Here is a 72,089-nt window from a genome sequence, read left to right on the forward strand (position 1 = left end):
CTAGAGGAAAACCATCAAGTCCCAGGGCTTTATCCCTGGGGAGGCTAAAAACTGCCTCCTTGAGTTCTTCTGATCTAAAGTGCTCTTCTAAGGCTGTGACTGAGCTTTGTGCAAGGGTCTTAAAAGGGATATTATCCATAGTAAAAGGCAGTCAAGGTTCTAAAGTAAAAGCCTTTGAGAAGTGATGGACAATGGCCCCCTCCATGGCCTCATTATTTTCTTAATTATCTCCTTATATCTGAAAGGCCACTGAGGCTATTAGATCTTCTCCTTGAGTTTGCAATAGTATGAAAGTATTTATTGTTATTGTCCATCTCCTTTATGCATTTCGAATGAGACCTTTGGAACCATAAAATCTCTTCCATCTCAGCATGTTGTCTCGCTCATGAATGCTTCTTTTTCCTGTTTTTGAATCTTGGTTGGGCCCCCCCATTTACTTGCTCCGAAATGTTAAGTTGCTCAATATTGTGCTCTATTGATGCTATCTTATGTGCTAAATGCCCAAATTTGCGAGCACCCCATTCTCTGAACCTTTGCTTCAAGAATTTCAATTTTCATGTAGTTATGTAACCCAACCATCCATGGCCATGTATATTGTTCCATTTGTTCACAACCAACTTTGTTAAGGACTTCTCCCCTAACCACAATAATTCAAAACAAAATGGAGAAGAGCCTAAAGAATCCCCTTATGTATCTAATAATAGTGGGGTATGATCTGAAGCAATATGTGGCATAGCCTTCACCTTTGTTTTCAAAAACTTAACTTTGCATGTGCTTGTAACTATGAGACACAACTTAAACATTTACGGTTGGATAACAGAGTTATTAGCCCACGTATATTGAGCCCCCACTAAATTAAGGTCTAATGAGCCATTAGAAGTGATGAAGTTATCAAAAAGTACCATTGGTGGAGTGATTATATTAATATTTAAGGGTTCATGTGGTCCCCTTACTTGATTAAAATCCCCTGCCCAATGCCATGACATATTTACCCTGCTTAAATATTGGATAAATAATTAAAGAAGGCATATTTTTCATTAAGAGCATTCAGTCCATAAACATTAGATAAACGCGAATAAGAAAAGATGGGTCCATCAAAGGTTACAGACAATTATCTAAAAGAAATATAAAAAACAGACCCTATACACATAGAGGGGTGTGTGTATGAGGTCCCAAATACACAAATGGCTTCTAAAAAGGTCAACAAAAGGAGTAAAACAAAAGTCAACCAAGGCATAGCCCCAAAAAGATCTAACCCACAAGAGATCATGAGAGGTTAACTTTTTCTCTTACATAAGAAATATAAGAGGCAACCAACTTTTGACCAATCTTTGTAGGATACTCATCTTTTATATGACTCCCAATCCTCGAACATTCCAAACCTGTAGCTTCATTTTGGACGGAAGTCTCAAGTACCCTTAGTGACCCCCATTGGGCTAGTAGCAAGCGGATCAAAAGGCAACACCATTGCCAACTCCTCAGCCTCCCTCTGCATTATGTTACGAGTCTAAACCAATACATTACAAACATGATCTTTTTCATTGGCGAAAGAGTTCTTACTTGGAATGTAATGCAATACGCTTGTAGGCCTGCATTGTAGTTGATTATTAATTAGCTTGGTTGCACTGAGGGCCATAACTTCAACCAAAAATAACATATTATTACAATCAGGGTTTCAAAATTTATTAGTTCGGATCAGGAATCACAGATTTGGATTGGAATTTCGTGCATATTGACCCAATTCCTAGTCGAAGCAAGAAATTGGGCTGATTCCTATAAACTCGTGCGATTCTGTTAGAGAATTGGGCGAGTTTGTCTAGGAACCGGGCAATCCAGATTGTCTAAGTTGCTAGACCTATTTTATTTATTATTAATTTTTGAGAATGTATATTGTACATGTTTGCAAATTGGGATAGTGAGCCCCCCACAACAACAAACCCAATTCTTCAAAAAATGACTTACCAAATACTGAAAAGCCAATTTCAAGAAAACAAAATGCCAAAAAAAACAATATGTGTAATAGATTAGAAAGAAATACAGAAAGAATAAAAATAATTAAAATAGAAAACTACCAAACCCTAATACAAGTAAAAGTATAAAGCATACACCAATTTACGTAGTTTACCCCAAGTGGACTACATGCACATGCAAAGGGCAATGATGTATTTGCTATCAATAGAGGAAATTTACCAATTTTACAGAGATTATTTTAATAATGACAAATAAGGCTCAAAATCTATTTTTTCATACCACAAAAGCCATCAATTGACTCCTTTCTCTAGTGCCATGGATTAACTCTGTTGTCGTCAAGAAATGCCGATAAATTCATCCATAGTGCCAGGTTTTGTACAAAACCCCCAATGTCTATCTCCTTAAAACTTTTCTTCCCCTCTTTTATATTTTCTCTCTACAATGAACTTTTATGTGCCTCCAGAAAAGGTCATTTTTTATGTGAAAAAAATACCATCATATAAAGAGGGAAATACCAAATGGGAGGTGATGTTGCATCGGTGTCCCAACAATCTCCACAATATAAAATTACACATTTTGCATGCCAAATGCTCACTCATTTTCTTTCTTGAAATCAAAAGAAGTTAGGTTCCATTGAATAGGCTTCACAAGGACATCTGCAAGGTTGTCTTTGGTCTTGATCTTGACCACTTGAAATCTTTCATCTTCAACAACTTGCCAAATATTAGTGATATTAAACCAACATGTGTTTTGACATGTTATGATGAATCATATTCTTGGTCAAGTAAATGACACCTACATAGTCACAAAATAGTTTCAAGGGCTTGTACATCTATCAATCTTGATGCCACATTGCTTGTTTTGATGCCTCTGTTATCGTAATATATTCAGATACAATAGTTGATAGTGCTACCGAGTCTTGGTGTATTGACATCCAACTTGTTGATCCATTTGCAAGCTGAAAAACAAAGGTAGTAGTTCACCTCTCTATCAAGATCACGGGAAAAATTGCATCCATAAAACTTGCACTGGTTTGAGTCCTTACTAAATGTGATTTAGTTAGTGCTGCCCCTTAAATATAAAAGTACTCAATTTGTTACTTCCCAATGAACATTTCTAGGGTTTGCTATAAACCAATTTATAATACCAACTATGTGGGTAAGTCCATTTTAGTACATACCATGGCGAATATTAAGCTCCCACAAGCATTTGCATATGACACGTTAGTCATGCTTATTTATTCTTCTTCTGCCTTCGAACTTTGTATTGAACATCATTTGAAGTGACGAGCTTGGGGTGTCTTCACCAACTTTACATTTCTTATGCCAAATTTTTCAAGTACCTTTTTTATGTGACTCTTTTGAGATAATGACAAACTTCTATTTTGTATATCCCATTTGTTGGATTTTTATGGTCATTTAAAAGTCTTACGAGAGCATGTAATGGATTTTATGATAGAAACAATATACTCTAGTGGGAGTATGGTCTAGAGGGACCGAAGTTGACTACATTGATGCCATGACTCATATAGGCTTGACGAGCTTGGCCAAGTTGAGTTATAAACCTTATGATACCTGGGCATATAACACAATCGAGAAAGATTAACAGAGTTATTCCTTGATGAGGTTGGAGAGATGTTCAGAATAGTTAGCCAAGGGATTGTGTGACCCTTATGTGTGATTGGTAGGTCTAAGGAGATAATGGTCAAATTCTCACCATGACCATCACACATTATGTATATATGATAACTGTATTGGGAATTGAACATTGTTGAGGGTGTTACATGTATATGTGCGAGAGATAGCCCTCATGCATCAATTGCGATGTGTGTGCACAGGTCTGCGTGACCTAGGCTTGACCCTACGGGAACCTATAGGTCATAAATTACGATTGTGTTCTCATTACCTATTGGTTGGCTTTGGTAGCCTAATCATGAACTCTTGTGATGGACTGTGGGGCATGAGAATTGTTGGGTCAGTTTGGGAAAGTGAGTGTGAGACATAGTCACTAGTAGAGATAGAGTTTCAGTATTTACAGATTTTTCTGAATGAAGTTGGATCTGATTCCCATCAAATTAATTTAAAAATAAATAATTTGGTTATAAATGTTTTTTATATTATTAAAATAATATTTTGGAACTCTTTAGATATTTTATTTCTTCAAAATTGATTTTTATATCAGCAAAATTGAATTTTTTTAAATATTTAGAGAAGAAAATAAATTCTTTATCTTTATCTAAAAATTATTTTTATAATTTTAAAATATTAAAATATATAGGGGCTCATTATACTTTATGTGCCCCACCATTCTAGTCAATTTTATGAAGGGTGTGGGGCTCACTAGTACCTATGGGGTGATGTGGCCCACTCTTTTCCCCATTTTGCCTTTCGTTTTGGATTGTGTCATAAGCCATTCAAATGATTGAAACAAGATATGAAAGTTTTTTAATAGAGGCTAATTGACTTTTCAAAAGAAGCATATGTAGAGATTTAATGAAAATAAAAGCTAAATACATTATATTTTCTCTACACTAAATATTTGATGGGATTAGGTTAATGAAGTTGAGAGATAAAGTTTTAGAACCTTCCATTAGATTATGATGGCTGATCTATTAATTGTATAACTAAAATCTCTCACCCCACAGGTCATCTTTGATTAATGGTAAAGATGAAATCTTCATAAGGGTAACTAAACCGTATAAACCCTAACCCTAGCCCTAGCCCAATATTTATAAAATCTCTCAATGGGGGTGGTCTTTACACCCCAAGACCTAGAAGTCTCAAGAACCCCATGGGCTGGCTGAAAACATGATACACTAGCCACGAGGTTGCTAATATTTTTGGGTAAAAAGGAGGTAATTTGCTCAACGTCATTTTCCTATCATGGGTGCAATTAGAGTAATTTATTTGTATAAGATGTCAATTTTATATTATTGAAGTAAGGCACACCTCAGTACTATGCCTTATAAGATGACAACTTTATATTATTGAAGTAATGCACACCTCGAAACTATGTGTATCGAAAAGCCTTGTGCTTGCATGAAAATGCTCTTGTCACCCCTAATTATAAAATGCTAATCTTAAAAAATGATAAAAATAGAACAGATCTATAAATACTTATTTTTTTTGAAAATGGATGGTCCATTTGGGTCGGTTATATGAATCTTGGTTTACTATTCTACTCTATTAAATGTCATACCCATAGTGAAGCCAACGTCCTCATATCTTTTTCGACTCTTTCCAACCATGTCCTTTTAGGCCTACCGTTTGCCTTTTTCAATCATTCTATTTGAACCAACTCATACTTCCTAGCATGTGCTTTATGAGGTTAGTGCCATACATGACCAACCCACCTAAGTGTACTATATTTCATCGCCTAATGGTGCCATATCTAAATTTTCCGAATGGATTTTTTTCGATTTCTATCCTTTCTTGTATTGCTACTCATCCATCTCAACGGATGGTCCAATAATGCATTAGAAAACATGTTATTTGATTGACTTGAAATATTTTTTTTTTCTTTTTTTCCATTTCTATATATCTCTAAGTTGAGATGATAAGTTTAAAGATTTTTTAGCATTGGGACAACCGTTCTGATATCTTCTTTAGTGTGCCCTTCAATAGTATAAGGTGGACACGTTATATAACTTTTTCCTTTATTGAAAGGCTTACATACGTCTAAACTTATGATGGATTTTGGATCTAACTTTTCAAGAAAATACTACGCAATGCCTATAGGTGAAAATGAGTAGTGATTTCACTTATGCTCATCACCGCCCAAAGTTTTTCGCACGGTCACAGTTGTTAGGTAGTGTTTTGATTTTCATTTTCTTTTTCTACAAATCGGAATGATTTGAAATTTGGAGTGTATGTTCATAAAAAATAGAATAATGAAATAAAATAAGATAAACATATTTTGTAAAATATAAATTGACCAAAATACCACTAAAAATTTATAGGGGTATTTTGGTCAATTTATATTATATAAAATATTTTTTTCGTATATTTATTAGGTGCGCCTCACTAAGATGTACACACATTCCAAATTTCAAATCATTTTGATTTATAAAAAACAAATGAAAATTGAAATACTATCAGACAATCGTGACCGTGAGATGAACTTTGGATGGTGATGAGCATAAGTGAAATCACTGTTCATTTTCGCTTATAGGCGTTCGGAAGACTTTTCCAATTTTTCAAGGAAATTATGATCTAGGTCATTGTATCTTGAAAATAAATTTTTTAAAATATTTAATAATATATTTTGTTAATTTTTTTTATCGTCTATTTGGTACCCTTCTCTCAATGTCCATCCTAAAGATTTACGTTGATAGTCAAGATGCATCATTTAACCCACAAATAAACTTTTCCTTTAGTATACAATGAGGCTATGTACCTCTGGTACAAGGGGGTAGCAATTAATTTTGTCCAATGGATGGGAAACTATCTGATGTACATGAGGCTATGTACCTCTGGTACAAGGGGCTAGCAATTAATTTTGTCCAATGGATGGGAAACTATCTGATGTAAAATATAGTGGATGGGAAACTATCTGATGTAAAATATAGTGGTGTGACATAAAGTTCAAGAAAATTTCTTTTGAACTTTGAGTTTGATCGATTGAATAAATGCAACCACCCAAATTCACATCCAATGAACAAGATTAATTGTTACCACCTTGTAATAGAGGTAAATAGTATCATTGTAAAAATAGGAAAAAGTTTATAAGGTTGGCATGTTAAAATGTAGAAAGGTGCACCGATAGAATCCTTCGAAAAAAGTTGTTTTGATGTTAAAAAAGCTTCTAATATATTATCGCGGAATCGAGATGTATAAATATGGAGAAAAAAAAGAGATTTCAAGTCCTAAAAATAATATATCTTGCAACTATTATTTAGACCGTCCATTTTTAAGATTTTTATGCGGTTATAGCTTTACTTGATTTGAACTATTTTTGAAGTTTAAATTTAGGAAAGTGTACAACGGTATCATTTACTTTAGGTAGTCATAATTAATCTTAACCATTGGATGTGAAATTGGATGGCTGCATTTATTCCATTAACCAAGATCAAACTTAAAAATATTTTTTTCTAATTTTATACCACATCCAAGCTATCACATTGAATGGTTATAAATAATTGTGACCACCATAACTTAAAATTTTATCAATTAAGATAAAAATAGAATCACTCCATCCTAAAAATTACCAAAATTAGATCCCATGATAAAGTTTGGAGGTGCACATTGATTATTTAAGATTGCAACTTCAGACATACCACACCATACATGGTAATATAACAAGTGGCTAGGCCCGTTCAGGAGGGGTAGTTTAGCTATTTCATGTAATTGGAAAGGCATTAGTACAATATTCACACTCCATGAATTTCGAGGGTATTCCTGGCATTTTCAAGTAAAAACTAGAAAAACCTCCGAGGGTAAGTTTGGGTATATATTTTTTGTGGACAGGCTCCCTGTATCTAGGCAGAAAAGGAAAGGGCGCGGGGAAAACGCTCACTCTGTGTGCAGCACTAGTAGCTCGAATAGTTTGAATGCTCGATTTCCATTAAACAAATCCAAATTTTTTTTAAGGGTTTCTCATTTCCTTTACTGGATTGGTTTCTCTTGTAACCAGGTAATTTTGTGCATTTTTGGATTAATTTAATTTAGTTTTAATCCTGTCATTTTGAAATGTTTGGATTGGTGATCCGATTGATGGATATTTGAGATGGTTGTGCCTGATCGTTCCTTTCTTCTCTAATTTTGATATTTTTTGTTTTATGTATTCTCTCTTTAAGAGTGTCATTTTTGAATTGTGAGTGTTCCTTTGAGATTTGTGCAATCAGTGGTGTGTTTGCGTTTGAATTTTTGACGAACAGGTGCATTTGTTTGATTTCAGGGTTTTGAATGGACCATCATGTGATATAATTTTCCATCTATTATTTTTTAAACAGTTGTCGTGGAATTGTCTGGTTTTTTGGTGGGAATTTGGTGGCCTTTTCCATTCATGTTCCTCTATTTGGTTAAATCGTTGGGATTTATGGTGAAAATTGAGCATGTTTGGTTAGACATGCATGGGATGACTCCAAGTTAATTCATACTTGCCTTTGAATACACTCTGCCTGTTTTTTAACTTCAAAATGGTTAATTCTTCCTTATATAGATGATTCGAGGGGTGACTGTTATGGTGGTCATATGACTGGGTTTTCTCTGATGGATCGTGGGGATTCATAGTATTTGTAACATTCTGGCCCTGTTTGAGCCCATTTACTATCTTATTTTGCCCATGTTCATCTTGATTCCCTGGCATTTGAGGATTCTAGCATTTAATTGGAGACTCCAGTCTCTCACCTGATTAATTGGATAGAATGGCGCTTGGTTCATGCTTTTTAATTTAAAATATCTGATAAGGTATCTGATAAGGTATTTCCTATTACATCAGTATCTCGAAGCTTGTTTTGTATCCATAAACTTTCGCAATCAGTATTTGATAATTTGACAATTTGTTGATTTCAACATTTGATGACTAGTCACATATTGTTCTAGATTGAAATATGTGGAAAGACAACACGATTCTGAGTCAAACGAGTATGCTCTATAAATTAATCATTTACAGGATATTTCGGAACATGAATAGCTCATCTTGATTGATCGATGTTGAATCACTGTTTTAGAGAAGAATCTTATGATTGATATAGCTTGGAATGAACTTGGCAAAAAGAGGGCACTTCTGTATTTTTAATAGCTTTACATTGGAAATTGGGTCGGCGAAAAAGGTGCACGATCTTGGATATAACTTTTCAGCTAACTAAAATCATACATTAAATAATCTTAATTAGCGGCACCAAGACCTACCTTCGCATTTGTCTGACAAAGCTACATTGTATAAATGTAATCTACCACTCTTTCTTTCTGTTACGAAGTTAGACTATGGCCTTGAAGGGTTCCTAAGTTTTTTTAGAACCAATAGGGCTAATGTAGATATAAATCTAGTGGGAGAACCTACACATGGTTACATTGCATCCTTTATTATCGTAGGAGAGTGAATCGCATAAAAAGGCTTCCGTCACCAAGGCCCTCCTCCCAACTTCTGTTTTGTTAAATGTATTTGGTTGATTGTAACTACCTTCTGTTTGTGTGGTCTACTCAACCGTTGTCATTGAAGCAAAGGTGCAAACTTCTTCTATGTAAAATAAAAACATAATCTAACTCTCTTAGACCATCGTCTCCACTAGCCATCTTTCAAATCCATCTTGAATGTGCCCCATGAACAAGACACACCCTACCAATAACTGGATATGCTCTTTTTAATGGCCCAAGTACCACTTCCTCGTTGAAATTGGGAAACATTCTGTCTGGTTTTCAACAATATATGTATTTCTGTGAGTAAGTAGTTGGTGCTAGTCTGAAAATAGTATGGGCCATTATGGGGATTGGCATGTATATTAGGGGCTTTTCTGGATGTCGTCGTTATCACCTCACAAAATTACCTGAGATAAACTTAGAGGCAGTTCTACAAATAAGTTTATCTAACTTAGAGGCAGTTTTACATATAAGTTTATCATTTGAAAGCTGTTTTTCTTTATTTGAGCAATTTGCGAGATCACATTGTTTAGCTAGATATAACTAAAAATGACTTAAAATCATAAAAACAGTTATTAATTAAAGGGAAAAGTTTTAGTAAGGCTGCAACCTTAAAATGTAGAATCACAGATGCACCTCAAAAATCTATTAGAAATGTTATTTTAATGTTGAACAAAACCCTCTAATCGATCATCTCGACATCGAGATGTATGACTATGAAAACAAAAATTTTTTGAGTCCCGGAAATAGTCCAACTTGCAACACACGATCTAAATCGTCCATTTTCAAGATTTTCATATATTTATAGATTTACTTGATTTTAACCATTTTTGGATTTTAAAATTTTCTAATTAGGTATGAAAATAGATTTTAAGATTATACTAAGAATTTTTTACAACAAAATTACATGATGTGATAAAATTTTAAGGTGCGCCTTAATTGGATTGTTTAAGGTTGCAACCTTATTGACACCGCACCCCTAATTAAATGACATTATGTATAATTTAAGGTGTTACCAAACAATTGAGAATTTAGGTGTAGCACAAATAGGCGATAAGATGAGAGAGAATAGACTTAGGTGGGCTGGCCATTTGTGGTGCCGACGAAGTACACCTGTTTGGAGGTGCGAGTTATTTCAAGTGGAAGGACTTAAAAGGGCAAGGGGTAGACCCACAAGGACATAGTTGGAAGTAGTTCGGAAAGATATGGGGACTTTTGGCCTCACTGAGGGTATGGCCTTTCATAGAGCAGAATGACGGACCAGGATTTGTGTAGATGACCTCAATTAATTGGAAAAAGGTTATGATGATGATGATGATGATGATGACCAAACAACTAATAAGATATTTGTTGAGTAAATTAATTTTGAATAAGATTGTCTACTCCTGGTAAGATTAGCTGTCATCCAAACAGGCCCCAGAATTATTTTGATGTATCAATGTAATGAGGATGCTGTTGTTGTTAGCTTCCCATGGCTAATCTAACATTTTATGCTGTGCACGTGCTACGCTGAAGATGCACTAATGAATCCCTCACATGTAGTTTGTGTGACTCACATGGGCAGATATAATCGCAGTATGCAAGAGGCTACACCTTAGATTGGTTCTCACCATCTTACTGGTAGAGCATGGTCTATGGCTATGCTGCTACATATTCTTTTACAGGCAAGGACTCTAGGTATGATGTGAAAGTGACAAGTTATTTGATCCTATGTACAAGGTGCGGTGCTTGAGTAGGTCCTAGTTAATTGATTTTGGTGATGGTTAGCCTCTGCTAAGGGTGTTCGCTCAGCTCCACTGGCGATGGGCCAAGATTGAGCAATCTTTTGCTGCTTGCATGCCAAGATGAACACTCTAGCTCATATTAAACATTCCAAGCTGAAGCTGGGACAGGTCAGCTTGAGCTTGCCTGGGGCTTATTTATCAATTTTTTTTAATATTTATGATATAAAAAAAATTCTGTACATGTTATTATTATATTGAATTCACCTCAAATAGGAAACTCAAGATACTATGTAGATATTGTATATATAATATATTTTTTGGGTAGATTAGTGGTAGAATTCAAACCTCATAATGGCTGTTGGTGATTCTTGTCCTTTCGGAGGTTTGGACTGTGATTATTGTTTAAAAGAAATCTGCTCATAAATTTGTTATGTTACTGTTATTTGATGTTGGTTACTTACCTGGTGTACTATTTATTCTTATTCCTGTGTTGCCTTCTCCCATCTCTTTATCATGGTTATTTTTTCTCTTGTTGTGTTGCATGTGAAATAGAGTGGGTGACAGTGATATCTGAATATCTCATAATTGCTGGAAATCTCAGGTGCTTTGATGTAAGGACATCTTAAATAATGATGTATAAAAACATTTCAGCTTACTATGTTGATATTTTTATGTCATATTTCTGGTTTTTGGATCTGTTCTGGAACTAATTTGCCGCTCTATTTGGATTATGTGCAGGTTATCAACATCATTATTCCCATAGTGCTTCTGTACTGTTGGTCGTACACATTTGCCTTGATGAGCCCTTTTTAGGTTATATTTTTGGTCCTTTGATGCCTGCTCAATTACATATCCTCATTCCTGGATAGGATCTCTTCATGATGGGATCCTCATCCAAGTCTTTGGACATGAGAAAATCTGGAGTTCGTCTGCTGCATCTGATGCACCTGAAGTTTTGCTTACCTGAGCAAGTCAAATTTGAGGACAACAGCTGCTAGCCTGTTCTTTGTTGTGCAGTACCAAAACTCCTACAAGTTCTGCATGAGTTTTAGCCTGTTACGTGGTGCTAAACAAAGGCATTTAGATAATCAGTTTTGCCTTATATTTGGATGGTCATGTGAATGGTGATGCATACAATTTTGAAATACGTGCATCATTGGGCTATTTTGCTGGCACTATTTTACATACCCTTGTTTTTTCTTACAGTGGGTGCTTATAATAGTGAATCTGTAGTATTTGGAAAAAGAGTAGAGGACCTTTTAACGGGTTTCCATGGTGAAAAATATAGAGGCCACACCTTTGGGCATATCGGAAGTTCCACTTTGCCACCATCATTTGGAAAGACCTCGGCATCTTGCGAGGATGACTTGAAGGGTGTTGGTTCCTTAAATACAACATGTCGTCTTAATTCCAGTTTGTATTTTAATGATGATATATACATATTTGGTCTGGGAAACTTGGAGATTCTGCCACATGTTTCACTAGTTTGTTCAGTTCCAGGCTGTTCAATTAATGTCAACATATCTGGGAATGTTAAACTAGGGAAATATTCAGTTGTCATTGCAAGTACTGTAGTCATTAATGCTACTAATGTAAGTTTGGAGCACTCTTCGTCTTTAAACACCACTGCCCAAGGTGCATCCCCACCACCTCAAACTAGTGGAACCCCACTAGGCCCTGATGGAGCTGGTGGAGGGCATGGAGGTCGGGGTGCTCTTTGCTTGAAGGGAAACCACAAGTCACAAGAAGATGTATGGGGCGGGGATGTTTATGCTTGGTCCACATTATCTGATCCATGGAGTTACGGGAGTAAGGGTGGCACAACGTCCGCGTTGGAACACTTTGGGGGCAATGGAGGGGGACGGGTAATGATTAATGTCAAGGAGATTGTAGAAGTTAATGGATCTGTAACTGCAGAAGGAGGTGAAGGAGGACTGAAGGGAGGAGGTGGATCTGGGGGCAGTATCATAATCTATGCTTTTAAGCTGTAAGTATATCGGATTATGAAGGGTTGGGCTTTCCATTTGTTATCTTTCTCATCACACATTAAGGGTTGCTTGATGATTATCAAGTTGTGAGCTGCAAGTAAACACAACAAACTTTACGTTTCCCAGTTTGCTTGTATCATAGAATTATATTTTGTTGTTTGTTTATATTCTGTTTGTAATTGTTTGTCAATTAGGCCTGACCTTTGTTTTGGATTTTCAGAACCGTAATTCCTGTTCCACTTGAAGGCGCCCAAGTATGATTTTCTTCGGACCATGTAACATGATTGTAAAGAAAACATGCATAATCTAGAAAATGAATATATTAAAGGAATATGTGGTCTCAACGACAGCTGGTGTTTGGCTTCCTAATGTGGTCTGTCGCAAAATTGGCATCTGAGAGATACTACTTATCTATGAATGAGATTCTCCTATGCTCTACTCAAGAAATCATCCTCAAGAAGATGATCCACCAGATGTAGCTTATTAATTATTTATCTCGATGATGATTATAAAGGAAAATACATCATAGATTAATATTGGATAGTCTTTGTCCATACAAGTGTCTTCATGTATTTTAAACTTTAATGTGACATCTCTTTAAAAGAAATAAAGATAGTTTAGGATAGATAACATAGGCACTCTGTGCATTGTGTTGACTTTTGGTGGGCTGTGGGTGATCATAGGATTGCCAGTGAGATGTCTAGACTTGTGAACCTCATGATCTTATATTCTAATCTGCCACCATGTTAAAAGTTTGATGCTTGACCCATTTGTAATGTATTAGTGTTAATAACTATCAAGGTAGTAATTCTATTGGTGTAATAAGGGATTGATAAGGGATTAATTTCCGGTCATACATGATTTGGTGGATGACCAGTTTGACCTTCATGCGAATAGGCCATATCAGGAAGCAAAAACAACCTTTGATGAACAGATGCAATAGTTGATTTTCATGAGAATAATTATATACTTGAACACAAGTGTCTCAGAAAACCAATTTGGTTTATACTAGGTAGGTCAACAACTGATGCTATTTTCCTACTTAGGCCACTGATTGAGAAGTTTAAGGTGAAGGGAAAAAAGACCTCCACATGGTCTTTATTGATCTAGAGAAAACTTATGATAGATTACCTCGAGATTTGATTTGGTGGTGTTGGTAAAGAGAGCAGTCTCTAAATACTACATCAACTTGGTGAGAGATATGTATGAGGGAGCGCTAATTAGTGTACAAACAACTAGTGGAGAGACGAATGAGTTTCCACTGGCAATATGTCTACATCAGGGGTTGACATTGAACCCATACCTCTTTGCCTTAGTTATGGATGACTTAACTAGGCACCTACAAGATGAGGTACCATGGTGCATGTTATTTGTGGATGACAGAGTTTTGATTGATGAGACCTGAAACGATGTCAACACAAGTTAGAACTTTGGAGGGATGCTATAGAATCTAAAGGTTTTAAAACTAGCCCGTCTAAGACAAAGTATATGGAATGCAAGTTTAGTAATGATAGGAGTAGAGACGAGGAAGTAGTTAAGATTGATGGTCAAGAAATATAAAAAAGAGTGCACTTTCGATATCTTGGGTCGATAATCTAGGAAAATAGAGAGATTAAGGAAGATGTCGCCCATAGAATTAGAGCAGGGTGTGCGAAGTGGAGATGTGCAATTGAAGTTTATGTGATCGCCACATACCAATGAAGTTGAAGGATAAATTCTATAGGATAGTTGTGAGACCATCTTTGCTTTATGGGCCGGAATGTTGGGCCGTCAAGAAACAACATACCCATGAGAAGAGGATGTTGAGATGGATGAGTGGCATGACAAAAAGGGATAGAATTCTAAATGAATACATTTGGGAGAATGTAGGTGTGATGCCAATAGGCAATAAAATGAAAAAAAGTAGATTTAGGTGGCCTGACATGTGTGGTGCAGACTTAGTACAACACCTATTAGGAGTTGCAAGTTGGTTCAGGTTGAAGGCTAAAAAAGGACAAGGAGTAGGCCCCAAAAGACATGGTTGGAAGTAGTGAGAAAAGACATGGCGACGTGTATGGCCTCATTGAGGGTATGACCCTTAATAGAGAAAAATGACTGGCCAAGATTTGTGTAGCTGACCCCAGATGGTGGGAAAAGGTTCTGACGATGACGATGATGATAGATGAACAACACATGATCATATGCATATATATGCAACACTTTTTATTTATTTAGGCAATTGCTTGAGAAGTTCAGGGAGAAGAGAAAAGGCTTCCACATAGTCTTTATTGATATAGAAATACATATGATAGGGTGACTAGATAAATAATTTAGTGGGTGTTGGAAAAGAAAGGAGTTTCAAGAGGATATATTAACATAGTTAGAGATATGTAAGAAGGAGTGCTAACTAGTGCGAGGACCTCTAGTGGAGAGCAAATAAGTTTGAAGTGACACTATGCCTACATCAGGGGTCAATGTTGAGCCCATATCTCTTTCCTTGGTTTATGGATAAGGTGATCGTCACATACCAATGATACTGAAGGGTATGGAACGGTTGTAGGACCAACCATATTTTATGAGATAGAATGTTGGGCAGTCAAGAAACAACATATCCATAGAATGAGTTAGCTGAGATGATGATGCTGAGATGGATGAGTGGCAAGACAAGGAAGGATGGAATTTGAAATAAATACATGCAAGGGAACTTAAGGGTTGCTCCAACAGGCAATAAATGAGGGAAAGTAGACTTATGTGGTCCGGTCACGTGTAGCGTCGACCTAGAAGAACATCGGTTAGAAGGAGTGATTTGGTTCAAGTGGAAGGCTCTAAAAGGGCAAGAGGAAGGCTTGGAAGGACATAGATGGAAGTAGTGAAAAGCTATGGTAATTTGTGGTCGGATTGTATGGCCCTTGATAGAGCAGAATTGCTGAATGGGATTCGTGTATCCAACCCAAAATAGTTGTAATAAAGCTCGGATGATGATGACGATGATGATGCATACATAAGCATATATATATATATATATATATATATATATATATATATATATATATATATATATATATATATATATACATATATACATATATACATATACATATATGTCAAAAGCAATTGTGCCTTGAGCCTTCCAAATCCATTGATGCGATGTGGCATCTGTTTCTATAACTTCTTTAAGGTATCTTCTTGAGATGATACCTGAGACTGGTAGGCCTTTCGTGTTGGAGCCATTGTACGTACATCATGTGACAAATCAAGTTATACTTTGTAAATGTGTTACTCGAAGCTTATCATCATCATCATCATTCAAGCTTTATCCCAATTATTTGGGGTCGGCTATAATAAGATATGGCAAAGTTTTACGCTGGCTGCCTACCTAATGCAACTCATCTCCTTTACTCGGTTTTAGGATAGGTGAAGGGAAAGTTTAAGGTCCTCACTCTTATTAGACCCATGTTATTCAAAGCTCAATAAACCTTTTTGGTTCCCTACTTGGTAACTAACTCAGTAAAGCTTTTCATCTCCTGTTTGGGAATCCATCCAATACAATTGTATTAATAACATGATAGGTCTTAAAGGCTCCCTATAAGCTACCAATTTGATGATCTCTTGGGCTGGAACTATAGAATGGTAATGATGTTTCTTATCCCTGTCCTTTTTGTTACTATTGATTATTGTTCGGACCACTTTATTCTAGAATTCTTCTATGTGATATGTTCTTTACCTTCCTCCTATTCAGTTATAGTAATTTATCAGGACATACTGAATATTGGTATAGATATGAGGAAAAAATAGATAGTCGTATTGATACCTGGCAATTCTAATATCCATGTCCTTTCTATGATAGGAAAGGAACTGGTACAGTCAGCGCAGCAGGTGGCAGAGGTTGGGGGGGAGGCGGTGGTGGAAGAATATCACTGCACTGCTATAGCATGCAAGAAGATGTGGGAGTTCTTGTCCATGGTCTGTATTTAGATCATTATTTGTTTAAACAAAGTGGCAACATACCATGAATTGCTAAATGTGGTATTGGTTAGTAAGCTTCTCCTGGGTTCTCAGTGCAAGGCAGACACATGTTCTTTTTGCCAGAAAATTAAGACTAGCAATTTGCTTTTGACAATCATAATATAGTCTCATTGATATGCTCTCCTGCATTTCCATGCTTTTATTAATGTTGGTATTTTCCCAAGAAAAGAAGTCTCTGTGGAACACATTGTTTAACGGCTGTGGCATTTGAATAATGTACACTATAATTGGAACATGCATGGAATTTTGTACTTCTGCACATAATTGCAATGTATTTCTTTTTCTTGGATATTCTTTTAATTTTTACATATTTTTGATAACAATGGTTGTGTTTCTGCCTTTATGGTATACTGACCTCTAATGTAAGGTTATGAACTATAGGGTGTCTAAATGGAGATATAGAATACCAACAGTTAATTTAGGGAATGGTTTGGTCTTTACGCTTTGCTCGAAATCTGCTGGAGCTTACCACGACATAGATGATTCCAGCAACATTGGTTCTTTAGCAAGATTTGATTTGGCAGGCTGACCCCGGCTCTATATCCAAATGAGCAGATCTTACGATGATTTGAATGTTACAGTGTCTATCAATTATATGGAAGATTGTGAAATTTGTTTTTTCATGTGAGATTAGTTTTTGTAAGCTTCTGCAGGGGCGGTTCACTGGAAAGTAAATCATTTTTAGACATGTATACATGATTCCTATTTGGGAATGGTCACCTCTACATGCCTACTGTTTTGTAGATGCTTTTAGATGATTCTAGTCACTATGATGTACCTTACCTAGGGACTGCTTTTGGGGGGAGGGGGGTGGAACGGGGGAAGGGAAAGAAGAAAGTAAATTGTTAAGCCTTGGGAAATAATTGTGAAGCCTTGGGAAATAATTGTGAAGCCTTGGAACAATGCTTCAACACATGAGAGAGATGCTGCAAACTGCTATTGAAGCATTTTGACTGAACTCATTCAGCATGATCTCCTTCCCAGGCTACTGCATGGCTTAAAGATTTAAAATCTCAGAGCAGTGGTTTGGTCTAAACTTTGTGCAAGTTGTGTGTGCTTCTCCTAACCTTCAAAAATTAATGACACACACTAGCATGTGACAGCTCGGGCTGCCCTAATTACTTGTTCCCTGAGAGGACCTCATTAAAGATTCAAAAGTCGTTGCACATCCAACATTTGATATACTCAAGTTGGGACAGTGTAAGTTCTGAAGAGACAAATAGTTCATGCCATTTGGGTGTCACTATACAAAAGGTGCATAAAGGTAGCAATGTCATCCAAATGGTTATTCTTTTGACTAGCATTATTTGTTTATAGGTCCTCTGTTACCATTTTCATGTTATAGGTTACCCCAAACTCTTCCTGTTATAGATAGGTTAGGCATGCCATCAATTGGAAACAATTGTTTCTGCTTACACAATATCAGTATGTGATGGAGGACCAAGGGGGATTTGGCTTCTACACCAGTGCAACATGCGTGGCGGGCTTAGAGAGAGGATTAGGCGTAGGAAATGGAGTTTCAATTAGTTTAGCTTTCACAAGGCTCTAGGTTTTCTACAATGTTTAGGGCAACATGGTTTGGCATGTATCGAGGTCTTCTATCTTGAGTGGGAATGAAATGATAGGAGGCCAAGGAGTTAGGACTTAGGCTAGATCTATGGTTGAGTGTTTGGTGGGGTTAAGGTGAAGTTTAGGGTTTTAGTTAGAGGGCTTAATAGAGGTTAAAGTTGCTAGAATGTAACACTCACACAACATACGAGGATGAAAATGGAGAATTGGGGGATATAAAATACTAGGGATGTAGGGTGCATGGGTACGGTTTGCTGAGGGCTGGTTTTCCTGGGGTCTAGAGGAGCATTTGTTATGATGGATATGAGTCTTTCTAAGTGTTTTTGTAGGGTGGTGGGATAGAGAAGTACGGGAGAAAAAGAAAACCTTAACTTGCATAAGTAGTCAATACCGTATGCAAATCAGGAGGTCTAGAAATGTGTTGGTATCAACACCAACCAAAACTGTCATGGGGGCAACACCATGGAAGGAGGCATCAATATCTCATGATGGAATCAACACCATCAAGCAAAAGCAAACTTTATTCTTGATGGCATCCAACTACATCTATTTATAGAGTCATAACCCCCAATATTTTTGCTTGGTGTGGATTCCAGCAATCTCTAGAGTTCTTAAAAGCCAACCTTTGAAAATTAGGGAACTAGATCCTTTATAAATTAGGAAATTAGTCCCTTTACAACACATGGAAGCTGCCAATCCTCTAGAGCTCTTCTAGCAAAATCAGAGTCTTAATTCCAACTAATAAGTTTGATTCATTAAAAGGAAAAAAGAAAAATCAAACTACTAATTCGGAGATAACAAGCTTACTAAATGAATAAAAAGGGCTTGTACTAACCTAAACTAATTGAACCTAAGCATAATTTATCCAATAATTTGTAAATAAATTCATCACGATAGTGTACAACATGATTTTGGGGCCCTAGATTCCCAAACTGAAAATAATCCATAAGGGTCATGGGCCTTAAAAAAGTCTTTGATTAAGCTTTGGGTTGCCCAAATGGACCTGGGTCAAAAAGTTATCCCTTAGAGAAATGGTGTGCATTAGTATGCATGTAATAGTGTTGTATCACATTTCCTAAGAAGGAAATATTGTGCATGACAAGATATAATTCATCATTTTAGTCTACAGATCATGCTGGATAGACATGTTTTTTTTGTGAGATTTATATTAGTCTTCGACATCAGTTGAAGTGTAATTTTGAGGAGAGATATTCAATAAATATTATGAAAATGTCATTTAGAACGTTATGGCTCCTGCGATTTAATTTTGAGAGATTTACTCATGTCAGTTAGGCAACTGAGTAGATGTAATTATCGAGAATAATTTCATTGTCACTACTTTATCTTCCCTAAGTCGATGTGTTGGTATTTGTTATTCACTCTATCAGGTGGCGAGAGCATTGGCTGTCCTGGAAATGCTGGAGCAGCCGGCACTATATTTGATGCTTTACTACTAAGTCTGAGAGTTAGCAATTGCAATGTCACTACACAAACTGAAACTCCTTTGTTAGATTTTTCCACAAGCCCTCCTTGGTCAAATGTTTTTGTGGAAAGTCATGCGAAGGCTGTGGTTCCTCTACTCTGGACCAGAGTACAGGTGGTCAATTCTCTTCATCCCTTATTTGTATCTTGTCCATTACTTAATGCATGAGCCTGCTATCCCTTGTTCTCTGCACAAATGGTGCATAGTTGATTCTCAGATAAAGTTTCAGACTTTTACGACTGTGGTTAAGAAAGTGAGATATGCAATTAAGTGGATCTTAATTTTATTAGTCTTAAGCTATTAAAGGTGCATATGTGAACAAACCATTATATGTTTGAGGCTATGGTTAATAAATTTTCTTTCTTTTCTTTTTTTATTGCCCTTTATTTGTCCTATTTCCAAGTTTGCCAGGATGTGACCATATGAACTCGTAAGTTAGTTGCTGAGATCAATTTGTAGCTGTTTGGGAGTACTGAATTACAGAATCTTGGGAAAAAGATTGACACTTGAACAAATTGGATATCATAAATTTCATATTTATCCAAAACATAGATGCTGGAACCTTGTAGGAAATGTCACGGACCTGCTCCGGAACCTCGATTCTGCGGTTCCAGCTAGGAGTCTTGGATGGAACGTGGATCCCTATATTGTGATCTGTGTTCCCAGCAGGTTCGAACCACGGTTCTCAAGTGTATGACACAATGCATATGATTTTTTCTCTATTTGGGATTGATTCATATGCAATGATTCAGTTTTGTGCCCAATGGTATTGTGAACCCACACATCATTCTTGATCCCTTAGAACATACTATTGCGATTCCTTCCCCATGGAATTGCGCTTCCCTATGGCAAGGATTGCGCTCCCTTGATATAGGATCGTACGGACGATGATCCCAACCACAAGGAGCTTCCAACAATCCACGGTTCCGCGGACCCGAGCCCCTGGGAACGCACCTGCACCAGACGACTATGATCCAAACACTGAGCAGTCTCATTAAAAATGAAACCACGTGTTTTTTGTTATCATTTGTTACTTCATTTGGATAGCAGCGTCAATGCATCCTTTAAGCTCTTCCCATAGCACATGCTATATGTCTCCTACTTGTTGGCGTTTGTTACCAAAAGTATTTTACCCAGGAAAGTCTTGAATAGAATCACTTGGGACTATAGAAGAAATATTGGCACTATATACGAAGTATTAGGTTCTAGCTGACAATGTTTCTAGTTGGATGTTCCTATTCCTAACAGTCTGATTATAAGTGAGTGCCTTTTCGATATGTACCCATATCAAACAAAGAAAAAAGAAAAAAAAAAAGTGAATGCTTTTTTGATTAGCATCTGTCTTTCATGTTGTTTTTAGTTGTATTTATTTTGATTGGCTTCATATGGTTTTGATCTTGTGCCAATTTTTCAACAAAATAGAACCAAACAGAGCATACTGAAATGGCAGAACACTAGAAAGACATAATTACATATCCTTGGCCCAGCTCTTGCTGCACCAGATCTTGTTAAACTTTCATGTTTGTTTCCTTTGATACTTGAATGATGTCCTTATCTAGAGAAAGTTAATCAGGGACTTCCAATACTGGGAGCTGTCATGGACTGTTATATTAAACATCCTCTTTACGAATGAAGACTGTATGTTGATTGTTGAACCTTATGATACCAAATAGTTTTCTTTTGTTTTCCTCAATTGGTTAAGGCATTGAGAACCTCCTGTGCATAAAGTATGCCTATCGACTAGTAAAATATAAAACTCTGGCCTGCTGATTTGAAAGAATCTATTCTCTTTTATCAAGAATGACTCATTCAAAACAAACATGCTATAAACTTTACTGCTCTCATCTCAGTAGTACTTAGGGAACTCCGGAGAGTGGGCAGTTCCGATCCATGCGAGGTATTATCTTGAGTTGAAAGCCTTCAACTATGTCTGACTTTAACGATATACTCAAATCTCCTTTTAAACCTTTGACAACTGAATCGCTTCATTTATAATGATGTCCTATTTATTAGTATAAGCAAGTATCTTCTTGTTTAGACCAATTTCTTGAAACATATGGTTGTCTCTGTCCTTCATACTCCAAATCCATGGTACAATGGAAAGCCTATCTCTGAAACCCTTGATATCCATCTCATCAGTGACCATTTGTATACCATATGACAGTCGAATCATGTAAACCGCAGTCGAATCATGTAAACTGGAACAATGGTCGAACAACTTAAAATACTACCATAGGGCAAAAGCTCTTCTTGTGTCTTAGTATTGCATTGGGAGATGGTTTATAGACTTCTCTATCTCATGTTGGGATATGAGCTTGGTGTAAAGGGATTAATAGTTTGAATCTTGTCCCTGTTGGATACCATAAGGAAGGGTGTCACTTGGGGAGGTTTTTCGGTCCTCCAAATTTTACCCTTCAGAAGATCTTTCCACTGTTCATCCTCATAAGGTTTTGCATTGATAACATTGATAAACTTGCCAACAGATTAGCTCTGAGAACTTTTCTTCTTTTTTTTTTTATTATTATTATTTTGATTTTTGTTCGTTCTGATGTATATTAAATCCTAAAGCAAGGCCAGAAGTGCCATGTAATATTTTGCTTAAGATTCCTTTTGATCGACATCATCTAGGAGGAACAGCTTTTGTTTTCATGGATGCACTCTTTTATCTTCTAATCTGTCTCTAGTGGCTCAAGCTAGCTGTGGGATCTGTTCCCCAATGATGTATTCTAACATCATTTCACTTCTAGAACCTACTCGTGCTACATTAACAAGGGACCATGGTCTTACATTGAATGATGGGAAGTCAATATATCTCACTAATTAAAATAATAATGCCCAAGAGTATGAACACATGAGGTTGCATTATTGAAATGCTTTTAAAGGAGAAAACTGACTAAAACGCTTATTACTCTCTCTCTCCATATATATATATATATATATATATAGAAAAGTCTTAAAAACACCTATAAGGGAAAATGAATAGTGTTTCACCTCGCTACGGACTTGCTATTTCCGTGGCAGTCTATTGAACTGTCCCACAACAGACGTTGCAATGTCCGTGACGCTTCCGTGTGAATTTTTGACTGTTACGGACCTAACATGTCCGTGGCCGTCGTTTTATCCATGTCGTCTGATTTTTTCGGATGGTGATGCGCCTATAGGCGAAATCATTGTAGCATTTTGCCTATAGGCGTTGCGTAGTCTCTTCATATATATATATATGTATTCGAGAAATGAAAGAAAGAGAACAATAGAACAATCCAGGTTCGTGGTGCACTATAATAAAGTATAATATAGAAATCGATGGAGAAGCAAAGGGATAACTCTAATACACCATAACTGTACTCATTTCCAGATAGAGACCCATTACGTTGCTCACCAGCCCCTGGAGCTGTCCCTACTATTCAACATTTCCCGGAGGAGTCAATTAGTGAGGGAGGAATGATATACGTAAACACCTTCCAACTTAATTCTCTATCCTCTAAATCAATCTCCGACTGCTTTCTTGATCGATCACTCATATACGCCTCTCTCTAAACTTAGTATCCCCAATAACCTCCCGGTCCCATAAAAAGCCCATGAAACTCCTGAAGCTAAATAAAAAAGGATGTTTAACCCTCACCTTACCTTTTTCATTGTCCAAATTGTATAATTTCTTTTTTCTAATAATGTCATCATAAAAATCGACTTTATGATTCTTCTTTCAACTTATTTGTGAGGTTCACAAGATAAGAGAGAGATAAATATTCAGGGAAGGTTGCTAGAGAGAGAGAGAGAGGGAGGAAGAGGTCCATGAGTGAAGAAGAAAGACAAAGAGGAGGGCTTTTCTAGGATTTCGATAACAGGGTGATTAAGAAAAAAAGAAGGAAATGTAGCCATCTACTTTGGTGCACCATTAGATATATTGTCAGATGTGCTCAAAATCATTTTTTTTCTTGGGAAATTGCTCAGTTGGTGTTTTTAAGACCATCCACAATGTTGGGGTCAAACAGATCCCGATGAGACCCATTGCGGCATCAACATGAAAATCGGGAGTGATGTTGTAGAATCTAAATGTTTCAAAATTAGTCGGACTAAGGCATAGTATATGGAATGCAAGTTTAGTAATAATAGGAGTAGATGAGGAAGTAGTTGAGATTGACGGACAAGAAATACCAAAAAGAACATACTTTCGATATTTTCGGTTGATAATCCAGGAAAATGGAGAGATTGAGGATGATGTTACGCATAGAATTAGAGCTGGGTAAGCGAAGTGGTGATGTGCAACTGGAGTTTATGTGATCGTCGCATATTAATGATGCTGAAGGGCAAGTTCTTTAGGACAACTGTGAGACCAACTTTGCTTTATAGGGCGGAATGTTGGACGGTAAAAAAACAACATACCCATAGATGAGCGCAGCTGAGATGAGGATGTTGAGATGAATGAGAGATAAGACAAGATAGAGTTCGAAAGGAATACATTCGATAGAACTTAGGTGTCTTCAATATGCGATGAGAGAAAGTAAACTTAGGTGGGCTGGCCATGTGCAGTGCAGACCTAGTATAGGAGCTGTTCGGAGGTGCGAGTTAGTTTAAGTGGAAGGCTCAAAAAGAGCAAGGGGTAGTCCCAAAAGGACATGGTTAGAAGTAGTGAGAAAGAATTTGGGGACTTATTACCTCACTGAGGGTATGGCCCTTGATAGCGCATAATGGTGGACCGGGATTCGTGTAGTTAGCAAATCGCCAATTAAAACAAGATTATTTGATTTTTCAAAAAATTGCAGTTTTTTTGAAAACCGTTTTAATTTGTGAATTTTTCAAAAGAGCGTAAAAAATCACATTTTTTTCATAGAAAAGTTTAAAACGCGATTTTTTGATATTTACAATAAATCGTTGTAAAAAAACGTTTCTATTAATAACCTTTGAAGTTTTTTTTGGGAAAATTCATTTTCCATTTTCCTATTTTATGAAATTTCCATTTTCCTGTTTTATAAAAAATCTCATTGTTATGATTTATTTACTAGTTATTGAATCACTGTTTATAATGCTCCATGGGTATACAAAGAGAGAAACATAACCATCTCAAAGAAATTAGGGGCAAATGGATTAGGGAAAAACAGAGATAGAGAAAACAACACATATTAGGGAAAATTAAGGAAAAATTTAACATCTTACAGAAATTAGGAAAAATAGATCAGGGAAACAAAGAACCATGTGATAGAAAACTTTCAAAGCATAGATTTAATGTTACCCTATCAAAAATCCCAAATTTAACATAGCTCAAAGGGTTTGATCCCCCTTCAAGTAGGCTCCGACATATTTGCGATATTTTTACAAGTAGTATTTTTGCCGATCCGTATTTTTGACCCGATTTTTTCATCCAAATTTTTAAAATAAAAACAATTTATTTCTGATTTTATGGTGAGCCGATTTATTGATAGTCCCCGACTTGCTAACTATGATTGACCCCAATTAGTTGGGAAAAGGTTTTGATGAAGATGATTTCAAAATAGAAGAATAATCCTGTGTATTCACATTATATCGGCTGATGATATATGGGAGTATTTTTACCTTTCTGTTATCAAATTTCATTTGTCTTGTTTAAACATATTTCAGAAAAAACCTTCCCTCTGTCTCTATATGCTCCAATTGCACAAGCCTCTCTCTCTACAAGCTCATCTCTCTCTCTAACAACAGCCCATGAATTCATTTATCTCTCTCTCCAGCCCACGAGTTTCATCTCTCTCTAATAGAGAACTCGTGAATTGCATCTCTATTTCTCTCTCCGACAACAAAAATCCATAAATTTCAGTACAATTTTTTTTCTTTTATGATTTCATGGTTCTTGTTGAGAGCAACAAAGACCCAATCCATGAATTTCTTCTCTACCTCTAACAACAGAAACCCATAAATTGCATCTCTTTCTCTCACCCCAACAACAAGAACCCTCGAGTTTCAGTACATTTTTTCTTTCACTGTTTCATATTTCTTGTTGAGATTTATTTCCAGGATAAGACAACAGCAGCTTTCATCTCCACTAGAGTGAGAAAAGAATGGAGGGATCCAATAAAATTATGGACAAAACATAGGGATCAAACCTATTTTCTCTATTTGAACTAAGTAACACTTAACTATCAAAACTTTTATAGAGAGAGAGGGTTGGGTTTTGAGTTAATTTTCTGCTTAAGAAGATGATAGAGAGAGAGGGAGGGATACGGGTTTGGAGATGTTGCTTTTCAACAAGCTAAAGATGGATTAGAGAGACAGGGAAATAACTTTGATTGGTAAGAGAGGGATATAATATATGTTAAGAAGTCTTGAGGTACCCCATACTTGAAGGGGGATCAAACCCTTTGGACATATCTTCCCTTCTTCAAAACTCTAAAAATGGAGCCTACTCCCTTCTTCAAAACATTAACAATTAATTCTTACCATTGCAGCCGCCGCCTTCTTCACCCCACCCTTTCCTTTCCCAGTGGCCATTCTAGCCTCGCTTTTCTCTACTGTTGGACCCAGAGAGAAAGAGGGAAGAGAGAGCCTCCACTGCTTAACCTAGAGAGAAAGAGGGAAGAGGTTCCTTCCTCAGAAAGAGGGAAGAGAGAGGGAAACAAGAGGAAAGATGTTCCTTCCCAGTGGCCAGTCTAGCCTTGCTTGCCTCCACTGTTGAACCTAGAGAGAAAGAGGGAAGAGCCTCCATTGTTGAACCTAGAGAGAAGGATGGAAGAGAGAAGTAGACGAGACAGAAAGAGGAAAGAGATAGGGAAACACTTTAATAGGGAAGAGGAAGGGGATAGAGGGAAAAAGCGGAGAGAAAAAGAGGGGAATGTGGATCAAATCAGCGGAGAGAGAAAGAAGGAAGAGAGAGGAGGCAATGGGGAAGCAAAAGAGGATAGAGGGAAAAGCGGAGAAACCAAGCCACCCATATAAATTCTCATTCGTCTTGAGCACAGTTTTCAATTCATCACTCGGCTTAATTTGAATTTGGTGGTACCCACTTCTTAGATCAATTTCAAAAAACACTTGGGAGGCTCAACATATCCAACATACCATCTAACCTTAAGTATTGGAAAGTGGTATTTGATAGTGATTCGGTTGATAGCATGACTATCAACGCATATTCGTCGTGTGCCATCCTTTTTTGGGGTTGGGAATGCTGCCACCGTGCATGGACTCATGCTTTCGTGGATAAAGATAAACCCGCTGTTGAGTAGGTCTGCAACTTGCCGATAAAGTTCCTCATGCTCGATTGGCCTCATAAGGTAGTGAGCCTTGTTCGGCAAGCTAGCACCGGCTAACAAATCAATTTGGTGTTGAATATCCTTTAATGGGAGAAGTCCATTTGGTAGATCATCGGGGATGATGTCCTTGAACTCTTCCAAAAGGGGCTTCAACTCACAAGGTAAACTTGTGGGTTTGACCTGTTTTGCAATCAATGCAAACATGACCCCACTGATCATTTTCTTTCACAACCTTAGACATGGTAAGGAAGTTACTATTGTCCTCCTGTATAGATTTGGATGCACTCTCTTCCTTGCTTGGCAAGAGCACAACCTGCCCATTACTCATCCAGATGTGTAGATGCTTTTGCGACCGTCATGTATGACTCGTCTATCAAACTGCCATGGCCTCTCGAGTAGTAAGTTCCATAAATTCATAAGGAATGGCATCAGACCATACTTCATCTTTGTAACTTTTACCTAGTGAAAAAGAAACTAAGCAACATTTAGTCACGTTTATACTTGAACCATGCAATTCGATAGGGTCTTGCGTGTGCTTTAGTTTTCATCTTGAGTTTGTCCACCATTCCTTGTGAGAGAATGTTCTCACAACTTCATCAATAACAACGGTGCACATCTTGCCTCGTGTTTTGCTTTGAGTTTTGATGATGTTGGTTCTCAGCCAATCCTCGCCGGGGTCCACCTTTGGAGTGGTTAAAGCTCAGCGAATCACCAAGCTCTCACAACCTTGGGTTCAATCTCTTCTCATATCAAATTTCTATCATCATCATCATAGATGGGTTCTACGGTTTCATCTACAAACTCTTCCTCAGCTCTCTCGTCCACGATGTTGGCATGAGTGTCAACTTGTTGCCGAGGACATTCACTTGCTATGTGTCCAATTTGGCTACATTTGAAGCAAGTAAGAGGCTGGTTAACTTGTCTCAACTTCTTTTCCTCTTGGGCCAACCCACCTTGGCCAGTGTGGTGGTCTTTGGAAGATCCTTGCTGGTGTTTCCTCCTTCAAGGTTGAAAGCCCGTCCTTTTGAAGTTTCATCCCGTAAGGATGGATAAAAAGCTGCACACATCCGCATGCTCCCGTGCATTGCCACGGGAAAGTTTCGCCTCAACTTTCAAAGCTATTTATTTGATAGACATTATTGATCCATCATAACCGGTTCATCTCCACTTCATCACGGATTACCATCCTCAATCCACCAACATACCTTGAAACAAGTTGTTCCTTTGTTTCTTGGATGTCATTTCGTTCCATTAGTTAGTAAAACTCTTCGGTGTACCGAGCCATACTCTTTTCTCTCTTTGCAGAGATCATTGAATTGTGAAAAGAACATTTGAGTGCATTCGACCAGTAGGAATTTCTTTGTCAATCTTGATTATATTTTTTGCCAAAGATAAAATCTTTGCAACAAGCTTCACACATTATTCCTCTAGTGTTTCTTTGATATCAAAATATTCTCAATGGCGCTCAGCCATTCAGGGTAAGCTTGCCATGGAACTCCAGTAATTCAATTTTGATGTAGTTATTCACGAGCAGCCTGGTTTCCGGGTCATCCCTTTGTCGACCCCGATTGGCAAAGGGATCAATATCCGACTCATCGCTTGAATATTCATGGCTGTGTTCATATTCACTGTAAGCTTTTGGACGCTCGAGTTGCAATTTTTTGTTTCACTTGCCTACAAAGTGGCTCCAACTCTTCATCTCTTGCATTGTTCATTGCATAATTGCCACAAACCCCTCCCCCCTCCTTGCCACCACGGAATAGGATCTGCTAATAGAGACAACACCTTGTCCAAGCCTGAACTCAGGCTCATATATTAAATGGAAACAGTAGAGAGAGAAAATTGGCAGGAGCCAAGCTGTACCACAAACCAAAAGCACACTGCTGTCTCAAAATAAAAGTAACATAATATGAGTTCAAAATGGCATGTCCTAACCCTTTTATACATGTTTTGAACTTTCAATACTCTTTAAAAACTACCCACTTTCCCTAACAAAAAACCGACAAGGTCCTAAGTATATCCCAACTTCCAATCCTAGGAATTAACTCATGTTGTACTCTCTTTCTCCATTCAAGTTTTATGGAAACTGGCAGTCCAAGTAAAACTCTTGGGATCCTATGTTGACCTACATCAACTATTTTGTCTAAAATTAATATATTTCACATAATAGTCTTTGTTAGTTGTGTAGTAGGTACCCTATGTTCTGTATAATATTATTTGGAATAATTATGTACTCTGACCTGAAACTCTGCACATTGAAAATCAGCCATGGCCCCAACCTTCAAACCTCCATTCTCCTTTATTCCAAACCCTACTATTCAATGGTTCTATTAGTATGTAGAATTAATTTGCTCTATAAAAGACCAAGAAAGAGAAAATAAAAAGTAGAACAACTGGTGAACCCTCCAAAACTGCAGGTTTTCCTTCAAATCCCATCCCCCTACCCGTAAACAAAAGAACCCGTTTCTCTTTCCCTCCCTAAAAAAATACCACTTAGAATTACTAGACGTCATCAATCTCCTTCATTAAAAGAATGACCAAAATACTGTTCTCTGTCTTTCCCTATAAATGGAAATAATTCTTCCTTTTCCATGAATAATTAGAGAGAAGTCAGGTGCATCTGCCTATGATGTCATTGACTGAGACAACCAGGTGCACCTGATCCCCACATGCCCCACCCAATCCGGAGACCCATTCGGTTGGATTTTGATGCCAGCCTATATGGAGCAGTCAAACCCTGATCTAAATGCGTTCTTTTTCTCGTCTTTGATGCAACTGATTATCTTTGCATGGTTTTTGGGCCCCCATTTCTCCATTTCCTCACTAGTGAGAGAACATTACAAGTTTTTGAGAGAGAGAGAGAGAGAGAGAGAGAGAGAGAGAGAGAGAGAGTTTTGGTAGGGGAATAGGTGGCTGCTGCCCCTCTTCTTCATTTGATTGTTGTTGCTTTATATTTTATTGTTCAACTTCTGCACCCACCTGACAAGGAAATGCCCTTGTTTATGCAATTTTCCCCCAAATCCCTTTGTCTCTCTAAACTCAGAGGACCTTCGCTCTCTGGCCAAAACACAAAGCCCTGACAAAAGGATAACTTTATATTGCACAAAGCGAAAGCTGCTTTTAAAGAGATTACACTAACTGACAATCAAGCAAAAAGTATACTACAACAGTAAATTATTAGTTTTAATGACTGCATCCAACTAGGTCCATACCTTCACTTATAGAACAATGATGTACTTTATATTTAAAATGCTTCCTCAAATTCTTCCTTGGAAGAGTAATCGAGAAGGGGAGTTTTCTGACTAAATTTGTTTTGGATCACAAGTCATACCTTTAAAGTGTAAGCGAGCTGGCCAATGGAGAGTAAACACTCCTGGATCCATGTCCACTTTTTGCTTATCGGACTTTCATGCAAGTTAGGACTTGTATATCATCATGATGTTGTCCGTTAGATTATCACGTACATGTTAACTCACTTAGATAATTCATAGCTGCCAGTTAGATTATCACGTACATGTTAACTTATTTAGATAATTCATAGCTGCAACATCTACAACATTTTACTAAGAGTTTTAGAATGAGAATCAGAGATATATTGCTGTTAACTGCAGGTGCGGGACAAATATTTTTTTCTTCACTTTAATCTTGTTGAGTAGGAGGTTTAATGTCATGTGACGTCTATTTTCCTGTGATGCAGGTTTTTGAATTTTTGGTTCCTCTCATAATAAATGACTGCTTTACATGCTGAAATTTCATTGTCCTACTGTATTTTTGTTTTTAAGGTGAGGAGCCAAATCAGGTTACTTTACGAGGGCAGCCTCAGCTTTGGATTGGCTGATTATCCATTCTCTGAATTTGAGTTGGTTGCAGAGGAGCTTCTACTGAGCGATTCCACTATTAAGGCATGTAGTTTGTTTGACAATTCAACTTTTCACCATAGTAGGAGCATAATCATCTAGATATCATGTCTTTTTATTCTCTGATTGCTGGCTATTAATAATACTGAAGTAGATCCTATGGATTATTTAAGAAATTGTTCTTTGCATTCTTGAAGGTGTATGGTGCATTTAGGATGTCTGTAAAGATGTTACTAATGTGGAACTCAAAAATCCAAATTGATGGTGGGAGCGATAGTAGTGTTGGAGCTTCTTCACTTGAGGCCCGGAATCTGATTGTCCTTAGGGTATGTCTGTGTGGAGATTCCTCAAGCTCTTGGTGCATCATAATATTTTGCTTTGAGAACCAGTGAATTTCTATGCTCCTTGATTATTTCTTTCTTGCATTGGCAGGAGAATTCAGTCATTAGTTCAAATGCAGTCCTAGGATTATTTGGGCAAGGGCTTCTGAGATTATCTGGTCATGGGGATGCAATTAAAGGCCAGCGACTTTTCTTGTCCCTCTTTTACAACATCACTGTAAGACGCAAGGCATAACATGTAAAGATTTGTAATCTGTACATTACCACACAACTGCGCTGCATTCACGTGGAAATCACTAATTTTCTTCTCCCACAAAAAGGATGCTGCTATCTTTTTTATTCTGTGGTGTGATCCTATTTCTGGTCAATATTGAAATAATTTAAAGCAGATGTTATCCTCACATGACCTTTTGATACCAGGATCTTGTGAAATTTTATAAGCTGATCAAAATTCCATGTTCTAAAGCTTGAAACTTGATTTGGGGTCGGTGAGAGTTTAACTTACAGTGTGTATGCGGTCTGATTGGTCTATGAGACTTGATAAGTAAACAATGTAATATGTATGTATGTTTGTATGTGTATATATCTTCACATACATGCAACATCTGCATTTAAAGTCATAATATGTTTGCTCTATTGTAATGTATCATATATATCTAATTTGCCATTTCCAAGACCCCATGTCATCAAGTTTCATCTCAAGTGTCATATTTGGTTTCATAATAGTTCAGTTTGTTCATCATCATCATCATCATCATCCAAGCCTTATCCCAATTATTTGGGGTTGGCTATTCATGATAAGATGTGGTGTCAAGTTTTATGTTGGCTGCCTACGTAACGCGATCCACCTCCTTTACCTGGGCTTGCAACGGTTATGACAAAGTTTAAGGTCCTCACCCTTATTAGACCATAATAGTTCAATTTGTTCCTTCATTAATTTGATTGGACAAATTGTATTTGATTCATATGCCACTCTGTATTTTGCCTGTTTTTATTGAATCTGTCTTTTGAACATATGTGATCAACATATTTAGAGAATTCCTACTTATATCCTAAAAAATCAAATGCATTTTGTGGAATATAATTGTCGAATCAGGAGCCTTTTTTTTTTAAAGTGTCTCGATTATTTAGTAAACAGAATCAACTAAGAAAAAGTAGAAGAATTCTTATCGCTTGTTTTCATGTTAGCACTTGTGTGCCACTGGGGAATCTTAAGAATTCATGCAATTGAATGCGCAGGTTGGTCGTGGTTCCTTGCTTCAGGCTCCCTTAGATGATGAATTTGGAAAGAGCTTGTATGTATGATTGTTTCAATTCTTTTCTGGAGTTATGTTCTTTCATATATCTTCCATTATTCAATATTGAGTAGCTGCATTCTTATATTTACTGAACCCTAATTGGATTTTTGTTGCAATTCTGTCAGAGAATCAAATTGTGAAAGTCGGTCATGTCCTGAAGAGATTATAAATCCTCCAGATGACTGCCATGTGAACAGCTCATCATCTTTCACACTTCAAGTAAGTATTTGTTCTCGACTATGGACTACTGCATTGTGTCAACTATTCTACAATGACATTGTCCATAATTTTGGTGTTTCTGAAGTTGACTATTTTATTGCAGCAACATTTATGGTCTTTTCCTCTTATCATTTCTATATTTTCCACAAAAGAGTTATTTCCTTTTCATGGATTCATAGAAGTCTTTCTTTGAACCCCCTCTTTTTTTTTGTGTTTGAAACTTTAAGACTTAGAGTTTTTGGGTTCGTTGCATGAGACTTGATTGCTGTTTCTCATTATGGGAGGAACTATTTTAATCATGACTTTATTTCACACCCATGACTATTAGGTGTTTTTCTCTATGTATTTGGCCAAGTGATTACTGGAACTTTCTTTCACGGTACTGTTTTTTATGTGTTCAAGTCATACTTTTATCTCCTTGTGTTTTACATATCTCTCTTTTATCCTATGAGTATATGGTAATGGGTCACTGGAATGGACCTGTATATGTTATCAGAAGTAGCACATTATTGCCGGTTGCTGGGAAAATTGCTTGTGTTCTATTGAACTTTGTCAAGCACATGTTTTTGTGAGCCAAGAAATCTGGGTACCAGACTACTAGTTGTCACCAGAGATCTCCCAGTTGGGTGCCAGGGATGACTCACCTTACATGGGGGGTAGGCAAGAACTTATTTTGCTTTCGATTGCATAAGATGTAGGATGATGTTACCTGGGGCTAAATTACTACGTCCTATTCTCTATGCAGACATTTATGGAGAACCCTGGCTGCTACTTGCCAGGAGAGTATCATGACCGCTATTGGGACCTTCATGGTGATTGGGTGTATTTTGAATCAAAACCTCCCAAACCACCTGCACCAAATATATTTGAAGGTTAGGACTAGATAAAAGTGGGCAACTCTTCCTGACAACAGGGATACAAAGCCCAGGGATAGACATTGGAACCTAGTCTCAACAAGCCCTTAAACTACAAGGTAGACCAAGCATTTGTGGTAGACCATCTGCGAAAGCCGGATCACCAACTAAACAGGAAATGGGCACATGATACAAGCCAAGTTTCCAGCCATGTGAAATAACACACCCTGGACCTCCAAATGCTTCCTGAATGCGATGGAAAAATTGAAGGGTCCTTAAGATGTGCCAAGAGAGTCCCCGACACCAAAAATCAAGGGTTTTGGATCATTGGGCAGCGGTTAACTGTAGACCATGAAACACCCCGGTCAAAATAAGGAGAAAATGGGTGGAAGTTTAATTCATTGTTGCTGGACCCTCATAGGAAAGGTCACGGATCCGCTCCGGAACCTCAATCCTACGATTCCAGCTAGGGATCTTGGATGGAACGTGGATCCCTATATTGTGATCCTCGTTCCCAGCAGGTTTGAACCGCGATTCTCAAGTGTAGGATGCAATGCATATGATGTTTTCTCTATTCGGCACTGTTGATTCAGGTTTGTACCCAATGACACTGTGAACCCACACATCATTTGCGATCCCTTAAAACTTACTATTGCGATTCCTTCCTCATGGAATTGTGCTCCCTTGTGACAAGGATCGCACTTCCTTCATATAGGATCTTACGAATGATGATCCTAACTATAAGGAGCTTCCAGAAATCCACAGTTTTGCGGACACGAGCCAGCTCCCACTCCTGGGAATGCACCCACACCCAACAACTATGGTTTAATCTAGGGTGCCCTTAACCTATCTTCCAAACGTCTGGGCATTCTTACATCATATGAACCCAGTTTTTCAAAGTTGAAGGTGGCTATTCATGCTGACGGTCACTATTCATACAATCAGTACTATTCACGCTGACGGTCACTATTCATACAACCAGTACATAAAAAAAAGGTCTGATTAGCAAAGCAACCCATAAGAAATGATCTCGGATTGAGGTGGAAGATGGTAGGATTGTAATCTATGTCATCCCAAGGTCACCTAAAAGATTATCTGATCAATTGGGCATCATTTGACCCATATTTCGAAGAGAACACGGTCCTTACATTGACGTTCGAACTTACATTGACGTTTGAAATACTATTCACATTGGTGATTGGAATTCTAGATATGAACGACACACAGGCTGTAGTGAGCCAGTGACCTTGGAGCCTTTAAGTTTTTTGATTCCTCGGGGCGTTATTCTTTGAGTTCTCAACTCTTTGATGAAATGAGCTGAAATTTGGAGGGAATGCTCCTCACTATTCCCCCTATAAGCTCATATAAATATTCAAGGGGTTTATTACAAGATCATATACCAGATCGAATGACAAATCAAAGGTCACAAAGGGGCAATTGCCTGCATTAGGCTGCATGACCTCTATGCCTTCTCTCCTCCTCCTCCTCCTCATTACCATCATCTGAGCCTCATCCCAACTATGTTGGGTCGGTTGCACAACCAGTTTTGCCATATTTGGTTCAAGATTTACATAATAGATGTGGCAAAAATTTTATGTTAACTGCCCATCTAACACAACCCTCCTTTCTCCGGGCTAAAAACCTATATAGCCCATGGCATCATTGGCTCGAAGATTTGAGAGTGGATCAATGCTTAATTCAAGGCAAAAATAGGGTCTATTGCGGCTTGACTTTGGGCAACTATTCATCCATAACTCCACGAATGTGAGGGGGTTTTGGATGAAATTTGAGCCAAATGGTTCATAAGTCAATTCTCCATCAACCTTTTGGAACAAATTTGGCCCATAACTGTGGCAATTTGGCCAAACTAAAGGGGCAAATTGATGATAGAAGTTGAAACCTAGATGTCAAGGGCAAAGTATCGACATTTCATTCTGAACATGTAACTAACGTGCCCCTTAGATGTAGTAATGGTGCACAAAGGCTAACTTTACCCCCAATTGTATCAATACCCCATGCTCTTCGCTATTTCTGGGGGTTAAGTTCTTGATAAAACTCTTGTGCTAATACTTGGGCTAGTCCTTGCCTTGAGTAAAGAGTGAGAGTGTTAGGAATTTCCCTAGCAAGGTGAATTTCAGGGGAAATCAAATGGTTATGCTAGAGATTAGAGTTGAGAGGATCTCAAAGACTGAAGGAGCCAAAACCCAAGTGGGATGCAATCGATGTTTTAAAATGCAGGATGCGATCATGATTTGACTAGGGACAATGCGATGTAGCCTAAATGCAGGCGCATCACTTCTGATGCGATCATTAAATTTAAAAATTTCTAAAAAATCATAAAAATTGAATAATGCATAAAAAAGGATAGATATGACTTATGTGATATTAGGTACTTTAATTTATTCATTTATCTCAAAATATTAGTTGTCTAAGGCTGGTAAGTTCCCTGTTAGGCTGATAAAGAGTAGTAGGATTGGTAGCTAATCTTTAATACAGCTAACATGTAAAACAAAGCTATCTATTCGATTAAAACAAAGCTATCTATTCCATCTTAATTAACATATCCAAAATTTTGAACTTCAAGAGTTCGCATAAACAACCAAAATTCCAAACTTTAAAATTCTAACATCAAAGATACATACAACCACCAAAAGTTTATAAAGACAAAGAACAAAAGATAGTCAACTTTCAAGTCTCTAGTTAGTCAACTTTCAAGTCTCTAGTCTCTATATCAACTCTCAATCAGACAAGTCATGTGGGCCTTCTATGTGTGCATGCGCATCTCTCACATCCGAACTCGTGGATGTAGAGGCAGCATTTGAAAGTTGTACAGGGTGAACTAGGATAGTGTATTTAGTTTCAAATTTTTCTTTTCTTAACCGGTTTGAACACTTACAAAGGTTCAAATAATACAAAATAGACTCAAAATAAATGATGAATCACAAATGGATTATCACTTGCTGCCACTTAATACAATTCTTTTATTTTAATAATAAAATTACATAAAGCTCACTTGGGAACAATAAACACAAACTGTATAAAACAGAAAATAAAGTGCCAGAAGATTACCTCAACTGGACTTGATACACCCCACTGCAGGTCTCCGCTTCCGATGGCGCACGGGATCAAGGTCCTTCTCAGATCTTAGAACTATAAGAAGCCTTGGCTAGAAACCTTTCAATGGTGAGAGCAAGGTGGAACAAACTTTAGCCTACAATCAATGTGAATGGGGCGTGCCCCTCTAGGCTCTGTGTGTGGGGTGTGCCCCTCTTTTCTCTCTATCAATAATTTTTTTTTCCACACTTTTGAGGGAGGCTAGAGAGATGAGAGAGATTAGGGAGAAAGAGTGGCGTGAGGCTTCTTTGAGGGGAGAGAGAGATGTAACTTTTTGGGCCCCCACAATGAGAATATATATAGGCTCATGTTTAGAGTTAGGGTTTCTAAGGTTAGCCATCCTTATGGAGATTATATCTAGAGCATTGATCAAAGGTGACCTGTGGGGTGAGAGATTTTAGCCTTACAATTCATGGATCAGCCATCATGATCTAATGTAAGGTGCCAGAACCTTATCCTTCAACTTCCTTAACCCAATCCCATCAAATATATGGTGTAGAGAAATTTCAATTCTCTTCTCGTTTATTTTCTTAATTTTCTTACACATGCCTATTTGAATAGCCAAAATATCTTTCATTGCAAAACGTTCCTTATTTTTTTTTAAATTGATTGAGTGGCCAACTTGCATGCCACAAAATAGAAGTAAGTTGCACTATGTGGGGCTTGCCATCCATGGAGCCCCAAGGGGGCCCCACGCTCCTTCCCACATGCCATATTTTTGTGGGGCCTATGGAGTATAATGGGCCCCCATGTGTTTTATTAATTTCAAATTTATGAAAATGATTTTTACAAATCATTATTTACTATTTTATTTTTGTTTGTGAATACAGAAATACTGAAAATTCAGTTTAAGCCTATTTATGAATCTGTTTTGAGAAAATAAAATATCCAGAGACTTTAAAAAATTCATTTTATTAATCTAAAAATCATTTATGGTCAAATTAATTATTTTTTATTAATTTGATGTGATTTGGATCCAACCAGTGTAGGAAAAATTGAACCGGAACGGTTAACTGGACATAGGTCCGGAAGCGGTTCAATTGGCCAAACTGGTAAACCGGCCAGTTCAACAGTTCTGACCAGGCAAGTCCCGGGCAGTAAAAAATGTGTTAAAAAAATACAAAAAAATCTAATAAAATATGAAAAGTATATTTAAAGAATTATTAAACAAAGCACATCCAAATGAAGTTGAAAATTAATGAAAAAATGGATATTAAAGGATCGATTTGTGCTTAGGGGTATTTTTGAATTTTTTAAAAAAGATGAGAAATTATAAAAATAAGTATTAGTGGCCAAAACAATTTCCAATCTTTGCCATAGTGATAGAAAACATTAAAAAATGCATTACAAACGAAGTCCTTTATTTTTTGGGATTTTATATATCTTTTAAAATTTCTTTAAAAATACCCGGTCGGTTACCAAAACCGGTCGAAACCGGAACCGGCTAGTTGTTGGTTGCGATCTAACGGGGCGGTTACTAGTTAGACCACCCGATTCAGTTAATCCAACTATTTTATGGAAAATGCGAAATTACTGAAGCACTCCATCTTCTACTAGAGACCATGAGCCATGCTCACTTTCTCAAACTGACCCAGCAGTTCCTATAACTCGTAGTCCATCACAGGGGTTCATGATTGGGCTATCAAAGTCAGCCAATAGGTGAGGGGACACAATCCTAGTCTATGGATTATGGATTCCCCCCTAGGGACAAGTTCTAGGTCACACAGACCTGTGCACATAAATCGCAATTGGTGCATGGGGGTTATCTCTCGTACATGTACATGCATCACCCTCAATGATGCTTTGCTTCACGATACGTCTATCATGTGTACATGTGGTGTGATGGTCTATGATGGGCCTTTGGCCCTTGTCCTTTTGGGCCTACCAATCATACACAAGGGTCACACAGTCCGTTGGCTAATTACGCTAGGCATCTTTGACCTCATCTAGGGATAACCCTGCAAACCCTTCTCGGTTGTGCTCTATGCTCAGGTATCTTAGGGTTTTAGTACTCAACTGGCCTAGCTCGTCAAACCTAGTTTGAGTCTCGGCAACAATATTGCCAACCTCGGTCTCTCTGGACCATACTCCCACTAGAGTTCTTTGTTCTACTATCATAAAATTGGTTACATGCTCTTCTAAGGGCTTTAAATGGCCACCAAAACCCAACATCATTATTATTATCATCGACCTGATCCACACATACTTCATCTTCCTTGGTCTCCCCTGAGTTGGCCTCTACCCCCTTGACCTTTGGAACTGATGTGCGACTGGACCCATATTTTTTCTTTGCGTTCTAGTGTTAAGCCTTACTTCTTCTCCAGCTCCTATGGCTTGCTCGGCATCATACCAAGATTAAGATCCTCAACCTCGAATACATGCTCTGATTGTAGATCTGCAGTCCACTCATCATCCAATCAAATTGGGTTGACATCCATGCGTTTTAAGTACCTCTCCTTAAGGTGCTATTGTATTGCACACACACACGAGATAATTCAACTTCTTTTTCTCGAGCCTATTTCTTTTTTGGTATATACCTATGATACAAGACAAGGAAACAAGCAAAGGACAAAAATGTCCGTTTCTAGTCTTCTTAGATTCTAGAATTTTGAGAACCAACAAATAAGGACCTACATTCTCAAATGGTCTCTAATTGGGTTCGCAACCGGATGAACTACATTTGAGGCTCAACAATCGAATAGCGATGTTGAAGATGTTGTGTCACACTTCCATATGCAACTACACATTATTTTAGATAATTATTTATAGGGGAATGAACCTTTATATCTTCCATACACAGTGCTAGTATATGTGAGTTTAGGACTGTCCATTTTTATTGCGAAAAGATCTTAACACTTTAACTTGGAGAACCTGTTAATAGGTTTTTTGTGTTCAATGTATTTTTACCTTTTTGCCCTCCCCTATCTGTTTCTTGCACTCTGTAGGAGCTCATGAGGATCAATGGACCATGGATTTTGGGGTTTTTTATGAAGTTGCTGAAGATATTGACGAATTTGGGTGCTCATGTGGATCAATGGACAATGAATTTTGGCAGTTTTTATTAGATTATGGAGAGAAAATTTGATTGTGGATTCGGTGAATTGAGAGCAGAGAGAAAGTAAACAGAGATGGGGCCGAAAACAAAGAAATCCTACACGAAAATCCTATCCTCTACATATAGAGATCTCTTACATTAAAAGAGACATCGAGAGAGAAAAAATCACGGGAATAATATATTAAAAAAAAAAAAAAACCCAAATCATTAAGGTACACATAACTCTCTTGAAAAGTTTCCAGAGAATGCTACAAAGACTAAGCAACCGCTTTGTGGGGCTTGGCAGTTGTTCCTACCCACAAAATCAGCCATTTTCAGTGAGAGAATAATTTTAGAGACAGCAACCAGTTGACCCGCACATGCAAAAGCATGTAATTGTGTGGTTTTCTCCAATAATAGAAAACAAAGGTAAAGGTCAATGAGAGCCAAGTGTGTCTTTGATGAAGAGAAAGTGTTTAATGGATTTACGCGCTTGTTTCTCTATCATCTAATTCTCTCACTTTCCATGCTACTAATTTCCCATTCATTTCTCTCTTGTACTATTTTCTCTCTAATAATTGAGTACGTGTCTGGTGTGAGGAGATTACAGACAATCAGTCTTAAGTGGTTGATCTTAGTTGAATCATCGGTTTTAGACGCATGATTACAAATTCTTGAAGGAAAAAGCTTGTCAAATAAAAGAGAGAAGAGCAAGAAGATAGATAAAATCAGTGCTATTTCGGCTCCATCAAAGCTACAACAATTTGCACACTCATAAGAAGTTTTCCTATGGATAGGAAAAAAGGAAAAAGATAAGAAACGTTCGTATCCTTGCTGGAGAGGGAGGAAGGATTGTTTAAGGTATTGGGTTAAGTCACTAAAGATCTGGGGATCATTGGAGAGTTCTCTTGGGTGATAGTTGGTTGGCACAAGTGAGAGAGAGAAAGGGAGAAAATAGGTATTTTATAAAAGAAAGGGCATAAGTACTCCAATACACTGTAACATGGTCTATTGAAAATATATTGGATCATTCCCCTTATTTATAATGGAACTATATAAGTAAAATTGTAAAATAGAAAAGGTGCTTTTTACCTTTTTGATTACTTGATTGTGTAGTATCCCCGTTTGGAATTGCGATGTCTCTTCCAAAGTTTCCCAGTGCACACTTGAACTTTATCAATTCATATCTTTGGATCTCATCTTAGATAGTTGGGTCAGGGACTCACCAGCCCCTCAAGCCCCTCAAGCACATCTAAGAACTGGCCATGTATCATATGTTCTTACTCAATGAATGGGTGCTTTTAGTGTAGAGATGGATTAAAAGAGTAATCAGCTGCATGGAGGGCTAGTGAAACTGGTTATTCCATTCCCTATCAACAATGTCAAGTATAAGCTTGTATTCACTTTGATAATTCTTTAGAACCTTTTTGATCTCATTGTTTCTCTAATCATTGCCTCATGGATGTAGCTCATGGCGGGCTTTCCTTCATGATCAACGAATCAAAACACTTTTTTTTTTTTGAAACCGTTGCCAATTGAAACACTTTCATTAAAGGTCAGGAAACATCCAATGCATAATATGTTTCGTTCTAAAAAGATGTATTAAGGACATTATGCTAAGCTTTTCTCCCATCGCGATGCTTTGACCACTTAATTTTATTCCTCTTCTCCAAAGTAAACATGGTCCTTGGGGCACCTTTTGGCTTGCATAGGCTTTGAAGTGTGAGAAATGCCATTGGATTTCTTGTCACTCCTACTCTCACTACCTCTCTCTTCTTTGTAAACTCCCTCATCATGCTTAGGATTATGGTATGAATATAGATAAAACTTCTTTTTAAATTCTAAATATATCCAGATGCGAAGTAATTGGCACCATTGTCAGTGACAATTTGTACCACATGTTCCTTCCCAACAAAGTCTACAATGTCATCCATCAACTCACTCAAGTATGTGGCATCATGTGATTTGTCTGTTGCAACAATAGATTTCACATAAAAAAGTGACTAAATGACATTTAAGGAAAAAAATCAGCAAATGCTTGAGACTTTCCATCACACATGATGGTCACCCCATACTTCTCCCACCCTTCTTTTTGAGAACTCAATTTTTTTTTAATTTCATTTGCAGCATACTTTAAAAGAGGCTCCCTAAACTCATGTAATGAAGTGGACTTGAGACCTGGGCCAAATTGCCCAATTGCCTGGACCATAACCTTAAAACTATCGAGGTTTACTGTATCGAAAGAAATACTGGCCAAATAAAACCACTTCGCAATGTATTTGCTTACCTTAACCCTCTCTTCTTTCTTGTATCTATTTTCAAGTGTGGTTTGTTTTGTTTTTTCCCTCCTTTCGCAAACCACAACTTCGGAGTTAGGGGTGCAAAATGCATCCATTGGCCCCTTAGGGAGAGATCTTTTTTGTTGAACATTAACACCAATAATGCCCTCTTTCTTGTAATCACCCTATGCCTACTTCCAACATCCGGTGCCTCTTCATTGTCATCATCAAATAATTCAATTTTCTCCAATATTTCCTTTTGTACTATTTTCTTCTTTTCTCTCTCTCTCTCTCTCTCTCTTTTAAAGGCTATCCATATATTCCCTAATCTCCTCGTTGATATCATTGGTTGCTTGTGGGCATGCTACAACAATTCCAGCCTGTATTCTTTTTGCTGTAAAATACTCGCCATATATGTATTTCCACAAAAAGTACAGATAGCACAATTTTGATCTTTTGGATTTATGGGTTTGGCATATCCCAGCCGGATCCTTATTGCTTGAATATGACGAAGACATTGCCCCAATAGAAAATATTAGGAAATGAAACTTGCCAAATAATCGAAAGAAATTTTGATTTCTTCTCGGTCAACCCACGATTAGTTGGTGAATCTACACCCAAACACCTTCAAAATAATGCCCAAGGTAATATCAATGGATAACAAAAATAATCTTTAACAGTTTCAAAAACTTCGGATTCAAGAAAATTCACAATACAATTTTATTTTTTGGATCATCAAAGAGCCACCAAAAGTGGTTCTAATGAAGTTTTGGGGAGGTTATGTATCCCCCAAACGGTTTCCCCCTCACTTTGTGGCGGCCATAGGGGGGAAGGGGGAGGGTGCGTTACATTTTTTGCCCATGCTTGTAGACCAGCTTTTCACTGACTCTTGTGGGCGACCTTTTCACTTACGAGCATTGGGCCACTTATGCATGCATAGTGCGTTGCATATGCGGGTCCTGCATGCATATGTGGGAGCATCACCCAAAGGCGCATATGTGGTTCGATGCGATGCGCCTTAGGTCTCATAATGTGGGATGGGGTCACATTTAAAAACAATGGATGCAATCCAAGCTCCCTTCAGGTAGCAAAATCAAGTGAGAGTTGAAGAGAGGTTCATTGCCAGCTTTCCTCATGGTATAAGGTAGACAAGCTTATATTCCTTGTTCGGTGTATTTGGTATTTCGTTGTTCAAATTCTTCCTTATTTTTGTACTTTTGGGGTCAAACTGGAGGTGTATCGCCCACCAAAACATGGGATATTGTCAGAGTTGCTTATAAAAGATGCGGAGTAAGGTCCTGATTGAACCCAGCTTAATGTAGAAAGTTTCTCCTTAATTCAAGTTTTGTGGTGTGTTTTCTTGGATTTTTGCCATGGGTCATAAAATCAACATTTCCAAAACACAATTCACACACTCACATGGTTCTCAATGTGCCATTTCTGTGTTATTTTATCAGTCACTGAGACTGATTATGCTGTAAGTGAATAGAATTCTATGCTCTTCCTTAAGTGCATATCAATTGGCTAAACGGTGTGTGATGTTCTATTCGCATTGACAGTTTTCTTTGGAAACTTCACTATTATGAATTTATTGAAGTTTCATGTTAGATTTTTATTACCAGTTATAGTTGATCCTTATTAGTTTGTTAATATCCTTGTAGATATGCCGTGTCGAGGACCTCACAGTCAGCGGTCTTGTTAAAGGAAGTATTCTTCATATTCATAGAGCAAGGACTGTTGTCATCGAACCCTCTGGCATGATAAGTGCATCTGAATTAGGTAATCTGATGTGTGTCTGATTCGTTTTATTGGGTAACATTTATATCCATTACTTCACATCCCTAAGTTTTTTTCTTTGTTGTCCGATATAATTAATTACTAATGCAAGTGTACTTTCTATCCAATTTGCTATCATTCTGACCTTTATTGCCTTCCTTTTTAGGTTGCTTAGAAGGCATTGGTAAGGGAAAATTTCTAAAATATGGAGCTGGAGGCGGTGGTGGTCATGGTGGTAGTGGTGGTGCCGGGTATTATAATGGGAAGTTTAGTGAAGGTGGTCCAGAATATGGTGATGCCAATCTTCCCTGCGAATTAGGAAGTGGAAGTGGTGGACCTAGTGAACTTGATGGACAAGTTGCTGGAGGAGGGATGATTGGTATGTAGTTTTCTGCATCATGTTTTGCCCATCTTCTGACTTTTTTACCCTATTTCTACATGTGTTAAATATCTAGGGAAGTACTTTTCTTTTGAATTTTTGAAAGCCTGGGTATGTTATAACTCAAAAGTGAAGGTAGAATGTCAATGAAAGTGTGTGTCCTGAGTTGAGCACATAATAATTTTGGAATCACATAATAATTTTGGAATCTTTCTTTTCATCATTACTTCTTCAGGAATATTTCTTTCTTTCCTCAAATTTTTAACCCATAGGTAAGCAGGATTTTTCTTCTTACTGTTAATCTCTTTATTACTATTTTTCAATGAGGTCATAATACTGTTTCGTTCATAAATATTTGGGGAATAATGCTTTCCATACAGGCAGTAAAATGTTCACCTCGACAGTTAAGATATTGTTCACAAGAGTCTATATTGTCACAGCCTTCGTAAAGCCCCGTGCTTCGGGAGTGCGGTTCCTGTTCCTTGGTCCGTTAAGGACGACTCAGGCGTCCGAACCACTGGCATAAGTGCGCACCAACAGGCATGATAAGATGGCCAACACTAGTGATTACCACCCACACCATAGCACAATTGATATAAGTGTGCAACACGCACAAGAGAGAGTAGTCATGTACATACAAGAGCGAGAGGGACACAGTAAAATAGGAAGAGCTTTGTATTCTACTAATGCTCAATAGCTTACAAGGTCTGAGGTCTTCATTCTTCTAAGGTATGTTACAAATGAGAGGTCCTCCCCTTTATATAGGCTCTTGGCCTTACAGCTGACGGTCATGATTGTTACACAAGGCATACATCCGACGGCTAAGAACCTTCTAGCCTCTATAGTTCTAGAGTGTTCTACACAACCTTCACTTAGGATACATCTAGAAACCCACTAGAACCCTCGCCCTAGAGTTCTCTATAACCTTCTGGCCCAAGTGATAAAAAATTGGCTAGTGTACACATATAGTACAAGGCATTTTGGGGTGTGACAATACGCTCTTGATGTATTGATGAAATTTCTCCAAGGTTCCTTTTTCTGTATTTTCTTTCTATTAGAGCGAAAACATGAGCATTGAAAGGGTCCTTGTGATTTTCTTCGGGAGAAATGAGTCCACAAAGCCAATATAGATTCAAGAAACTGTACTCCATATATGTGCAAACAGTAAACTTTTGTGCATATAGGTTCGCAAAACCCTACATGTAGAAACAACATATATTCACACAAAGGCAGAGATATTTGTGTCTATCTATGGGAAAGTTTACTACAATCTCGGGGACATTTATAAAACCACAGTCCTTTAAGGACTCTGGAGTAAGTACATATATGTGTCTGCTTATATCTGTTTATGGGGAAGGATACAACAATCTAGAGGACTTAATAAAACTCATAGTACTTTTGGTCATTACCATCTATCATAATGATGGACAGTAATGGAGAGCGAGGTGTTTCATAACGAGACATGGTCCCTGTGGCAGGTCCCATTGTCTCCATTACTCTTCAATGGACACTGATGACCCTAAGGACGTCGATTTCCCATGTTTGATTGGTTTATAGTTCTACTTTCTTCATTATATATACACCTGTATGGGATTGTGTTTGTGAGCCTGTTTGTAATTATTCTGGCATTTACTTAAAATGCTTCTTTACATGTGCCTGTGGGTGTGCTTCATTAATTACAGTTGTTACAGTTGCATACTTTTAATGTTTCTTTATGTGTATATATGTAATTATGGCCAATATTTGTGTATGTTATGAGATGGAAAGATAAGTGCGCGACAAAAGAGTTGAAATGACCTGCCCATAGTGCATTGATAAAGCAGTAGTAAAGTAGGCATTGTGAGTATCTTTTTCATGTATCTTTTTCATGGTTTCTCTTACTACATTGGATGCATTTTTTTTTCTGAGAATGGGTGACATTATATTAAATTGTATATATGGTCACGTCGGCAGCCCACAGACCAGGTGCTCGGTGTGTCAAAAAATCATGTATTGCTAAGAACTGGATAATAATTAAAAAAAAAAATACTATGTCTAAAAGCGGTCTAAAAAAACAGAGGTAGCAAGAAGAGAGGTTAAATGAAGAGAGGTGGGGAAGAGTCTTCGGTAAGGGGAGCAGAAGAGGGGTCCGCTGCGGTGACTAGTGAAGAGTGGGGGGCGGAAGAGGAGGAGCGCTCACAATAAGGGGAAGGCATGGCGAAAGAGGTAGAGCCCTCTCAGTAAGCAGAAAAGGGGAAAAGCTGGTCACGGGGCTGCTTCTAAAGTGCCATTTGTAGATTATCAGGCATCCCGTTCTTGGGATAGGCGAGAGAGGTCACATCGCTTTTAGGGAGATAGACGTTCGAGCATGCACAAAGGACCTCATTGCCACGAGAGGGCCGAAGATTGCAGGAAGAGGGAGAGCTTACGGGATGCGTCAGTGCTACATCACACGAGGAGGGGACAAGCTGGAGGGCAAAGTCTGTGGCTTGATGAGGAAGCCGCCCTGTCGGTTCAAGGGAGGCACGTGTCGTTCCAGGGTAGGCCGCAAGGGATGACGACACGTGAGCTCTAGGCAGTTGAGACGGACAACGCATGCCTGAGTGGCCATCTGGGGCGTGGACGCGTGGTTGTGGGGAGGAGGCCTGGATGTTGACGCATGCAAGCTTTAAAGGCCCTAGCTGTGCCGTGCGGTCCATGTTACGAGATTTGGGTTTAGGATGGGTCTGAGGACCTTGTTTAGCCCTACGATGACGGGACCAATGGCAATGATTGTTCCGAGATGGGTTTTTGCGTGAAACGGTGGTCCAGCCACTATGGAGCATAGAGTCACTGTTGATGTGGTCCTGAGAAAGTGGACCAGCGAAGGAGAAAGCGTGGTCCTGAGAATGGCGAGATGGCAGAGTGGGGGAACCCAAAGACCAGGATATGACAGTGCGAAAGAAAAGCCCATTAACCTCCTGCCAGAGAAAGGGGGGTAAGAAGGGGAAAGGGGTCTGAAGCAGAAGCTGGATGGTGCCCAAAGGTAGGGAACTAGCAGATCTCCAATGGACAACAATAAAGGACCCAAGGGCATTTCGTATCTTCTTAAAAGTGTCAATGTTCCAGGCTTGAAGAGGATTATGAGCCACTTTGAGCCAGATTTTTAGAGGTTTAGCAGCACCCATCTCTTTGTGCCACCTAGTTAGAGCAGCACCCTTGAAGTGACTGTTTTTGTTCCCAAGGCTTTGGGGAGGGTAGTTCCCACTAGGGAGAGTTGCAGAGCATGTTCAAGGAAGGTGGTATGTGTAAAAAGGGAGGAAGGGATGGGGGGAAGACGTTGTTGGGCCAAGGAAATAGGGAGAATTTTTGGGTAGCAGATGAGGAGGCTGTCTCAGTGCATGTAGTTATTGTAGAGGGGAGGAACAGAAGGAGTGGAGAGTAGAGATGGTTGAGGGTTAGAGGAAGAAGGGGGTTTGAGGGAGTGAAGAGAGAGTAGGGAGGAGGGATGGGGAGGAGGATGAGGGGGCTGGGGGGCTCTGTTAGACGAGCTATCTCTGGTCATAAGAAGGCCAAATTCCAGTCCTTTGAATTTTATGTAGTCCCGCGATCATCTTTGAGGGATGCTAGTATACTATGGTCCTCTGTTGGGGCTTGGTGGCCCAGGTGAACAGAGGAGGGTTTGGTTTGTGGATCATCAACATTAGAGATGGGAGAGGCAGTGGCAAAATTCTTGAACGGGTTGGCGATGTTGTTAAGCAAAAGATGCGTGAGACTGGTTTGAGTCAGGATTATAATTAGATCTTAGGGGCGGCTTGTGTGATTGATAGTGACCTAGTCAAATGCATCGTCCACAAATATCTACTATGACTTGATATTGAGAGATGGCAGACATGCAATAGATGTGGAACCATTTCCTATTTTGTGGAGTGGCAGAGAAAGAGGGCTCCAGTATGAAAGAGACAATTTCCCTCCTCAGAAAGTAGGATTTGTGTTTTGGATGGTGTTATCAGCCTTTTTTGCGGAGGCAAAGAGAATTAAGTGTTATCCTTTTGAGAGTGTATGGCAAGACACCTGAGCTGAGTTCCCTGCGGAGGAAGCCCATTTTTGAATGTTTTTTATGTCGTCGCTTGCAGGGGAGAAATGAGCATTGCGGCAGTGCTTCAGGAGATCGATTCTTTTTCCAGGAACTCACCTTGGATCTGCAAAAGTTTATAGTGGGATCGATAGAGAAAAGAGGGTGGATTTTGGGGCTTAGGCTTGGGGTTTGCAGTTTTGAGGGGTGTTTTTGAGTTGGTCTGTGAGTTGCACAGCCTGTGCCTAGGTTTGGTTTTGTTGTGGGGGTCTCTGTAGTTGGAGGTAGGTGTAGTTAAAGGTTTTGAGTTTTGCATGTTAGTTTGGTATGAGAACTCTCTATGGGCAAACTTTTGATATCTGGTGTGGAAGAAGTTGGATCAGGGTTTCATTGCCAGGGTAGATCAAGTTCCAGTAGTAGTTGTCTAAGGGAGGTTGGTGAGTCCTGGCATTAACTATGGGTGGGGCAGGTTTGATGTGTTTATGGTTCATACTTCTGGAAGGCAATAGATGGAGTTCATGAAAAGGGGAGAGTCTTCCCTCTCTCCAGAGGGAGTGAAAGGAAAAGAGAGGAGAGCAGGAGTTACAGGAGATGAATGCTTTTTTCTCTCAACGAATAAGTTGAATGCAATTTTTAATTGATTTTTCAATTTCTCATGTCTGATAATCCACTTATTTGTTTTGGTTAATTGTTTTGATATAATTATCTTGAATGAAGGTTGGATTTGTATTGTTTGCCTTTTCTTTTGTATGAATGATTGTTCAATTGTAAGGAATTTCATTTTTTTATTAATAGTTGATGGAACTGTGTTATTGATGATTTTTTATTTATCTTGTTCTCACCTAGCAATGGGTTCCACCCAATGGCCACTATCGAAGCTTAGTATTCATGGCACATTGAAGGCTGACGGGCAAAGCTGTGGAAAACCAAGGCATAACAATAATGGTACAGTTGTGGGGGGCATTGGAGGTGGTTCTGGTGGGACAATTCTTCTGTTCCTTCAAGCACTTAAACTTGGATACAATTCGACTTTATCTGTTGTTGGTGGGAATGGTGGTCCTATTGGTGGCGGTGGTGGTGGTGGAGGGAGAATTCACTTTGATTGGTCAAACATAGCTACTGGAGATGAATACGTCCCAATTGCTATTTTGAATGGAACAATATACACCAGGTTTGATCCCTCTCTATCATGAGAATGAATACACTTGTTGGATTGCTTTACATGAGTACTGAATTATATGAAAAGCATCTATTAGTCAAGTTGAATGGACTTGTTTCCCTAAAGTGATTTAATATATTTATTCTTATCTCGGTTGAGGTATTTGGCATGGCATGATTTTCATGATGCTTATTCTCTAGAATTAATTTCACTTTAAATTATATTTTACATTCTAGTGCTGCTTGAGTTGGCAAGGTAAGCTTGGAGGAAGGCAAGTTCTAGTGCCAAGTTTTTTAATTTCTCTCTTCCTTTTTGGATTCACTTATGTCACTAAATGGAATCATAATGCTGTCTGGCTACCTTTGATCTAGTAGTGGAAAATCTATTTTTTGGTGATAGAGGTTGATATTCTGAAGTTAGTTCCTCATGGTAAAAGACTTAATTACCACACAACAACAATTAAAAATGGAGAACTGTACAAGGTGGATGTGACATATATGCTCCACCTTTAGGGCAAGTGTTAAGTTTCATATATTCTCATTATCGTTATCATTGTTTTATTGTTGTTTTCTGTAGCCAAAAAGAAATTATATCATGGCTTTGGTCTATATGAATCTGTAGAGCTAAGTCTCTCTATCCTCAAGTGTTGCTTCTCAACCATTATGTAGATGCCATATTAACTTTTGAGCTCTTCTAATGAGAATGTAAATTAAGTTTACATTTTGCAAGAGTGAGGGGCCTAGATCCCTTGCATGCTATTCGGTTGATTTGGTGACCACCAAAAAAATCTTTGGAACAAGTGTTTTACGTCAAAAATTTCTGCCCACGAGAAAAAAAAGACGAAAGAAAGACCACCATAACTGTTCTTGAGGACTCAATCTGTACAAATATGCACCATGTCAATATAATCATCCCCAAAACTGCTGGCTACCCCTTTGTTAGACTGCATTAGCATTTTATCCAGATTTATCAATATGTTCAAGCAAGGCTAAAGATGCAGGAATCTCTTTCTTGATTACGTGAATGAATGGAATCAAGGATGAGGGGTATTTACCCAAAAATAAATGATGAGGGATAAGTGCAGTAAGTTATGTGAGATTGTTTTGAACATCTAGAAATTGACCTCGGGTTGAGCTTAAATTTACCAGGTAATGAGCAAAGCATTTTTGATACTATGTGACATAATACAGGTTAGAATGGCTTCAAGATATGTGAGTAGTACTCCTGAAGAAAAGGCTGGATGCTTAAAAGAAATCAGGCATGTCTATTGGAAGAAACATGAGATTTATGAATAACTTTTATTGAAGCAAATAAGGAAGAGGTGGGGAGACTTGCATAAAAGAACACCATTTATGTTTGGCATACTTGGGAGATTTGATGGTCGAACATTGAGGGCCATGAGGTTTTAGAAGATATATATCTGGGATTTGTGGAAGATGTACATGATTTATTAAAAATGACGACGCTGATAAGAGTCTAGTTCTATGGTTTGTTCTGTTTTCATGCTGAAAGTTGTTTCGGAATTGGTAGTGGATCTGTTTTGGCAAATGACTTACCTACAATTTGCAGTAAGTCCAACGGTCAAATATATCTTTGCGTGTAAATAATAAACATGATACGACAGAAACTTATATGCAGTTTGTTATGGTGAATACATAAACATAATCCTTTGCATGATAATATACTTCTTGAGCACCATACAAGATACTTACACATATTTGTTATAGTGTTTAGCGTTAACAAATAATGAGAGTAATACCAAGTTTGTGTTGGCCTTCACAAAAAACTTGCTTAAGCTCTTTAAGTTTATGAAACATATTCACCTGCCAAAGTTATCCCGGAATTTCGTGATATGCACTGGTGACTAATATAAGTCAAATTTTCTTTCAATTTTACAAACTTAAGTGATCTTATTGTGTGTCATCCACCCCTCATCTTGTGTACTGCAGATTACCTTCAGGTTTTGCTCTGTTGATCTCATTGTTAATTTATGAAGTTGCTTAATCTTGAATATTCACTTCATTGATTATAGGGGAGGAAATGGGAGCGATGATGGACATTGTGGAAATGATGGAACGATGACTGGAAAGAGGTGTCCCAAAGGCCGTTATGGCACATTTTGTGTTGTATGATTCTCCCTTTGTGATTTTCAGTTTATTTATAGCTGTGCTATATTTTGTGTTTGCAGTGGAATTTTTTTTCCAAAGGTGTTTATACAATGTTAACATTTAAAATGCAGGAATGTCCCATTGGCACATACAAGGATGTTGTTGGCTCTGACCCATCACTCTGCATTCCTTGCCCACTTGAATTTCTCCCTAATCGTGCAGCTTTTGTCTATGTTCGAGGTAATATTTTATTTTAAAACTTTGACTTTGTTGACTTTGTTTTTCATGTTTCTCATTGGCTAAGAGTCGTTCTATTTTCTTCTGGATTTCTTGTGCTATAAGATACAAAAACTTTTACTTATGATTTCCACATTGAATTTATAAATTTTTTTGCAGGTGGCGTTTCTCAATCAACTTGCCCATATAAATGTCTATCTGACAAGTATCGGATGCCAAATTGCTATACACCTCTTGAGGAGCTGATATATGCTTTTGGAGGACCTTGGCTGTTTGGACTTGTCCTGTCCTTTGTTTTGGTGCTTCTTGCTCTTATATTAAGTGCTGTAAGAATCAAAGTGGTTGCATCTGATAGATCTTATGGGTCCCCTACTTCTATGGAGTCCCAAGTTCATAATACATTTCCCTATCTATTGTCTCTAGCAGAGGTACACAATTCTAACTATCATCCTCATCTCTTTCGTGGCCGTGGATTCTATTTGTCAACCATCATGATTCTCTTTGAGATCATAATAAACTTTGCTCTAATTGTTCTTACTTTTTAATATCTAGGTACGTGAAACCAATCGAGCAGAAGAAACTCATGTTCACAGAATGTATTTCATGGGTCCAAATACCTTCAGAGAACCATGGCATCTACCCCACTCACCCCCTGATGCAATTATTGATATTGTGTAAGAATGGAAACCTTTTCTGTGATAGTCCATATGTGTAGCTTACCTTTGGACTCAAATTCTTAATTTCTCATTCCTGTTTTATACTCTGCAGATATGAAGATGCATTTAACAGATTTATTGATGAGATTAACTCCGTTGCGGCATACGAATGGTGGGAGGGTTCTGTTCATAGTATTCTTTGTCTTGTTGCTTATCCATGTGCTTGGTCTTGGAAACAATGGCGTCGGAGAAACAAGATTTGTCGCCTCCAGGAATTTGTCAAATCAGAGTACGATCATTCGTGTCTCCGTTCCTGCAGATCACGTGCGCTATATAAAGGAATGAAGGTTTATAATCTTTGACATGCTTGTCTCACTTTCAGATCCATCTATAAAATGTTTTAGCTTAGAAAAACACCTGCGGGGGCAACTTCTTGTATCCAAAGAATAAATGCATATGTGCTGGCCTCTGCATGTGTTAAATGTTGTCATGCAGGTCTGTGCATGTGTTATGCAATGTCATTTAGTATTGATTGCCTGAAATACCATATGGGTGTATTTGTGCATATATTATTTATTGAAGGAGCAGAATTTGATATCAGGAATGGGGCCTTGGCCTGGGTGTCCAGGGTGGTGGAGCCACAACATAATGTCAAGGGTTCTATTCCTACACTAATAACATGTGAAAAAAAAGAAGTATGGCTTTGATATCAAACATCTTTCATTTGATTCTCAGTTACATGGGACAATAAATTTCTGTCTAGAAATATTTTTGATTCCAAATTATTGTAGATTTTTACTTTTATTTTTTCTTATTTCATGTCAACTTTTAGTAGTCCATGCAGATGGCGTCAAGTTTGTAGAGTGTTTTTTTTTCTATTTTTAGAAAACAATTCTTAAAAAGTACATCATTCAAGTTCACAGCTAGCAGCAATATTTCTTAGGATGTTGCAAGAGAGCTTGTTCTCGAGACACTTATATTATTATTTTTCTAATATGAATGCTGGTACTTGCAGGTAGGTTCTACACCAGATCTGATGGTTGCCTACATTGATTTTTTCCTCGGTGGAGATGAAAAGCGGCATGATCTAGCCCCAGTTTTGCAACACAGGTTCCCTATGAGCATCATATTTGGAGGTGATGGAAGTTATATGTCTCCTTACTACCTTCATAGTGATCTTCTACTGACTAACCTTCTCGGCCAGGTATGCAGGTTCCTTTCCTGATTCCAAGATGTACTATTATTCCTCATAGTGTTATCCTGATTTTTGAAATATGCATAGTAAACATGGTGTCTGTGTTAGCAGTATGTTCCGACAGCAGAATGGAATCGGCTGGTTGCTGGTTTGAATGCTCACTTGAGGACAGTGAAGCAAGGGTGTATTCGCTCTGATTTGGTTCCCGTTATTAATTGGATCAACAGCCTTGGAAACCCTCAGCTCGAGTTTCATAGCATGAGGATTGAGATGGGATGGTTTCAGGCCACAGCCTCTGGATACTATCAGCTTGGCCTCTTTGTTGTAATGGGCTTTGGTGTGACACATAGTTCACAGAACTCTGATTTCTTTCTAAGCACTAGTAGCCATGATCAGCAAAGGTACCAGCATAGTTGGAAAATGTATTTGGCCGAAGTAATTTAGATTAATGAAACATGATCTCAAGAGTCAGATATATATTTTAAAAATTTAATGTAAGCTAACTTCACTTGTTTGGCTTCCAATTTAGGAGCAGGAATGCTTTTGCATCTAAGAAGGTTAATCAATTACAACAAAATCAACCATTTGCTAGTGGTATATTATCACATAAACGATTGAGTGGAGGGATAATAAATGAAGGTACTCTGCAATCATTGGATTACAGAAGAGACATTTTGTTCCCGTTTTCTCTTTTATTATGCAATACCAGACCAGTTGGTCATCAGGTAATCACTGAAATTGAATCGAGTTCCATTTTATTCTATAAGGTAGTTATAATGGTTAATTTCTCTCATCATTCAATGTCTTGTTCTTTTATGTGTTTCAGGACACACTTGTGCTACTAATCTCCATTTTGCTCCTGGGAGATTTTAGTCTCACCCTTCTCACCTTACTGGAATTCTATTGGATTTCTCTTGGTGCATTTCTTGCTGTCTTGCTTGTTCTTCCCCTTTCCTTGCTTTCTCCTTTCCCTGCTGGTTTGAATGCTCTATTCAGTCACATTCCTCGAAGATCTACTTCCTTGGCTCGTGTATATGCATTGTGGAGTGCCACTTCTCTATCAAATGTTGTAAGTTAAAGTTCTTATGAGTTACATTGTATTTTAATCCTTGCTGTGGTGTTTTATTATTTAGTGTTAAAGCTTGGGATTTTGAAGATGCTACTTAATGGACAAGGTTAAGAGCTTTGAACTTCAAACCACTAGGCTAGGGGTGTTTATTGGCTAAAATACACTATTGGAGCCTCACCGAAATTATTCATAGTTTTTTGCATAGGGAGCTAAGTAGTGAAAAAGATACATTAAAAAAAAATAATATTAGGGTAGTCATCTGGGCACCTTCAGTACTTGTTTGATTATTTTGAAATATATCGATTGCTGTCTTGGTAAAAAAGGCTTTTCTTTCTGGGTTATATGGACTTAGGTATCTTCTATGTGACACCATGAATATTTGACAAAACTACTCTGTACATGAATTACATGTTACCTACCATAGTTGCTGTAACCTTGCAGGAAAGGTCACGGACCTGCTCTGGACCCTCGATTCTGCGGTTCCAGCTAGGAATCTTGGATGGAATGCGGATCCCTATATTGTGATCCGCGTTCGCAGCAGGTTCGAACCACGGTTCTCAAGTGTATGACATGTTGCATATGATTTTTTCTCTATTTGGCACTGATTCATATGCAATGATTCAGTTTTGTGCCCAATGGTATTGTGAACCATGCATCATTCTTGATCCCTGAAAACATACTATTGCGATTCTTTCCCCATGGAATCGTGCTTCCCTGTGACAAGGTTCGTGCTCCCTTGATATAGGATCATCCCAACCACAAGGAGCTTCCAACAATCCACGGTTCCGCAGACCCTAGCCTGCTCCCACTCCAGGGAACGCACCGGCACTCGACAACTATGTTACCTACTAATAATTATGCCTTGCACATTTTTCTTCCTAACTATTGCTTCAGGGTTTCCACAGTTTAAAAGCTATTTAACTGTGAAGTTTGAGGTTTAATTTGAAAATGTTCAAAATTCCATTTGAATAAAAGTTATGAGAAATGGGATAGTATCAACATGTGCTTTATGTGCCGTGAGAACTATTCCCCATGGCAACATGGCAATTAATTTTGTTAAAAAAATTTTGATAAAAAATGGTACTGCATTTTTTAGGGCTTGCTTGTGACAGTCTAGGAAATCATTCCCTTTTTGCTTGGAATACAAAAATTGATATGTTGATTGCGGGGACATTAAGTGAAATTCATGAATGGCTTGGGCAGCTTGTAGCTTTCATATGTGGGATTGTGCACTACGGATTACCTTATGGGGCATCTGGAGATTCCAATGCATGGAACTTCAAGAGGTAAGCTCATCTTTATGTGAACCAAAAAACATTAAATTTTTGAGGCTTCAGCTTTTAACCAGCAAGATATACATATTTTTGAGGATTCAGCTTTTAACCAGCAAGGAAGTATATATCTTGTATTAAGACATTTTTCCATTATGATTTCTTCTCATCAAATGTTTCTGTGGAACTTAGAAACAACCTTGTTGGATGACAAGCTGAACTTTGGGATTGATTGAATTCTGTTTCATGCATGAATAGGGATGGAGATAAATGGTGGGTTCTGCCTCTTGTTCTTCTTCTGGTTAAATGCGCACAAGCACGCCTACTAAATATGCATATTGCAAATTTAGAGATTCAAGACCCAATGTTATTTACTGAGGACCCTGCAAGATTCTGGGGTTCCTGACTTTCCCACAAGAAGATATAACTCTTTCTTGGTGATGAAGATTTGGCTGCCCCATTGAGTGGTTTCCTTTGGTTGCTGATAAGAGAAGAGCTCATACCTTCAATGTAAATATGTAGCGGCATGTAAAGCAATTTGGTTGGTGTTCATTTAGAAATTATGATGCAGCACTTGATTTTTGTTAGCGCTGTATACAAGTTAATCATTAATATTCGATATGAACTTCATGTACTTACATTGTTGAATATGAACTTGCAGTTGATTGATTAGTTAATAGTGAACATGTGATTTGGTCTATTTACCATAAGGTTGAATGTTCCTCTTTTCGAAGGCCACATTGAGGACTATTAAGCTTTGAAACCCTGCGAGTAAAAAGACTGAGATTAAGGCCATGGCTTGACATCTCTTCTAGATACATTTCAGAGTAACGACTTTATTGTTATACTTCAGATAATTTATTTTTTTTCACTCTCTTTTGTTTTTTTTTTTTTGTTTTAATTTCAAACCCCCCAAAATATGTGTTATGTTGATGCCTATATGGCTATATGCAATCTGGTCTATCATATTTATCTTACTTTTTCTTGCTTCCGTGGTTTAGAACCAGAGATCATATTTGTCGTTCTTTAAGAGAAGAATCATCTGAGACACTTTTGTGAAGTTGCATGATACCAAAAGGGAAATTAAAAAGGATATTTTTGGTTTCTAACATTTTAAAAAGCAGATATCTTCATCTCTGTGTGGAATTTAATTTGTTTGATACAATGATTAAAAAATGCTGAGTCTGGATTGGAAATTGGTAGCTGAATGTGGAGATTCTTGTCCGGGTCGCGAATTGGCCTTGTTGAGAGAGTGACGGATCTCGTTATTGAGCACTTGGGAATTTGGTTCCCACCAATTTTATTTATTTATTATTATTCTTATTAATTTTATTTTTCAAATAAAAAAAGTCAAATGGAAAAATAGTAAACCTCATATTAAAACTCACTAAAAACTGAATATCTGGCATCCGAAAACTTTCAAATCGATCATCTCAAACCTAGACCATTGTGGTTGAGAAAAAAAAGAGGATTTGAAGCCCCTAAAATGCGGAAGAAGTTCAAAAAAGTTTATATAAGGTGTCAAAACCTTATACCGTAGAAGTAAAGTGCACCTCAAAAACCCATCAAAGAATGTTGTTTTGTCACTAGAAACTTTTCCGATTGATCATCTTGACTTTGATACGTATGAATATGAAAGAAAAAATGAATTTTTAGTCTTAAAAATAGTACATCTTGTAGCACATTATTTGGACAATCTATTTTAAGATTTTCAAGTGTTCAATTATTTATTAATTCTACACTATTTTTGGAGCTTGTAATTTCATAATGGAGGTGAAACATAGATTCTTAGGCCATGATGAGAGTTTCAGCGCCAAAAATACAACTTTTAACAAGATTTTAAGGTGCATCTTGATTGACACCTTATACACCTTTAAAATAAGGGAATAGTTTATATAAAGCCGAGGCTCTAAACAATCAAATTTGAGCTTACATCAAAAATTTCACTAGAAGAGGTTGTTTTGATGCCCAAATATCTTCAAATTGATCATCTCGACATGGATATGCATGGACATGAGAAAAAAAATAGATTCAAGCTTTGGAAATAGCATATTTTGTAATATATTTTTGGACTGTCAATTTTCAAGATTTTTAAGTTTTCATAGATCTATCGATCTATACTATTTTTAAAGCTTTGAACTTTATAAATAAATATGAAAATATATTTTAAGTCTTTTACAAAGATTTTCAATATTAAAACCATATTTCTCGACACTATTTGAAGGTAGGCTCTAATTTGATTGTTTAGAGCCTAGGCTAAATACAAACCACACCCTTAAAATGTATATTGTAACATAATATCTAGACTATTTATTTCAATTATTCATGGATCCAGAAAATTTGTACCGCTTTTTGAGTTTTAAATTTCATAATCTGTGGTGGAAATTGATTCGAGTCATCATAGATATTTCCCATGGACAAAGTATTTTCGGAATGAGGTTTTTTTAAGGTCTATACCTTATAGAATCTACATCCTTAAAAAAATATCATGCTAACCTTTCTTAGACATATTCCCAAAATGGGGAAACGATCAAATTCTCCACAGATTGACAGTCCAAATCGGTCTAGCTGGTGATTGATTAGGCCACTCGATCGAGTTAAAAGACTAGTTTGAGATAAACTATTCCATGGACGTACATTCAATGGCCCGAGGTTATTTAAAAAACCTTTATTCCATGGACTACGGTATTAAACTTAGGGCAATTGCGGGGGATTTGGAAACGGGTTGGGTCGACCCATGGACCTGATGGCTTTATCTATATGGTCCAGACCTAGGGTGTGGGTCGATTGGAACTACATCCAACCAGGGTTGGGTCTTGGTTTGGGTCCGTGTCGGGTTGAGATCCGAGTCAATCGAACCCTACCCGACCCAATATCTATAGGGTAGAATATGAGTATATAGTACCTATGTATTATAAAATATATAAAATATTTTTTATATATTTTTCATTCATAACACCTTGGGTCAGGTCGGGGTACAATTGACTATGACCTAGCCCAAGTTTGGGTCGGGTTTAGGTCTAACCTAAATTGAGTTGGTCTAGTCTGGACCAGGTCGACTTGGACCCTACCTGACTTATCCCCATACCTAACGCCAATATTTTTATTAAAAGGTATTTTGAATAATTTATTTTTAAAAATATTTTTTTATATTTTGTGTATTGCATATGCATTTGGAAAATTTTATGTATACCCACTTTGAAGAAAATTATTATATAAAATTTTAAATGTTTGTTTTCTTTCTTTCTAATATGAACCGCTAGAGGGTGCGTGTGTTCCACATTTAAACAAGAAAAACGTGTCTAATGAGATCCGACATTGACGTTAGGATAACTTCAAAACTTGAAGGTCCGATATTGTTTGAAATTTGAGCTAAAGTTGTCCCAAACTCTATGCAGGGTACTACTTTGGAAACAAAAATGTCTATAAATGTAATAACAATCTTCTTTTAGTTTTGTTTTGCTTTTGGGGTGAGGTTTTTGTTGTGTGTTGTGCACAGAAGCTCTAAACTCAATGGGTTGATTTTTGACAAATAAAGTACGCAAAATAAAACATGAAATACATACCATAAGAACAAAAAACGGCACAACAAACTAAAATCTACATACCAATAAAAGTTACATTAAAGATTGGGACATAGAGTTACCTCTCTAAACTTTGACAAAAATCCAAGTCAAGAAAACCCTTTTAAACAATTCTTCCTTCTCTTTCTTTACTTTTGACAACCATTATCGACAACACCAAATAGAGACGCAAGAGCAACGAGAAACTTTCTTTCTAGCTAAAAGGGAAACAACTCAAAATCTCAATGGGAACCCCTTCTCTACAAGAAACAAGCTTCTCAATATTCGGGAGTTTAAAAGAGGCGTCATCACAATGTTTATCTCTATAGAAAGCTCTTTTCTCTCTAAGAAGAAACTTTCATCTTATGCACAGGAACCTCTGCCCTCCTCTCTCTAGAAGAACCACCATTCCCATATGATGACCCAAATAAGGCATACAAAATTCTCTGCACTTTCATCTTATAAATATAAGGTTATGAATCCCACTAAATAGGAAACTTCCTATACATCTTACATATATCGCACAACCAAAAGATATATCCAATAGTCCTAATCTTTTTTAGATTTTTATTTTGTTTAGAAAACTTATCAAATATCACTATCAATCTGTAGACACCTCATTTTAAATCTGACAAATTTCGTGGTTTCCGGAACCCTTAGGATCACACTAACCTAGTAAACTCATTTTTTTTGGTTAAATACATGTTGGTTATGTGAGTATATCCTTTCCAACGGAATTTGGCCCCTATAAACCCTCCTTTTGTAGTCATTAGGGGACATAGAGAGACAAAAACCCTAGGAGAGAGTAGATAGAGATAAAAAATCTGATAGACCAGAACCTTATGGAAGAGAACAGATAGAGATCAGAGAGAAAAAACCAGAGAGAGTTACATGAGAGAAGAGAAAACCCAAGAAACTGCTTTAGGAACCCGAGCCTCTTGAGAGAAAACCTAAGTCTGAAAAAACCTTGACCTAAGGCACAACCACCCTAGATCTACCTTCAGGGCACAACCACCCTTCTCCAACTAGAGACTTTTTGGTAAACATCCGACTCAGAGAGACAGAAGAGGACCACTTCTGACACGGGCGAGGCCCAGAAGGCTCGGAAGTCACGGGGCATCTGGCCCAGTTCGATATCATTTCTTTCTTTCTTTTATTCTTCTTTCATTGTTTTAATTTCTTTTTGATCTGTTTATTTGCTTTAAAATCGTATTTTCGTGTTATGAATCATGTTGGCTCTACCTCAGATATGAGTGTAGATCTGCTCGTTTCCGTGTAGATCTGACATTAGATCTGAATTCGATTTGTCCCACTTTCTTTACTACTTTTTTATTGCATTTTTCATTAGTTTAAGGTGTTAAAATCTAAGAGATCTTCATCGAAAGATCTGTCAAATTTTCATCGTAAACACAATCTCATATAATAAAGAAATATCTCAATCTCACATAATATGAGATTTCTTTATGTGGGTGATTTTGGATAGCACCAAATCCAACAATCTCTATATTGGTATCAAAACCATCACTCACTATGCCAACATCCATTAGATAGCTTCATAAATTATTTATCTTTTTCTAAATAAATTTCTTCATCATTCTTATTAAAAATTAACTTTGCATTCGAAACCTTTATTACCATACCGAAAATCCCGAATCTGGATTTGATACCACTTGTTGTGCGCATGAGCTCTAAACTTGATGGGTTAATTTTTAACAAATAAAGTATGAGAAATAAAACATGAAACACATACCATAAGAGTACAATAATTTACGTGGTTCACCCAAAAAGGGCTACATCCTTGAGCACGACAAACTGAAATCTGCTATACAATAAAAGTTACATTAAATATTTTGGGAGATAGAGTTACCTCTCTAAACTTTGACAAAAACCCAAGTCGAGTAAACCCTTTTAAACAACTCTCCCTTCATTCTCTTTACTTTTGGCAACCATTACCGACAACACCAGATAGAGATGCGAGAGCAATGAGAAACTTTCTTTCTAGTTAAAAGGGAAACAACCCAAATCTATCTCTATGGAAACCGTTTCTCTGCAAGAAACAAACATCTCATTCTTCAGGAGTCTAAAAATGATATTATCACAATGTTTCTCTCCATAAGAAGCTCTATTCTCTCTAAGAAGAAACTTGCATCAGGAGGCTCTACTCTCCTCCCCCCTCTCTCCACAAGAACCCCCAAGCCCCTATATGGTGACCCAAATAGGCCACACAAAATTCTCTGCACTTTTATCATATATATATATATATAAAAGATTATGAATTACACTAAACAAGAAACTTTCTATAGATCTTACATATATCTAAAAACCAAGAGATATAGCAAATAGTTCTAATTCTTTTTGGATTTCTATTTGGTTTGATAAACTTATTAAATATCAATATCAATATCACATAATAAGGAAATATCTTAATCCCACATAAAATGGGATTTCTTTATGTGGGTGATTTTGGATAGCACCAAATCCAACATTGTGTGTATTGGGGTGGGGTTTTTGTTTTTTGAAATCGAGTCGAATTGCTCGAAACAGGGCAATCCAATTGAGAAGATTGTTGAAAAATTTAAACAATAAAAAATAAAGATTCTTTTTTATTTCACTTTATATATATATAAAGATATTAAAAAATTCCTATAGACGAAAATGAACAGTGATTTAGCCTATGCTCATCACCGTCCAAACTTCATCGTACGATCATCGTTGTCCGGTAGTTTTTTATTTTTCATTTTTTTTTACAAATCAAAATGATCTAAAATTTAGAACGTGTGTTCATAAAAAATAGAATAATATAATAAAAATATAAAAATAATAATTCAAAAAATATAAATTGATCAAATACCCTTGAAACTTTACGAGGGTATTTTAGCCAATTTATATTTTATGAAATATTTTTTTCATATTTTTATTAGGTGCGACTTACTAAATGTATACACACTCCAAATTTTAGATCATTCCGATTTATAGAAAAAAAAATGAAAAATGAAACACTACCTGACAATCGTGACAGTGAGATGAACTTTGGATGGTGATGAACATAGGCAAAATCACTGTTCATTTTCATCTAGAGGCATTGACAAAATCACTTTTCATATATATATATATATATATATATATATCTATGGTTGCTGTTTGTATAGAGCCTTGGCTCTAAACAATTAAATTAGAGCCTACATTCAAATAGGGTCGAGAAATATGGTTTCAATACTGGAAATCTTTTTGATAGCCTTAAAATATGTTTTCATCTTTATTTATAAAGTTTAAAGCTTCAAAAATAGTGTAGATCGAGAGATCTAGGAAAACTTAAAAATATTGAAAATTTACGATCCAAAAGTGCCTTACAAAATATACTATTTCCAAAACTTGAAATCTATTTTTTTTCTCATGTCCATGCATCTTCATGTAGAGATGATGAATTTGAGTATCAAAACAATCACTTCTAGTTAAATTTTTGAGGTAGGCTCGAATTTGATTGTTTAGAGCCTCGACTCTGTATAAACTTTTTCATATATATATATATATATATATATATATATATATATATATATATATATATATATATATATATATATATATATATATATAGGGCAATGATCCAATGCAACGATTGTACTAGTATAATACAACGACATTTCTAGAAAACCAATTTGTGGTATTTGTATGACCCCAAATTTTGCACACACACTCTCTTCATCTTAATAATCAATCCAAAAAAAAGAAGAAATAACGAGTCACCTTCTTATGGCCTCCTGCGTCACAAACAAAGTAGGACGCATGAACTAGGATTTATATAAGGAAAAGTTTATATAGAGCCTAGGCTATAAACCAGCGTTTTAAAAATCGCCGAGTCGAACCGGACTCGCCCGGTTCGACTCGGAATTCACGAAAAAGGGACCGGATCGGTTCAAAAACCGGGAATCGTCCGGTTCTAGAGAGAACCGGACGATTCCGCACAGTGACTCGCCGATTCACTGTGCGGAATCAGCGAGTCCGTGAAGAACACGGGTTGCACAGTGTTCTTCACGGATTTTTTTCAAATTTGTCATTTTTTGATCATTTTTTTTGTTTTTTTCGGCACGTGATCTGTTTTGCAGGCTGTAAACAACTTTATTCAGCTTTTTCAACGATTTAATGGTGGAAAAATTGGTTGTTTTTGGATCAAGAAAAATTCGGGGTTTAGGGTTTCCGCCATTTCTGAAATTTCATGCCAAATAGGGCATGAATCTTTTAAAATTTGTAGGCATATTGATCTTAAAGCTGTGAATCAAAAGATTTTGTTACTAATTTGTGATAATCGTTGAGAAAAACAGACTTTTTTGGAGATTGAAAGCTTCGGTTCACAAAAACAGGTAAGAACTTTGGGTTTTTTTATTTTTCCGCCATTTGATTTATTTCATGGCATATTTTGAACAAAATGAGTTCAATAATTAGGGTTTTTAATCTTTATTGTGTCTAGTATGATTTAAAATTTTCAATTTTACGTAATCTGGTCAATTACAGCAAGAAATTTGATATGAACAGTGAGATGTCTGCGGAACCAAATTCCGCTGTTTTTTTTTTTTTTTTTCCGCCTTTTTTTGTTTTCATGATATATTAGAAATAATGTGTTAAAAATTTAGGTTTTTGATTCCTTATATTGTTGTTTATCAGAAAATATAGTCAATTGGATGTAATTTATTCACTTGGAGGTGAATTTTTGAGTTAAAATCGCTTATGTAAAACGACTCTGTGAAGAACAAATTTTTTTTTTTTTTTTGTTTGTAGCCCATGATAGAATTTTTTGTAATCTATGATCGAATTTTTTGTAATCCATGATCAAAATGTTTGTTTTTTTTTTCTTGTAATCCATGATCGAATTTTATTTTTTATTTTTTATTTTTGTAACCCATGATAGAATTTTTTGTAATCCATGATCGAATGTTTTGTAATCCATGATCGAAATGTTTGTTTTTTTTTGTAATCCATGATCGAATTTTTTGTTTTTTGTTTTTTATGTAACCCATGATAGAGTTTTTTGTAATCTATGATTGAATTTTTTGTTATCCATGATGTAATTGTTTTTTTCTTTTTTAGTAATCCACGATCGAATTTTTTGTTTTTTTTTGTTTTTTTTTTTTGTAATGCATGATCGAATTTTATGTAATCCATGAACGAATTTTTTGTAATCCATGATAGAATTTTCTGTAATCCATGATCGACTTTTTTGTAATCCATGATCGAATTTTATGTAATCCATGATCGAATTTTTTGTAATCCATGATAGAATTTTCTGTAATCCATGATCGACTTTTTTGTAATCCATGATCAAAATGTTTGTTTTTTTTACTTGTAATCCATGATCGAATTTTTTGTGTTTTTTTTTTTTTTGTAACCCATGATTGAATTTTTTGTAATCCATGATGGAATTGTTTTTTTTTGTTCTTGTAATCCACGATCGAATTTTTTGTTTTTTTATGTTTTTTTTTTTTTTTGTAATCCATGATCGAATTTTATGTAATCCATGATCGAATTTTTTGTAATCCATGATCAAATTTTTTGTAATCCATGATCGAATTTTTAAAAAATTTATGAATTTTTTTTTTGAATCCATGATAGAACTTTTTGAAAATTTGTTAATTTTTTTTTTTAATCCATGATCGAATTTTTTGAAAATTTGCTGTACTTTTTTTTTTTTATTTCTTTTTATCCTTGATCGAATTTTTTGAAAAATGATGATTTTTCGAAAAGATGTGAAAATCGTGATAAAGTTTTGATTATCATGATGTATTAATGAGGGAGAGTGGGAAGGGGGTCTAAGAGAAAATGAGAGAGATGATGATTCTGAGGCCACCCTATCCCAGCCATATTATTCACATATCGAGTCCCAACAGCAACAGTGTAGGGATGAGCAAGACAGTGCAGGTGAGCATGAAGGATGGACAAGCTTCGGGGATTTTGGACTGGGAACACAACAAAACACTAACACTCAGGGATTTGGGAATAGTCAGACGCCCGCTAATATCGATGATTCGTTTTTAGATCGAATCAATGAATTGTCAAACGAATTCAATCAATGGCACCAGCGTGACCAAGAAGAACAACAACGTCGTCTATCATTTTATTTTTAGATCGTATGTTATTAATTTTATGCTTTATTGTAGTCCATGTATGTTGATATACTTATTCCATGATAATTCTATGTTTATCCTTTTGTGTGATGTACATTAAATGTTGAATGGCGGTTCATGCAGGGAAAGAACATATCAATATTCGCATATTCATCCAAAAACATGAAAATTCTTAATGGAGTACCCTCATTTTTTATTGAATTCCTAAAAAACAATATTTATAATGAATTTTAATAATTTTTTCGGATTTTTTTGAAGCTTTATTCTGACCGATTCACCCGATTCCGATCCGGACCGCCGATTCGCCGATCCGGATCGGTTTTTGAAAAGCCCGATCCGGGTCACCGATCCGGTTTTTAAACCATTGCTATAAACAATCAAATTCGAGCCTACCTCAAAAATTTTATTAGAAGTTATTTTGATATCCAAATATCATCAAATTGATCATTTGGATATCAAGATGCATGGACATGAAAAAAAAATGGAGGTCAAGTTTTGGAAATACTGCATCTTGTAATGCATTTTTTGACAGTCAATTTTCAAGATTGTCAAGTTTTCATAGATCTACTCGATCTATACTATTTTTGAAGTTTTAAATTTTATAATTAAATATGAAAATATATTTTAAGACTATTACAAAACTTTCCAATATTAAAACTATATTTCTTGACACTATTTAATGGTAGACTCAAATTTGATTGTTTAGAGCTTCGGCTCTATACAAACTACACCCTTTGTATAATAATCGTATAATGGATAATACCAAAGAGAACTTTACGTACGGATCCTTTTTAGCACCCCTTTTATTACGAGATGCTCAATATTTTGCAAATATGGCATGGAGACCACTGCTACCCATTTTTTTAAACTATTGCTCTTCCGACTTTTCCAACATCAGACAGCTGAAAATTCCATAACTTTTTTTTTTTTCTTTTGTTAGGGCCTGTCTGAATCAGAAACACCTTGTTCGTTGCAGTGTTTGTATTGTGGGACAACCCAAAAGTTAGTTTCTAGGGTATCTGACATTTTCCATATTAGATAGTTGAAATCTGTGGCTTTTTTTAAGTGTCGAGCTGTCCGTATTTGCAGTACAGGACATGCTCGATTTAGGACTTCAAAATCATGCTCCCCTTCCCAGTTATTGTTTCCATATTCACTCTCTTTTTCTATCCCCTTTCTCTCTAGCTCAGCTATCACTAAACAAGGTTGTCTTACATTACAAACAGCGAACAAGCAAATAGGTGAGGCTGTTTGGTGTTTCTGATATCAGACAAGCAAAATAAAAAAGGAAAAATTGCAGAATTTATGACTTGTTTGTTGTTGGGAAATATCAGACGGGGAAATTTTAAGGAAAAGGATGGCGTGTTGGAGTTGGTCTCCACAAAATATTTGCAAAAATAAGGAGCATCTCATAATAAAGGTGCTAAAACGGGTTGGTAAAATAATTGCAAAAATAAGGAGCATCTCATAATAAAGGTGCTAAAACGGGTTCGTATGTAATTTTCCCAAAACAAAATTTTCACTTTCATGATCTGATTGTGCTTAGGAGATTTTGCATCGTAGATCTCCTCTCCTATTTTGAGGTTTTTTGTTTTGTTTTCAAAGAAGTTGTTAACACATACCAAACAAACAAAAGGCTCATAGTAATATAAAAGATAATGCAAGTGTTTGGATTATTAATTGCTTCGTAGAGATGCATGGATTGCACCATTCAAAATATGCACCGATGCACTGCAAATCTCATCATAGCTCTTAAAATTTAAGAGCATTAGTGCAATCTTTGTACCAACTTGAATTGAATGCTGCATAGAATAAGGGTTTTGCCACAACACGTGTTGAAAATTTGTGGGCGAAACCGGTGCAGAAGAAGTAACCAGAAGAAAATAATTTGAAATTACAAAGGAAAAGGAAGAAAGCTTCCTGTTTTCAGCTATGCTAAAGCGCTCTCTATCTCAAGTCTGTATTTTGCTCCGTTCTGTCAAATAATAGTGTGTGCAAAACGATGTACCGAACAAACCAGTCTTTGGGATATCCGAAAAATTGAAGGTCACACAAATACTTGCCTATTATTGCAGGCCCTACAAAACACCAGATAGAGAGAGAAAGAGAACACTTTTTAAAGGGAGAAAATAGAAAATGTTGGAGAGTGTTAGAAAACGGGTTAGAAAGTTCTTGTACAAACCATGGGAATTTCAACTTATTTGCAGGGAGAGAAAGCTCATAATTACTCAAAAAAACGAAAAAAAAGGTGGCTACTTATTGTATTATATAACTGTTAGAAACCCAACAATCACCTTCAACAGTTAAAAACCGCTGGAAGAACTCTTCCAGTGGTTGTAACTGCCAAGCCGAGAGCCAACAATCATCTCATCGTAGACATGAGCCCCAACTGCGAGAACTCAACCGTCACACTATTGTGTTCAAGCGGTTTTCACCGCAGTTTTACTATTGCATATTGCTTCCAAAACTCACTTTAGTGTGGTTACCAACCTCGATCAAAACTGTGTTGCGCATTCTAATAACATAGTGACCTGCGAGCCCATTCTAATAATATAGTGACCTGCAAGCCCATACCGTACATGTGCTCGGGCGAGGGGCATATGACCTCACCAATGCCAGTAAGAAAAGTACGAAATGTGCTATGAAACGCCGTTGCGTCCTCACACACTTCACGTGCCCCATACAAGCACTATACTCCTGAATATAAGGTATGAGTGTGTTCCCATATAAATACCACTCTTTCTTCAATTTATTATTCAATATCGAACTAAGAATCCATCGTCTCTCTCTAAACAAAGCATATTTTTTAAAAATAAAGTTTATATAAGGATGCAACCTTATAATGTAGAACTACGGATGCACCTTAAAAATCCATTGGAAAAAGTAGTTTTAATGTTGAAAAATCCTTGTCTCTCAAAACAAAAAAAAAAAAAAAAAAAAAAAAGTCGAAATACCGTTTAATTGATCATCTCGACATTGAGATGTATGGCCATGAAAAATAAAAAGATTTTAAGTCTCAGAAATAGTGTATTTTACAATATATTATCTACACCGTCTATTTTTCAAGATTTACATATGTTTATAGATCTACTTGATTTTAACCATTTTTGATATTTAAAATTTTATAATTAGATATAAAAATAGATTTTGAGATAATCCTAAGAGCATTTTACATCAAAATTATATACCATGATAAAATTTGAAGGTGCACCTTACCTCTACAGCTACGGATGCATCCGTATGCCAACTGCACCCATTTTGTAATACATTGCTTTGCCAGAAGACTATGGAACAACAACGACATTATTTTTTTAAGGGAAAAATTTATATGAGGTTGGAACCTTAAAATGTATAATTACAGATGCACCTTAAAAATCTATCGAAATAGTGCATCTTGCAACACATTATCTAGGCTGTCTATTTCAAGATTTTCATATGTTTATAGATCTCCTTGATTTTAACTATTTTTAGAGTTTAAAAATTTCTAATTAGATATGAAAATAGATTTTACGATAATCCTAAGAATTTTTTACAACAAAATTACATGTTATGATAAAATTTGGAGGTACGCCTTAATTGGATTGTTTAAGATTGCATCCTTATAGAAACCGCACCCATTTTTTAAATACTAACTAGTATTTTTAAAACTAAAAATACCAATAACAAACTCAAAAAATTAGAAAGCATTAGTGTGGTTGCAGTAGAGCAAGAAATCACATAGCAATAACCAAGTCACAGAAGAGTCCATAAGCATGAAACCCTTAAGGAAAGGACCCCTAAACGGAAAAGGGTATGGTTGTCATTATGAATTTGGTTGCCTCTTCTCGATCTCTAGGGTAGTGAAACGTGGTCGGGGCATTGGTGGTTAATGTCAGAAGAAGAAGAAGAAGAAGAAGAAGAAGAAAATCGAAGGTCCACAATTTTTTCGAATTAAGGAATGCAGTAGGCTAATCACTGGTAGTGCTTGGGAGGCAAATATAAGAGTATGTGCAATGGGGGAAATTTAACCCCCGGCTAATATAAGGGTAGTAAGAGACGGAACAGTGAAGGAGTAACTCTCGAGCAAAATAAGTGGAGGCGAGCGAGAGAGAGAGAGAGAGAGAGTGGATGGTGATGATGCCAAGAGAGGGGGAGATAGAGAAAGAGAGGATGGTGGTGATGCTTAGATCCTTGAGAGGAGGGTATTTATACGCAATTTGCTCTTTCGCACAATGTGAATGTGGTTGGCATTCATGTGGTGGTCCTCAAGAGATGGTTTTTTCATTAGCTGAAAAACCAAAGCCGTAATTAACAATGTTTACTCTTAGCTACCGTTTGGACCGATCATTTACAAAGGATAGCACCATTTTTACCTACGCCCATTTAATGAAAACTCAAGTAGCTTGGTACGCTTAAGACTCTTTCTAAGGAATCTTATCTTAATTACTATGGATCATAGTTTACAAACGACAGGCCATTCCCCCTTATTAGGGGAGGTTCTCCCTCTACAATGATCGCGAGCAGTGTTTAAAAAGGTCGTCTTGGCCCATTCCCTAGTCAAGTAACTCAATCGAGTCTAAGTTAGGTGCACTCATATAAAGTAAAAAGAAAAAGCTAAAAAAATGAAAAAAATATCTAAAATTATAAAAAAAGGATTAATTGGTTGAGTTACTCGTATGCTTCATTATCGTTTCATTATTTTAGCTTTTTCTAATTTGTTGGGGTTGGCTACATGAATCCTGACTCTCCACTCCGCTCTACTTTGTATCAAAGGTAAATGATCTCATTGTATGTAATTCTAAATTAAAATATTAATTTAACAAAAAAAATTCATCAAAAATTTTACCAATGAATTCTTTAAAAGAAGTGTCTGAAAAAAATACAAGCAATATATTTTCTATAAATAAGATATCAAAACAATTGTACATCTAACACTAAATAAGGCCATAAAATTATCGTTCAATGGCTTTAATGTATCTATACAATAACTGCAAATCATAAAACTATATTATGTTTACGAATTTATAACTTGCCTTTCTTTTCGGCGCTCTGTATTTTGACCCGATTTTTTTTCTTCAACTGAATGAAATAAAAGCGATTTATTAGTGATGTTTTTGTTCCCGACTTGCTAACTATGAGTGTCATCTAGAAGCATCATGGATGGCTACTACGTACTATTGGATCTGTGCAATCTAAATCATCCATCTGTCGATTGTCATAAGACGTTTTATTTGTGGCACTCATGGAGACACCTTTTACGTGGACGGGCCCATTTAGATAAGGGAAACGTTTATACAAGCCCAAGCTCTAAACAATCAAATTAGATCACTCCCCCAAAATTTTACTAGAAGAGGTTGTTTTGATGCTCAAATATACTCAAATTGATCATCTCGACATCAAAATGTATGGACATGAGAAAAAAATGGATTTTAAGTTTTGGAAATAGTGCATTTTGTAACACATTTTTGGACGGTCAATTTTCAATATTTTCAAGTTTTCATAGATCTGCCCGATCTACAATATTTTTGAAGCTTTAAATTTAATAATTAAAGATGAAAATATAGATTAAGGCTACACAGAAATTTCCAGTATTGAAACCACATTTTTCAATACTATATTAAGGTGAGCTTTACTTTGATTGTTTATAAAAAATAAAAAGAAATATGCAAATATACATAGATATAGAAATATACATAAATAGAGCTTATCCTTTATGAAAAAAAAGTGAAGCTTCACTTCAAATCCTTGTCCGGAATAAGTCCCTATGATGAAACTAAAATCAATTTCCGACTAGGAAATTTGAAGCTAAAAAAATGGTATGGATTACTGATCTTGCAGATATTTGAACACTTCGAAAATGGATAGTCTAGATAATATGTTGTAAGATATATTATTTTTAGGGTTAAAACCCTATTTTCATTTTTAACATTATAATGTTCAAGGTGGAGATGATTGATTTGAAGGTTTTCTGACACCATAACGACAATTTTTGATAAATTTTGAGGTGATTTTTTTACCTGTTTCTATAAGATACACCAGAAATACACTAGAAGTATGGCATGTCCACATCCCATGTTTATATATATATATATATATATATATATATAGAGGGGAGAAGGGGAAAAAGTCTTCTCAACATCTATAGGTGAAAATAAACAGTGATTTCGCCTACGTTCATCACCGTTCAAAGTTCATCACACGATCACGATTGTCCGATAGTGTTTCATTTTTCATTTTTTTTTTCTACAAATTGAAATGATTTGAAATTTGGAGTGTGAATACATCCTAGTGAGTCAAACCTAATAAAAATATATAAAAAATAATTCGCAAAAAAATATTGACCAAAAATATTGACCAAAAAAAATAATGCATTTTTGGACCGTCAATTTTCACGATTTTCAAGTTTTCACAGATCGGTCAATCTACACTATTTTTGAAGTTTTAAACTTCATACAATAAAAATATATTTTTAGGCTATCACAAAGATTTCCAATATTGAAACCACATTTCTCTACA

General features: G+C 36.8%; 1 protein-coding gene across 5 annotated transcripts; it reads left to right on the plus strand.

Annotated features, from left to right (window-relative positions):
• The first annotated feature begins 7,407 nt into the window (after positions 1-7,407).
• On the plus strand, positions 7,408-56,622 carry LOC18429072 (MraZ). 5 transcript variants are annotated; one of them, XR_016051434.1, is made up of 24 exons: positions 7,408-7,602; positions 11,513-12,761; positions 16,589-16,704; positions 19,725-19,933; positions 30,819-30,938; positions 31,091-31,219; positions 31,326-31,451; positions 32,474-32,529; positions 32,658-32,751; positions 43,694-43,811; positions 43,975-44,187; positions 49,067-49,391; positions 51,412-51,505; positions 51,619-51,727; positions 51,884-52,152; positions 52,277-52,398; positions 52,493-52,727; positions 53,396-53,584; positions 53,687-53,976; positions 54,105-54,300; positions 54,402-54,644; positions 55,086-55,185; positions 55,390-55,930; positions 56,174-56,622. XR_016051434.1 is itself a non-coding variant. In XM_020664201.2 (23 exons), the coding sequence occupies exons 2-23, from the start codon at positions 11,896-11,898 to the stop codon at positions 56,319-56,321; spliced, it is 4,350 nt and encodes a 1,449-aa protein (XP_020519860.2). In that variant the 5' UTR covers positions 7,408-7,602; positions 11,513-11,895; the 3' UTR covers positions 56,322-56,622. The 5 variants fall into 5 exon arrangements, 3 of the variants coding, with proteins under 3 accessions (XP_020519860.2, XP_020519862.2, XP_088717207.1); XR_016051433.1 differs by having other exon boundaries at positions 55,086-55,930; XM_020664201.2 differs by lacking the exon at positions 55,086-55,185 and having other exon boundaries at positions 55,848-55,930.
• The last annotated feature ends 15,467 nt before the right edge of the window (positions 56,623-72,089 follow it).

Source organism: Amborella trichopoda, chromosome 3 (genome assembly GCF_054954075.1).
Source record: "Amborella trichopoda isolate Santa Cruz 75 chromosome 3, AtrichopodaSantaCruz75HAP2 v2.0, whole genome shotgun sequence".
In the NCBI taxonomy this organism is placed as follows: domain Eukaryota; kingdom Viridiplantae; phylum Streptophyta; class Magnoliopsida; order Amborellales; family Amborellaceae; genus Amborella; species Amborella trichopoda.

Excerpts from the sequence above, each read along its gene's own strand:
- LOC18429072 (XM_020664201.2), top strand. The coding sequence starts at position 11,896 with ATGGTGATGCATACAATTTTGAAATACGTGCATCATTGGGCTATTTTG. Across the intron at positions 12,762-16,588 it reads ATAATCTATGCTTTTAAGCT|GAAAGGAACTGGTACAGTCA; the intron begins GTAAGTATATCG and ends TTTCTATGATAG. Across the intron at positions 51,728-51,883 it reads AGCTTTTGTCTATGTTCGAG|GTGGCGTTTCTCAATCAACT; the intron begins GTAATATTTTAT and ends ATTTTTTTGCAG.